This window comes from Coffea arabica, chromosome 2c (assembly GCF_036785885.1).
Source record: "Coffea arabica cultivar ET-39 chromosome 2c, Coffea Arabica ET-39 HiFi, whole genome shotgun sequence".
Taxonomy (NCBI): Eukaryota; Viridiplantae; Streptophyta; class Magnoliopsida; order Gentianales; family Rubiaceae; genus Coffea; species Coffea arabica.
The window spans coordinates 28,804,392-28,875,610 of NC_092312.1; the positions used below are offsets into that span (position 1 = coordinate 28,804,392).

Sequence of the window (71,219 nt, forward strand, 5' to 3'; positions counted from 1 at the left end):
ACGCCGCCAGCGCTCCTTCTTCCTCTCCCGCAGCGGCGCTCGTCCAGCCCACGACGAGCTCATCTCCACTTCGCCGCTCAGCCACCTTTCGCTGTTGTCCGCCCCACCTCGCGAGCCCACAGCCGCGAGACTGCCATCCTCAGCCTCTCCACTTAGCTCCACTCATGCGCCGCTGCTACCATCAAGCACCACCCACCTCGCGCAACCCCAAGGTCGCCGCCTCTCCTTCGCTGCGCCATCGCTTCTTGTAGGCGTCCAGGTGTCGGTATTTAGTCTTCCCAACCCTTAATATCGATTTTACCATCTCGCTTGCATGGGTAACCCTTGCAATTCACCGAAGTCTACTTTGCTGCTCTCTAATTGTTTTAATTGCCATCATCTGTGGGGCATAATTTGTGTGGTTACCATTTTCATTACTTATCGATTATGGGTGAACTAAATTGAATTATTGGGGACAGTTTGCCGAGTGGTTCAAATTGCTATATTCACATTGGACAGTTTGCTGGAGTTGCCAATTTCTGTGGTCATTGGCGTTTTAGTGGGTTGACATATGTAATTGACTGTCCGATTGGGAACATTTGTTGAGATTTTGGGTGGAATTGTGTCTAATTGCTGAAATTTGCTGATTTGTTTAGACACTAGCACTGCTTATAGTTTGCTCGAGTGAAATTGGTTGGACATCCCTTGCCCGTGGAGTGTAACTGTTACATTGTTTGGGGCAGTTTTTTTGGTATTGATTGAATTGTTGGGCGTAAATTGCTCAGGACTTTACATTGCTAATTTGGTGGGCCATTTATTGTGCATTACCCTTTTGAATTGGGAGATACCTGTGCTTATTGGGTTTTGACTACTTGAGATTTCTGTTGCATCTGGGGGATAAATTTGATGACTTTCGTGCCAGTTTATTTGTTTGGAAATTGTTGGGGGTAATTTGGGAGTTACGTGTCAATTGGGTCCCGTGTTACCCTCTGCCATTCAGTGGTACTGAGTGGTGTGTTTGGCGTTATCACATGTCTTGGGTTGGCCATTTGATTTCAATTTTCCTTATGCATGCACCAGTGGTACTGGTGAGGGTAGTTTACATAATATTTGTTACTCCTGTGTTATTGGTTGCCTAATCGACTACTGGGCATTTGTGGTTGAGTTGTTTCTGTCCAACTTCTGAACTGTTGTTGCTGGAGTTGCCATTTTCTTGGGTCAATTGCTAATTTTAGCAGGTTGAAGTGGGTAATTGACTGTCCAATTGGAGACAGTTGTTACGATATTGGGTCCGATTGTGTCTAATTGCTGAAAGTTGTTGATTTATTAAGACACTAGCACAGTTCCTAGTTTGTTCGAGTTGCTATTCTGTTGCATTATTGGGAGCTGTGCTCTAGCATTGTGGCTACTTTTCTGCGTTTATTTGTTGAATTGGGGCATGAATGTGCAGTTTGCATTTGCTTGTTGAAGTCGGTTGCCTTTAATTGACTTGCTTGGGGTATTTGGAGCAGTTGTTGCACTTTGGACGACCTTAATTCTGAATTTGACTACATGGGGTCCATAAGTACTTATTGATTGCATTTGCTATAAGTGTTGGGGGTATTTGTATGACCTCTGGGTGGTTGAATTGTGCATTTTATTCGTTGGGTTGGCTTTTCAATTCTTATTGCTTTGAATTTCCTGTTTCCATTATTTGTTGGCCATTGTTGTCTCTTGTCAAGTGGAGTGATCTTTAGAACCAATGGTGAGGCCATGGTCATCTTCTAGGTCTGGACACCTAGAACCTCACATGGCGCAGAATTTGGCAGCATTTATGCACCATGCAGGTCTTGCTCCTCAGTTCTCGCCCGATCCGCCCCTATTTTGACGACTTCAGGGAAGTCCCGTTGCCCTTCGCCTTGCTATTACTATTTATTTATCACATTGAGGGCAATGTGTGATTTAGGTGTGGGGGGATCAGTTTGGGTGCTAGTATTTCCAATTTTCGATTTTTAGGTGTTTTTCCTTTGTTTTAAGTTTGATATGCATCTCTTTTTCGTTTATTTTCTTTTCTTTTTCTAGTGGTCAGTCTTCATATGAATACCAAGTTTTGATGTTGGATTGTTGCCTCTAATTCTGCTATTGCCAAGTTTTTATATAATAAAAGGGTATCAAGTTGGTGTGGTTGAGTTCAGGAATATCTCTTTGGTGAATATCAATGATTGCTTAACTTTTCCTATTTTTGGTTAACTTTTCTAGGCATAGGGAATGATTGTTGGCATTATTCGTGTGAATTGGTCCAATTATTAATTTTAGTTCTCCATGTCTGGAAATTTGAGGCTTGCTGCTGTTATTTTTGTGTTATTTTTAGATATCGTGCTATATGGATATAAATAAGAATTGACTGTACTCCGCTAGTAGTTACTACTGAGTAACCGGAAATCTTCACCTAAAGTGTCGATTCTCGCGTCAAAAGGTAGTAGTTATTATGAGTGCGTGGTCTCGTAGCAATTGGAGCTGAGTAACCGGGCTTCTCCATCTATCAAATGTTGGAGTTCGCGTCAAAAGGTTCTAAGGGTTATAGACTGAGTCTTTTGTTATTCAAAAAGAAAAAAAAAAGGAAAAGAAACAAAAACAAAACGAAAAGGAAAAAAATAAAATAAAGATTGTGTTAGTATGTGAATAATTCAGCTTGCCGGTTTGTGATCTTAATGTCGAGATTTTGGTTAATAGCTGGACCATTTACTGATAAATGTGAGCAACCATTCCTTTTCCTTAGATTAGTTTGCTTTAAATTGGAGGAGTTGGTAGTTTAGATGCTAACCGGGGTGATTTTTCTTGGATCTTGACCTGTGTCGCTTGATATATGATTTTCTTGGTGTCTTGGCAATACGGTAGTTGGAGTAACAGCCATGGTCAAATTTTGGTGTTCAATTGTTGTTCCCATGCTTGAGGGCAAGCATGATTTAGGTGTGGGGGGAATTGATAGGGTGTTAATTGTTAGTAATTTTATTATTAATTTCCCCTTTTATTCTTGCCAAATATTGTTTTAATTATTAATATTTACTTATATTTGGTATTGGAGTTTAATTTCAGGAACAAAGCAGAAAATTACCAAAAAGGAGGGACTTTTATGGGAATAGGGAGACTTCTAAGGGCTTCAATTCTTGGGCCCTTGAATTGGTGGGGGACCACAAGCTAGTGGAAAGCATCTAGTCATTTGGGCTCTTAAAAGAAAGCTACGGGAAAGAGACTTGGAACAAGAAGTACTTGGAGGGTTTTGTCCACATATGTGGGGACCACCTAGATAGCCTTTAGTCATCTTCCTCTTGTTGCTTAAATAGGGATAACGTAGAGTAGCAGGGACATCTCTAGTTTTAGTTTAGTTTTAGTTTCTTTTCTTTCTTTCCTTAGACTGGCCTCTGACACACGCCAGGTGTTCGACAATATTTTCCAACGGGGAGATTTTCTCATGAGGCGTGGTTAAGCTTTTCTAGTCAAGGGGACAACTGACGATTTGGTTCGACAATTACTGTGAGATCGAATCTGTTTTAATTATTTTCTTCATTTATTGGTATTTATATGTTCCTTGATTTTAATTGCTATGGCCTTGTGTATGATTGATTAGTGCGCAATAATTAATTATTCATATAGGCTATTTTTGCTAAATAGGGGTAATTGAATCCGTAATTGTTCGTTATCTCTACCTCAGTAGCAACTGGCGTAATTGGGTTTATGTCAGGGGAGCATATGATCTAATTTAAACAAACCCTCGTAGCGTGTTTGTTGGTTAGGATTGGGCCTTTCTAATTATTAATGCAATCTAGAAATTAAATCTTACGGTCGTACCTAGGGTTATTTTTGGGTTAGAGAAATAGCTAACGGTCGTACCTTAGCTATCGAGAAATTAAGGAAGGGTTGGTTGTTTATCGCGTGCATGACAACTATAACTAATCTACTGCTAAATGTTGGAATTATTTCTGCATCAATGATCAGTGCATGAACCATTTCTGATGTGTACCCTTGGCTAGAGTTTCCCCAATCATTTCTTTTAATTAATTATTTTCTGCAGTTAATTTATTTAGTTAGCATTTAATCCAAAACCCCCCATACTTTGGACTCTAGAAGAAACGAATTATCCCCAGTCCCTGTGGATTCGACCCTACTCACCGCTATATACAAAATCTGTATTTTTCTCGAGTAGGTATTTATTATTGCACAGGTTCGGCACCTGTCAATTGCTCATTGAAGCATTAGCAAAGCCCGTTGACTTGTAGCAGAGAGCAATCGTACTTTATATGCTCATCATTCTCCCAAAAAAATCATTGTTTGAGATTTTCCCATTGAAAATGAAATTACCCTGTAGTTCAAGAAAAACTAAAGTCTATATATATGTAGAGAAGAGACTTTCAGAACAATGAATCATTGATGTGTTTTGTTTTGCCTACTGTTGAAGCCTATGGAGTTTTTTCCAGTTATTGCTCTGCTTGCATTCATTTTTCAGCTAATGGCATGGGACTCTGTCCTTGGAGCTGATGCAGTCATGGTGAATTGTTCAGCTAATGATCTTGAAGCTCTTCTTGACTTCAAAAATGGCCTTAATGATCCTGAAAATCGGCTTTCATCATGGCGGGCCAGAGCCTGCTGCTTATGGAGGGGAATAGCTTGTGATGACAATACTGGTGCTGTTATCAAGATTGACCTCCGCAACCCCTATCCAGTGAATAGCACTACCAGGTACGGGTTTTGGAACTTGAGTGGAGAGATTAGACCTTCATTGCTAAAACTGAGGTCCTTGACGCATTTAGACTTGAGCTTCAACACATTTCAGGATATCCCAATTCCTTATTTTTTTGGTTCTTTAAGGAATTTGCAGTATATGAACCTGTCGAAAGCTGGATTTACTGGTATAATTCCTCCATCCCTTGGAAACCTTTCTAGCTTGCAGTATCTTGATGTTTCTTCAGAATTGTCAACCTTAAGTGTCGATAATTTCCAGTGGGTGGGTGGCCTTGTTTCTTTGAAACATCTTGAGATGAACCAGGTGGACCTTTCTCTAGTTCATTCAGATTTTTTTCATGTTCTAAACATGCTACCCAATATAACCGAACTTCATTTTGAAACCTGTAGCTTATCTGGTTCCCTTTCATCTCTTAGTGTTGTCAACTTCACTTCACTTGCTGTTTTGGACCTCAGCTTTAATGGACTGGACTCGATCCCAGATTGGCTTGTCAACATCAGCAGCCTTGAGTATGTTGATTTCGACAGCTGCCAGCTTAGGGGGAGAATTCCACTTGGCCTGGCTGAGCTTCCAAGGCTAAGGTACTTGGATCTTGCTTTGAATCACAACCTTAGTGCCAGTTGTTCCGAACTGTTCAAGGGAAGCTGGAAAAGCATTGAGGTTCTCTCTTTATCTTCAAACAAATTACATGGGAAACTTCCAGCAAACGTTGGGAACATGACATCTCTCACGCATTTTGATTTATCTGTTAACAACGTTCAAGGTGGATTACCAAGTACTATTGGCAGACTTTACAACTTGGAGTATCTTGATTTGTCTAGCAATAATTTAACAGGAACTCTACCTGAATTGCTTGGCGGAACTGAAAGCTGTGTTTCTGGGAATGCTTTAGCTAATCTGTTTTGCCTAGAATTAGGCAACAATCAACTGGATGGTAAAATACCAGAGTGGTTGGGGAAGCTCAAAAGTCTTCAAACACTGGGATTGGCTGCCAACATGCTTGAAGGTCCTATACCATCTTCTTTAGGAACACTTCAAAATCTGACAAATATCGGATTAGCAGGGAACAAATTAAGTGGGACTTTACCAGAGACATTTGGCCTCCTGTCTGAGCTGTCAGTCCTTGATGTTGCTTTTAACCAGTTGACAGGTATCCTAACTGAAACTCATTTTTTAAAGCTGAATAAACTAAAGATCTTGCGGCTCTCAGCAAATTCCTTCATCCTGAATGTAAGCTCCATTTGGATTCCTCCTTTCCAAATTCGAAATCTCGATACTGGTTCATGCCAAATGGGTCCATTATTTCCAACTTGGCTTCAATCTCAAAAGGCGATTAAGTTCCTTGACATCTCAAATGCAAGTATATCAGGGTCCATCCCTATCTGGTTTTGGGATATCTCTGCTAACCTGTCATTATTGAATGTTTCTTTCAACAACTTAGAAGGTCAGCTACCAACTCCATTGGAAGTGGCACCTTTTGCAGATGTGGATTTGAGCTCCAATATCTTTACAGGACCCATCCCTCTTCCTCTTGTCCCCATTGAGTTACTTGATCTCTCAAACAATCATTTTTCTGGTCCTATCCCAGTGAATATAAGTCAAATCATGCCAGACTTGATCTTCCTCTCCGTTTCCAACAATGAGCTTGCTGGGGAGATACCTACCTCCCTAGGTGAAATGCCATCACTGCAAGTTATTGATCTCTCCGTGAATAAATTAACAGGAAGCATTCCTGCAAGCATAGGGAATTGTTCTTATTTGAAGGCTTTAGACCTTGGAAACAATAAGTTATCTGGAATGATTCCACAATCTTGGGGCCAATTGAGCCAGCTTCAGTCTCTGCACTTAAATGACAATTTGTTATCAGATGAGCTTCCTGCTTTTTTGAAGAATCTATCAAGCTTGGAGACCCTGGATCTTGGAAATAACAGATTATCTGGTAGCATACCATCATGGTTTGCCAACAGCTTCTCCAATCTTCGAATCCTTAAGTTAAGGGAAAATGAATTTTCAGGAGACCTTCCAGACGCGATTTCAAATTTGAGTTCGCTCCAGGTTCTTGATCTAGCAGGGAATAATTTAACTGGCAGAATTCCAGCAAACTTGGGAAACCTAAAAGCCATGCAAGTAGAGCAGAAGATACTGAAATATCTATTGTATGGGGCATATAGAGGCCTTTACTACGAAGAAAAGTTGGTGATCAATCTGAAGAATCAATTTCAAAAGTATACCAAAACTCTTTCCCTTCTGACAGCCATAGACCTCTCAGACAACAACTTCTATGGAAATTTCCCGGTGGAAATATCAAAGTTATCTGGCCTGATGGTTTTAAACCTGTCAAGAAACCAAATCACAGGTGAAATTCCAGGAAGCATTTCAGATTTGAAGCAACTGTCATCCCTTGATCTCTCAAGCAACAAACTCTCTGGTGAAATTCCATCAAGAATGGCTTCGCTATCATTCTTGAGCTATCTTAATCTATCAAACAACTACTTATCAGGTACGGTACCTTATAACGGACAAATGTCAACTTTCACTGCATCTTCTTTTGAGGGAAATTTGGGACTTTGTGGAGCTCCTCTGAGGTTAGAGTGCCAAAATGGGGGTTCAGGAAACGGATCAAAAACTGAAAATGATAGCAATGAAGGATTGATTGATGAATGGTTCTATTTGAGCCTTGGATTGGGATTTCTTGTTGGCATTCTGGTACCTTACCTCATCTTTGCATTCAGAAGACCTTGGGCTGATGTATACTCTGATTTTGTGGACAAATTAGTTTACAAGTTACCAGGGATAAGCAGAAGGAGAAATAAAACATAGCAGACCAAAGTATACTTTCATAGATAGACCTTCATTTCTAGCTTTGTATCTTGTGTTTGATGAGAAGCTTTAGAAATTAAATGTTCTTGTAAGACATTGGATTTCTTTTCATAAGCCAATCCACTCTTATGTGCAATGTTAAAATGGTTGCTTACTTTGTCTATCAAGCCATTCACCTACAAGAAGTCAACTGAGAGCAAAGATAATTATTTCATTGAAATGGGCAAATTAGTTCAAGTCCTACCTAATTAAACATTTGGATTCCGTTTTCCATATAAGAACAGGTTTATTGCCACACTAATTCCAGTTAAGCATTGATCATCTTCCATCACAGCAACCAATTTTTCCTTCTAAGAGTTTCCATACTTTGGCTGCTTTCCTTGACTCCTCAATCACTATCCATGTCACTCTTTCTGAAGAGAGAAATCTTCAACATTGGCTGAGACTGAGCATTGTTTTATCCAATGGAAAAGCATTGAAAAACAAAAGTTCATTCTTTTACATTTTTTCCATGGGGTTTTAGTCTGTTGCAATTTGGTGCTCTATTATTGGCACCTTCTCCCATAAATGAATAAATTGCATACAATCCACCTAAAGGAACAAAAAATAGAAAAAAAATTAAATAAAGATAATGCAGAAAAAAGTGGACTAATAAAAAAGTTTGGGATCTTAACAATGAAGAAACAGGACTAGCTGACCAATGACACCACAAATGTAAATCAGCAGGCCCTTCTTCAAGCTCCAGCCCACCGAAATAACCACCACTCACATTTCCAAACTCAAAAGGCAGCGGATTTTCATTTGTATATAAAACAAATCAAACAATTATGTATACAAGAATAACAAGATAACAATTTTATTCGTGTAGTTGATGACTGATAACCTATTGTGATACAAAAAACAATGATCAATTGATTAACTATTTATACATAATCTTATATAATGTATTTAATTACAACGAATTTTGTAAATATGCTATACTTCATGATGAATCATAGCAAAATATTATAAGAAAAGATATTGCAAAAAAAATTTAAAACAATGAGATTGAAAAAAAAAAAGAAGAAGAAGAAGAAGAAGAAATCATCCCAAGTGTGCGACGGGGAACAAAAACAGATAGTGGGTAGAAAATAAAGGAGAATAAAAAGGAAGAAGAGGAAAAATTAAGAAAAAGAAAGTGAGCAAAAGAAATCAAACTAATAAAAGAAACGATAAGGGAAAACTAAAGAGATAAAAGCATAAGAATAGGGGCATATCTATCCATTCACACTTAAAATTCAAATAAAGAGGGGTTTGATGCTGATAAACAAAATTTGAAAGGACAATGTGAAATAGGTATATAACGTGGGGGGAAAATGTAATTCAAACTAATTAAAATGTGGACCTAAATTAGTAGGGGTACGATAGGGCATTTGTGGTATCAAAATATTTTCCCTCCCCTACAATTAGTTTCTCAATCTTAATTTTCCAGAATCTTAATTTGACAAAAAAAAATCTTAATTTTCCAGAATATGGTGCAAATTTTTTTTAAAAAAGTTGGAATTAGAGGAGATAGGCGAGTAATAGTTTTTAGGGATGTTATTACTTTATCTCTCTAAACTATATCATTACTATCAATTTACCCCCTAATATTATCTTTTAGTCATTTCACCCCATAGGTAATTCAACTCAGTATGTTAATACATTTTTGACATAAATACCCTTTTATTTTACAGCATTACTACATTGTTATTATCACTTTATCTCTTTAAATTATAGTGATATAATTGCTTTACTCTCTAAATATTTTACCCTATTGTTAATCTAAAAGGTATGTTAAAAAATGTTTAAATGTATTTACCTTTTTTAATATAATTAAAAATAAAATTTTGGAATAATTATTCTTCCTTTTTTTCACTCTAAGATTCCAAAAACATAAAAATAAAAGGGTTTTCACAAATTTTTTTCACACTTATTAATACTTGGAAAATAAAAGGAGATACGATAGAAGAAGACAGAAAATTAGATTTTGCTAAGAAAGAAAATAAGGAAGAATCTAATATTATCGTGTTAATTTAATGTTCTCGGGATTGGAATTGGGTAATAAACAGAAAAGTAATTTAATTTAAAATGATAAAAATATTGAATTCTTTCTTGTTTGTATTAAAAAAAAGAATTGAGCTATCTCTCTCCCTCCCCTATTTTTCTTTTTTTTTTTCAATATTAATAAGATTGGCAAAAAGAAAGAGACTAATGTTTTGACTTTTTTTTCTTGATACTGAAAAAGAGAAGAGCTACTCTAAACTTTTTATTGTTTTTATTATACAAAAAAGAGGGTACTATTTTCTAAAATTTTTTAACTTGTTAAGTTGGTTTAATGGTGGGATAAATTGCCTAAAAAATAAGTCTAGAAGGTAAATTGATAATAAGGTTATAGTTTATGGGGGTAAAATGATAATAATTTTAAAGGTTAAACATGTCTTATCACTTGAATTAATAAACTCCATTATGTTTGACCGTTAGTGTTGGGGTAAAATGACTAAAAAATAATATTAAGAAAAAAATTGATAGTAGCATCAAATGTTAAGGGGGTAAAATGATAATACATGAGTTTTTAAAGTTCAAGTAGAGTCAAGATACCGGTAAAAACCTCGAGAAAGTTTCTAAAATTGAGGATAGGGCCTCAACTTCCATTTTCCACAAGTTTGTCCTTCAGTGTAATTGAATTAGAAAATAGTATAATAAAAGTTTAAATATGGTGTAATTGAGTTGGAAAATGGTGTCACAAAATTTGAAATTACTAATTTATCCCAACTCAGAGTAAAATAGAACTTGAAAAGTCCAGAATCCTTTAAAAGTATTCCATTCAAGTGCGACTCTATAAGAATTAACAAGATAAAAGACATGATACCCTTTCATCATCTTAAAAATGCTCATCTAATTCCAACAAAAATGGCGTGCCCAACCGCACATAGCTTTCCCACACAATGTCTCACCATGAGTCATAGGGAATGCATAAAATTACCAGTAACTTTTTAACTTCCTTCGTCATTGGGCGTTTAGTGTGGATTCTTGTGGCATGAAATCGTCGGTTGCTCAATTTATCGGTGGCTAGTCGCATCATGTCTGGATAGAATATTATTTGTAATAATTATTGCAGTATTTTTGTAATATGATATATGTTAAATAAAAGAGTGGCTGAAAATATAAAAAAAATAAATTAAAAAATATATTTATGATACAAGCAAAATATATTATTTGCAAAAATTTAGCTATCCAAACCTGCTACGTCGCTATAGGGTCCAACATCTCATATGGTTGATTTGCGCAGTTTCTACTGTTACCGTGTCTCTCCCTCTGTACCTTCTTGTTTGTCTTATTTCTTTCCTTCCAAAAGTCTTAGCCCAGATTCTTGCTCCCTTCAATTCTTTAATAACTGCAACTGCCAATCGCACTCTTCCTCTTAGTCGCCTCTCTAATGACCACAACCACCAATCTTGACACTTTGCCTAGATGGTTGAAAAGGAGGAAGGAGGAGAATATATAGCCATGGGGGATTTCTGGGACTTGTTCATAACACTGGTTATTGAGAAAATTTTATGATATAATTTGATAAAAATCACAAGTAGATGTTGTTTTGTTAATAGATTTTCTGTTTGAATATTTTGAGCAATTTATTTCTTAAAGATCTGATACAATTAAATAAAGCATAACTAATACAATTCAAACCTAAAATACCATTGTCAAAACTCGAAGAATGAGATACTATGTTTTGTTGTTGTTAACGATGAATCATTGTAGTTTTAAAGGCGTTTTTCTAAGTTAGAATCTTTTTTTTTTTTTTTTTTTTGGTGCTCTCTATATTTGCAGAGTTTGATTTGCACTCCCATTGGGCTTGAGATTATGGAAGATTTGTCAGGAAGAAGAATGGAGGTTTTATATTTTGGCAAGAAAAGTTGAGCTTTGATTAATTCCTAACCCATGACACCACCGAAACGGCTTAGCACTATTGATTGTGAGATTGGCTTGCGAGCGTAGGTTAGGCGGGCGACGATTTGAACTCGAACGATGACTTCTTGGGATTATTAAGTCGACAGGCCATTGATATTAATCCGCGACAACTTCCCAACCATGAGCTTCAAACAATCAGGAAATTTTCTAGCCCCTTCCATTTCCATACCATCCTAATAGCAGTCAGGGAAGGGAAACTGCCACTCAACAAACACATATTGTCAAGCCTGAAAAGAAATCATACATTTCAATGTATGAAAGATACTTTTGGATTTGTATCCTAATTTCGGCAAAATATTCTGAAAATCAATAACCAAAAAGAGGGGAAATGAGTAGCCGACTGGGATGGCTAAATATTATGTGACTCATAATCTACATATCCAAAAGCAGAAAAAACACGTTGGCGATACAAATGACTATTTCAGTTCAAAGTATAAAGCTTGAGCTGAAAATCATTAATCTACTGCTACGTAAACTAATTCCCACCAAATTTCACATAACATAATACATGCCAGTTGTAAGAACACTAAGGGAACTTCTCAGTCCAGCATTCCTTGAATTGTCAAATAACAAACAGAATCTCTGCAAAAAATACCCTCAGCATTTATTTCCCAGGCATTTTGAGCTGAATCTTCTAAGCCAACATCTCAAGATTTGAGCAAAATGAGCAGAAAGACATCGAGCTGCACAAAATAAACAACACATGTTACAAAGTCAAGAAACACATTCCAGAACCAGAAAATTAAACAAAAGAACCGACATTGCATTTCAGTAAACACACTACCTGTCGACAAGACAAGATCAGAGGGTCACTCTCTTCCGCTATCTTCTTCAGGAGCCGCCTCTTTCACATCAATAGTAAAACTATACTCCTGGTCACATCCCAAATAGGAGTCACTCATGAAATATAGCGTGTAGGTCTTTTTTCCAGCTTCAGCGGAAGCATCAAAATCTAGTCTGACTTTGGACTTCCTCTGAAGGGTAACCCTTTTAATGGCAAGCAATTGGTTGGTTTTAGTGTCACCAACCACAAGCCACCATCCTTCTTCCTTAACTTTGGGATATCTAGGTGCATCAACAGGTCCAACTTCAATTCTTCCCTCGAGATCTCTTTCAAGAGTTACATGCACACTAATGTTTTCTCCAGCCCTCACATTGTCACTCTCAGGAACATCATATGCTAAATCAATGTTTGGGAAACGGTTACAGAATCGTGCAATATCCATCAACTGCAAGTCAGACATTTGCAAAAGCTCGCGCCTTTCATCGTCCTCCATCTCCACCAAATCAAAAACTGTCTCTATACTCTTTCCAGGGTTCTCTTGGCACTTTTTTGCCAATTCCTTGGTAAAATGTGGGAGTTGGAGGAGCATGGAATCGCGCTCCCACATGCCCTGAGTTACCATCTGACTCACTTCCATCGCAAGAAGGGCAAGACTTAACCAACCACTGCTGGAAATTACATCAACCATGGCTTGGAGCAATCTTGAAGCAAAAATAAGCACCTCTCGCTGGTCAGATGCCAAATTCCCACCTAAAAGTTGCCGAGCGAAATGAGCTTGCAGCAAAGCATTAGCCTTCACATGAGGGTCAGTGCATTTTGGGTTATCAAAGGAGAAACGCTGGTGATTAATCAACCTCCTAATCAACTCTTCTTCACCCGGTCTAATGGGAAGTTGTTCATACTCTGAGGCTGAAGCCAAGATATCCAGTAAACCCTTCAATTTGGTTTTAGAGTTCAAAGAAGAACTAAAACGTTCAATTGTTGTATAACTGATATAATAGTAGGATGCTATCATGCCAAGATTTAACGGTGAAAGTAAGAAATCTTCTTCAACAAGAATGCATTTACTTGCTTCAAGATCACTGATTGTGTTCTCAACAAGCTCTGACAGGTGATCAGATAGATGCCTGTGACTAACACCCTGCAAATTATAGTAGTTTGGATTCTGGGTGAGCCTCCTATACATGAATGTCCATGTTAGATAATCCACAGCATCCTGCTTGTTTTGTATGACCTCAGCAACCACCTCAGCATTTAAATTGTCATGCAGATAATGATGCAAATGGCTTTCAACTGGGAATGCTTCATATAGGAACTTCTTGTAGTACTCCTTCCTTGGCGCATGACAGAAGATGACACATTTCCCTGAGTTATCAACAAGGGGTCGACTGGCATGCCCCATCATCTGCAGCAAATCAGTAACAGGGTAGTCACTATGAGCACTTTCTCTGCCATCATAATGTTGTGTTCCCATAATCACCACCAGATGTGCAGACAAGGCCACTCCCCAGCACATTGAACTACTCATAACACACACTTGAACCCATCCAGTTTCAAAGAGAGTCTTGACTATATCTTGATCAGTACCAGTTAAGCCCTCATGCAAATAACCCACACCATAACGAAGAGTCTCTTTCAACATTGGTTCTTTTATTCTATCAATAAAAGGTTCCAAATCTCCTGCAGACTGTAAAAGGAACATTATTTTGTCTGCGTCCACACTTGCATAGGTCATCAGATCCACAGCAGTCAAGCGGGCATGCTTCCTGGTAGGAACAAACACAATTGCTGGTTTCCCATTTTTGGCATGTTGGACGATAGCAGTATATGTGGGTTTTGTCATGGCCTGCATCCTGGCTTCAAAATTAGCAATGTCAATGCCCTGAATATGAATTTCCAAGGGTACAGGCCTCACACCTGGAGGAAAGTTGAAAAGACCATGAGAGGTAGCTCCAATCCATTCTCCCAAATCTTTGGCATTAGCAAGAGAAGTTGATAAAGCTACAATCCTTATCTTGTTCTCCAGCTGACTTGCAACATATCTCATTCTAGAAACTATAACCTCCAGAATGGGACCACCCTGGCCCCCAATCAAGTGGAGTTCATCAACAATGAAAAGACTAACTTGCTGAACATGCTTTCGCTGTTTCCAACGGCGAGATATAGCATCCCATTTCTCTGGAGTACTAATAATTATCTGACCTCTTTCAAGCAGTTTGATATCTGTTGCTGTCTCACCAGTCAACTCAACCACTTTCATCCCTAGCCCATCTCCAAACTTCCTTTTCCAGTCATTATACCGCTCCTTAGCAAGAGCCTCAATAGGAGCAATGTATACAGCACGCATGACACTTTCAGGACCTTTCTGGTGATTCCTCAATATCGCAAATTCTGCACAAATTGTCTTTCCACTACCAGTGGGTGCAGCAACTAAGACATTGTCATCTGAGTTGTACAGGATAGTGAAAACCTGAGTTTGGACAGGATTAAAATGCTTAAACTCATGATATAGAGCCTCATAAGATGGATTTCTTAAAGCTGTCACAGGCAAGGGTTGTAAGTCTAATAACTCCGTAGGAGGAGGGTACTTCTCTGGCAGAATCAGATGCCTGAAAGAAACAGGTAAGATAGTCTGCGACCCAAGCCATCTATCTGATACGACACGAATGAAGTACTGGGGAGGCAGTGGTTCATATATTGAGACTGTAAAATCCAGTGTGTGATCCTCATCAATATATTGCTTCTTCAGCAAGAAATACTCATTATGTAGAATATATTCCCCGTCATTATCCTCGACAATTACCCAAAACGGTTCCACAAATCCATGTACTTTGTCATCCCACTGGAAATCTGGTGTAATAGTGAGTTCAACCCTCAGAACAGAACGAGTGATCGGTTGGACATGAGCAGCCAAGTTAAGCTTAGGGAATTGATGAATCAATTTGTGCAGAGTTCTCCCCATCTTAGGGAAACGGATGAGTTCTCCTATCTCCTGCGAGGAGAGGTCATAGTACCTTTCCCAAGCCAGATCTTTCTTCTCCAACTTCATCAAAATTTCATTTGGAATCCCATGAAATTGACGGAGTGGTGTCTGGACACTCCATATTCGCTTGTTAATCATTTTGCACCACTTCAATGCCTTTTCAGTTAATTGGGCCCATCCTCTCTTCAAAACAATCTCAAATAATGCTCGCATAAGACGCCCTGCACTCTGCAACAAGAATATAGCAATTTTAAACAAACAGAAGACCCATTCACACAGCCATAACAAATATAAATTTCAGAAGACAATGAGCAAACTCAGATAGAGCAACAATAACAAACCTGGGTAATGAACACCATGTCAGATGTCAAAGAGAGACCTTCAAGCTTCAGTTGAGAAATATATGCCTGTAGAAGAACATTGATCTTGGCACTAGGCTCTTCCAGACTTTCTTTGATAGGGATAGGGACACGTTCCAGAAGCTTTGCCAATTCCATCTTTTCATCTTGTCTCACTGTCACATACTTGAATTCTTCACTAAGGGAGAAAAGACGACATAGCTCAATGTCCCCCATTGTTGGCTTCAAGTGCTCATTATATGTAGAAATCGTTCCATGAGTTATATAGTAATAGCTGGCAATGCGTCCCAAGTCAGTGACCTGGAAATATCCACTTTTCCTGTCATATTTCACCAGGTTATTCTTGTCCAATAATGTTGCTGCTGAATGAACCTGCGGCATGAGAACAAAGTCATGGAATCAGATATGCAAGTGACACTCACGAACAGATAATGTTACAAGCATTCCAGATGTAGTCATGGTTTGAATATAGGATACCATCAACTGGCAGCTAACAACATGATACATTCCAAGGGCAGAGAAATACTATTTCAAAAACAGTGATCAAACGCATGAAAAGATAAATGAAAATTCTAACTTATCAAGTAGGAAAACAACATAATGACAATTATTGCACCATAGAAGTACAAGGCATCATCCACAAGAAAAGATGCAACGAGAAAGACACATTAGAATCAACCCAATAATGGCATAGAGTTTCTTGCGCCTAATCTAAGCGTTTCAAGGGTCAAATCAAAGAAAAATCAGTCAATAGAATTTTCATGACCTATATACTACCATTAAATTAGTAATCTGATGGTGACAGAGCCACCATCTCCCCCCCCCCCCTTCAAAAACAAACAAACCAAAAAAAAAGGAGGTCCGAGAAAGTCTGTTTGATCCACCGCCCATTGAATGCCATCCCTTCCCATCCCAAAATTCCAGGTCTTGTGGAAAAAATAAAGAAAAGCTACTTCATTAAAAGTGCACATATGTCTTAATCAAGCCAGCGAGTCATAAAACAAAATAGAAACCTCGCAAAGCAAATAGAATATAACTCAAGTAAAAAATATGGAAAAGATATAATGTTGAGCCATTCACATACCAACATTGTATTTGCAACCTCCCTTCGTAGAAGGGAGCTTAAACTTTAAACGTGTCTATCTTACAAAATCAAAAAAAGAAAGTAGATCAAAGTTAACTACCGCAGCAGCTTATCATTCCAGGTCTATTAACCAATCCTGATCTTTGATCCAACCAACAAGAATTCTATGCTTTCCTTCCAGTTTTCAAGTTTTCAAGCCCCTGACTCATCTATAGCTTTGGCATAAATGTACAATAAAAGATGGGGATTGTTTTATTTTAACTCTCATAATGGAAAAATAGGCCACAAGATCAAGGCAAAAGCAACAGCAAAACTCAGGGTTTTTTTTTTTTTTGGCTTTTCGGGGGGTGTGTGTGTGTTGTTAACAAAAAGCAGAGTTCATGAGAGTAAACTGGGTGTGAGAGGATAAATCTGATCTCAGACTGTATCTCTACTTACCACCTGGGTCCATAATGAACTTAACCTATCCCTAGCCATAACGTGTGATCTCGTGAATTTAGGATTTGCAAATCTATAAGAGACCAAAAAAGACAGAGAGCAAGAAGAGAGACAGAGGCAACAAGAAGGACGAGGAATGGGGCTAACAGTGCAGCAAAAAAAGTGAAGAACCTGAAAGTTTTTTCCCCCTTTGAAATACATCATAAATTAAACCTTAATATTGGCTATATTCTGACTTGATACTTGGTCTATTCTACCATATTAAAGGATCCAAAGTACTATTGCTGGAGCCAAAATCACTAGTAAGCGAAAAGAAACACAAGTCCCCTACACAATCACATGGCATGTATATGTTGCAACTAACAAATGATGATATCAGAATTGGCACACATTGGTGATTTGCATGAGAAGTCAACACTTCAATTTCCAAAAAAGTGCAGAATCAGCTTTAGACAACATTCAGCTCCACACAAACAGGCTCTAACAGCTATTTAAGGTAATTCAACCAAATTTTTGGGGGGCTGTGGAAAGAGAAGAGGGAAGAGATACTATGATGTGCACCAAATCAGATGAATGAATGGACAAGGTATTTTGCAGAATTCTTACCAGATCAGCTCTCCTTTCCTGCAACATATTATCTGAAGCAAGGGCATCAGCAGCTAAACTATAAACGGTAGGATTCCGAACCATGCGAACATAAAGATAAGTATAACCGAGCCAAAGGCAAGCTTCTTTAGCATTCTGAACGCTTCCAAGAACAATTTCCGCATTCAACTGATCAGCCAGCTTCGATACAAACTGACTTTCAATGGGAAGCTGCTGATTCATCAGAGAGAGATAATACTGTAGCTCGCTGTGTCCAGTAATAATAATTCCTTCACCATAAGTGTCAAATTGAGGCCTTCCAGCACGACCAAGCATCTGCATAACATCAAGGGGGCTTAGTTCAGTCCATGCTCCCTTTTCAGGATTGTATATCTGGGTACCTTTGATAATCACAGTGTGTGCTGGTAAATTGACACCCCAAGCTAAAGTAGCCGTGGAAACCAACACTTGTGCATGCCCATCTGAGAAAAGATCCTCAACAATTTGACGATCAGCTCTAACCATCCCAGCATGATGAATTGCAAAACCATAGGGTAGCAAGTCCTTGAGATCATTGCTCTTTACAAGCTCAGTGTGACTCTGAAGAATTTCACGGCTTGCACTGTCCTCTTTTAAGAACTTGCCAAGAGTATCATTGGCAAGTGCAGCATCACGTATTGCACGAGCTGTCTTGGCAGTTTCTTTCCTGGAGTGCACGAAAATAAGCACCTGATGCTTTCCTGCCACACTGATTACTTTCTCATAGCACACGTCATTCATCAACTGAAATCTCTGCAAAGGCTTCTTTACCGAGATTCCTACATACTGTTGAGCAAGAGGAACAGGTCTATAGCTATTGTCAAAGTGAAAGAGACCTTTCTTCACATCAACACGCAAGAACAAAGCTACATCTTCATAGTTTGGAAGTGTAGCAGACAAGCCCACCAACCGTATGTGCTCTTTAGTGGTCTCAATTTGCCTTACAGTTCTTGCTACAATGCTCTCCAGCACGGGACCCCGGTTATCATGCAACAGATGTATCTCATCAATGATGAGCAGCTTTACCATCTGAGTGTAGGTACGATCACCAGATTTCCTGGTTATTATATCCCACTTCTCTGGGGTTGTAACAATGATCTGAGTCTCTTCAATCTGTTGACGGGTCAGTGTCTGGTCTCCGCTCAGCTCTTTCACCTTGACATCATAATCCTGGAGACGATTAGAGAGGTTACCAACTACTTCAGCAACCAGTGCCTTCATTGGAGCCACATAAACAATTTTGTAATTGTCATGGTTAAAAGACCCATCTTCATTTCTGTTCAAAGCAATCTGCTGAAGGATGGTGAGCATAGCAACATTGGTTTTCCCTGCACCTGTGGGAGCACATAATAGAATATTATCTGCACCAAAAAGTGCTGTCTCATAAACTTTACTTTGAACCCTGTTTAATTGGGTCATTCCTTTGAAAGCCGGCTGCGCCCAGTCAGGTATGGAAGAGATCTTTACTAGTTCTTCACCAGGTCCTAATGGTTTCGGCTTTAATGCTGGTACATGAACTTCTTCATATCCCTTCTTCTGATTCCTAAAAGAACCTTCTGGAAGCTCACACCTTTTGTTGGCCATCAAGAGACCTCCCTGGTTAAATGCAAGGCTGTCAAGATCAATTAATTGACGTTGCCCTGACAGCCAACCACCATCAGCATCTCTATCGCCTTGCCCCCTTCTTTCTCGTTGCCCATCTCCTCCAGTTTCATCCTTCAAACGGCGAGCCTCTTCTCTAATGCTCTTCTCCAAGTTCTTCTGCCTCTCTTTTGCAGTTGCCCTGGTGGCATACAACTGTTCCAGAATTGCAGCATGATCTGGCCCCTGCGCCATCATCTCCTCTTCAATTTTCTTCCTATCCTCTTGGTCTTCAGCCCTTGCCAAGCGGGTGCACCAAACTATCTTCAGCCGGTTCCGCAACATATACTTGACAAGACTGAACTTATCAAACTGCAGATGCAACAAGAGCTTGGTTTCAACTTCACGATCATCACCTTCAGCAAGAATTTTGAGGACCTCCTCAGCAAGCTTCTGGCTCTGTTGCGGATCAATTTGTTGGTCATAAGCCTGTGAAATCTTCCTCTGAAGCCAGTAGGCATCAATGTCCTGAACATTCAAGGTCATCCCCTCATTAGCATCCTGCATCTCATCATCATCAATCCCACCCATCTGCATGGCACCGGCATTCGCGTCGAGTCCATCATCTTCATCCTCTTCATCCTCCTGTACTAGATCATAGTCACTATCATCATCCTCTTCTTCATTCTCCTCAAATTCAACAGCAACACCAACATCATCATCAAGACCCTCATCACCATTGGCAGCAGCAGCTCCAGCAGCATCACCAGCATCTTGATAGTCAGTAATTAGCCGCCCGATAGATACCAGATTATCAAATACTTGGCTGGGGATAGGATTCAAAAGCTTCTCAATCTCCTTTTTCTTGTCAGGATTCTTGAGATTTTCATTCTTAAGAACAGCTAAAATCTCATCAGCAGCACCACTGACAATGTTAAGAGGCTGGCCACCTAACTGCTGCTGAATAGCACTGAGCAAGGCCTCATAGGCAGCCCGGGTTTCTTTAGTTTTAGGTTGATAAACACCCTCATCAGTGGTAGTAAGAACACTTTCCTCCTGTAGAAGGCGCCTCTTCTTGCTCTGCCTGCCAGGATTGGGTTCGGAAGCTAGTGGTTCTCGCTCCTTCTTCTTCTTGGACTTTTGAAGTTGGTCTTCCAATTCACGAGGCTTACCCCGCGAGGCACGGTCACCAAAGGTTTTGGGATCTATCTTGCCTTGAAGGGACTCGGGCTCACCAGTGGGCTCATGGGTGTCACGTGGGCGCGAGTCAGTGGTCAGGACAAGACTGGAGTTGGCTCGATACTCATACTGTTTGAAACGGGCATGAGCCTCAGCTCCACCACCGATATGCGACATCTTGATTGAACCAAAGACCCAAAGAAAAAAAAGAGTAGGGAAAAATTCAGTCAGCTACCAAAAGACCAGTACAGATAGGAACCTAATAATCAACAAACTCCAGTAATAAAACAAGGCAGAAGAGTGAATGGATTAACCAATAGATTAAACACAAAATTTTGAAAAAGACAATAGTCTTCAGAAGGAAAGGCGATACGGAAGCTAAAACCCTAAGTAGGTAGTAAAACCCTAATACAGGAAGTAGCAACTGTAACAAAAGACAAAATCAGAAAAGGCAAGAGACGATTTCCTAGATACTTTTATCAGCTACTCCAATAAGCTTAAACTAACAGGCCGATTTGAGTCGGTTTCATATATTCCAATAATTAATTCACAAACTTTCTCAATAAGCTAACTGCCCTAGATTTCTACGGAGAATATATACAATCGAACTTCTATAGAAAAACAACACAAGCACCAAAAAGAAAAAGGAACGAAAAAAGGCAGGCACGTGCAATAGAGACTAAAAAATAATAGCAATAATAGTAAAAGTAGCCATTGTTGGAACTTACAGCTCACTATTCTGTTCAGAAGCTGCCGCCTACGGCGGAGTTATGGCTTCTCCTCCTCTGTTCCAGAGAAATATGGACAGCTACTAATCGTGTCTGTAATTTACTAGTAGTAATTATTAGGGAAGGAGGATTTAGGGCTAGGGCTACCTATTTTATGTGCACATCTAAATTTATGCAGATATACAGAGAGCCGACATGGAGGGAATCAACCGCGGCCAAAAAACAGACCGACTCAGACGTAGGAGAGGCAAAATCCTCTTTTGTTTTTTTTTTCCGGAAACGATAAAAATATAAATGATAAGTTGTAAATTGTAATGCGAACTGCGAAGTATGGCTGGAGCGGGTCTGGGTCCGGATCCAGGTCCAATCTATCCAACTCGGATCAGAATTGTCCAACAATTTAGACATGGACCCGGGTACGATTAATATAATACAATATAATATAAATATATAAATAAGTAAAATAGAATATATGTCCATCAACCAACCCTCTTTAGTGGAGTTGGCCACCGCCTTTAGTACGGAGTAGGAGATCAAGGGTTCAACCCTTGCCTCCCATCAAAAAGTGCCACTTAATGTGGTTTTGCTTAAGATGCATATGGGTGCACAGGTCCGACCCATATGATCCGATAGTGGTTTAGTTCTCGTCGGTTCCCCGTGACCCTGTTGGGTCACCCCCTAGATTAGGATTAGAACTAGGTGTAGATGTAGATGATGACAAGTGATTAAAAAAAAAAAAAGAATATATGTCCATCATAACTAATTTGGAAAAATGACCAATTTCTATGTCAACTTTTATATAGTGTCAATTTCGTCTCTGTATAATTTTTTTGGCCAATTTGATTCCTAAATTTATTAAATGGTTCCAATTGAGGAATGCTGTGGTGGTGCCACCATTTAAATTCGATTAAGCTACTAATTGAGCAACTAATGATGGGTATTTTGGATGCTTTAATGCTGGGGCGATAACAAAAGAAGTAAAATAAAAAAAAAATAACTAGCACATTAAATTTTTTAGAAAAACCCAAAACCTTGCAAAAACCCCGAGCTTTAGTGGATAGTGTGCTGAACAAAATCGAAGGAAATCATGATGAATAAAGAGTCGAATGGCATAGGAAGTCGAAGAATGGAGGTAGCAAGCGACGAAATGCATGAAAGAAGCAATTTTGACAAACAGGGTCAAGTAAATTGAGTTGAAACACTTAAATCTTCTTTCTTTCGTTATGTTATTAGTTTAATCATATTCAGTGGGGGTTTGTCTTGTTGCAAACAGAAAGTATTGTACTTCAATAGCAAGATCGAATCAAAAATTTTTTTCTGAAAAAGGGTTCTCTCCCTCTCTCTCTCTCTCGAAAAGGGGTTTATGCAGTTCGTGACCATAAATTAATTTGTGATGTTGCTTTCATGTTCTTCGAAAAGGCAAACAATGATATGCATAACCATGTGTTTGTATATTACAAATTATGGTTGTAATTTTTAAAATTTTTTTGAAAATAAAATAGGTGATGACTCAGATTTGTTCAATCTATATGTCTACTATGGTGGGGCATACATTAAAGAATTAGAACAAAAATATGTGGGGGGGTACCGTGGAGCCTTTTGAGAGGGTTTTGGCTCCAAAATTAACATAGCTTCTGTGAAAGCTTTTGGCAGTTTACTTGGGTGTCATGAAGATACCAACTATAGGTATATAATCCCTATTAGAGATGACAAATCAAAACTTAGACAAATTGATAGTAAAGAGGATTTCACGGACATGGCTATTATAGGTAAACAAGTTAGGAAAGTTGAACTTTACATTGTCCTTGACTTTCATATTAGATCTATGGATCCTAGCAGCAACAAGTCAACTTTTGAAAGTGAAGGTGAGAATGAAAATGAAAATTTGTTCTGTGTGGACATCATATTTGATGACTTCCTTGAAATGAAGAACTTCCAATTGATGTATCTAAAAAAGCAGATTGGGGAAAATCAAAAAAAAAGTAAAGGGAAAGCTCCTATTATGATTGAAAAAGATAAAGGTGCAAATGATGAAAACGAAGTAGAATTAGAGTCAATGGACGGTGATGAAAGCTTTCATGATAGTGACTATGATTTTAGGGAAGATGAGAATGACATAATATTCAAGAATTGTGCTACTACAGTTGACAAGGCAATTGATGGTCAGATTGGCATAAATGATGCTAGTTTTGGAGGGAAAACTACCATCCTAACTGGTGAAGAGAAGAAGGGACATGTGTAGGCACGTAGGCAAGAAAAAGTAAAAGAAGCTATTGCTGCTAACCATGACTTTAATATTTATGATGGTGACTAGATTCCAGTCGAAGAGGAATCTGATTCCATGAGCACAGAGGAGTTAAATAGTTGCTTTGGTTCCTTGAATGAAAATACCTCAAGAAAGAAGCCGAAATATTAAGGTTCAGACCAAAAATTGATATGAAGGAACCTAAATTTTTTGTTGGTTTATTGTTTGACACAAAGATGATGTTTAAAAGAGTAGTTGAATCTTATTCTATGAAGTGGGGCACGGAGCATGGTTGGGAGAAGAATGATAAGAACAGGGTCAGGGAAAATGCAAGAAAAAAAATGCAATTGGTTTGCTTATGTTGCAAAAGAACCAAATTGTGATGCATTTGTGTCAGAATGATGGGACCAGAACATTAATGTGGTAGAACTTTAACTTTCTATAATAAACATGCAAATTCAGGCTACTTGATTGGTTATTACATGGAGCTCTTGACGACGAATAGGAAGGCTACAATTAGTGCATTTAAGTACAAGGTACATGAAGAGCTAAATGTGAACACTACAAAAGATCAAGCATACAAGACCTTTGGGAAAGCCAAAATTCTGATCCATGGAAAGTATAAGCAACAATACACAAGAATTTGGGACTATTGTGAGAAATTGTTAAGTTTAAATCCAAGTTCCACAGTGCATGTAGAGACAGAGGTTGATGAGAATAATGGAAAGGAGAGATTTCAAAGGCTATACATTTGTTTTGTATCCTTGAAAAAAGGCTTTAAAGAAGGTTGTCGCCCTGTACTTCGTGTGGATGACTGCTGTGACGACTGGAAAATTCACTCATATTTTTTTAAAATTCCCTCTTATTTTGATTAAATTACTTTATAATATCTTTATTACTCATTTACTCCCTCAATAGCTGTAATGAATAAGAGAATTACGAGTTTTACCCTTAGTTTTATAGTTCGGGTAAATTAGGATTTTCACGTATTTTAGTAGTGTGATTAATTGTGGAGATGTGTGTACTAAATTTGGTGGTTAAGAGTGAGTTTTATATAAGAGAAAGTGTGTGTTTAGAGGTGCTAATAATAAGTTAGTGAATCATAGGTTAAAACACTAGTACGCGCGAGTTAGGGAAAAATCGCTAGAACCGACGTGCACTGTTTGCTACCGATTGAATACACCACTTGAACACTATTTTATTACTTTAATCTCCTTGTTATTAATTGAACAAAATCAGCCCTAAATATCTCCTTAAGACAGCCGAAAATTTGGACTAAAAGAAGAGAGAGAGAAGAAAATTTTGAGATTTAATCTTGTAGCGACACTTGGCGGAAACCCAACCAACTTTGACTAAACCAATTTCCTTCCTTCTTATCACCAAATTTGCTTCATTTCTCCTTCATTCTTCTTCATGTTGGCCGAGACTCAAGAGAGGGAAAAGAGAGAAGAAAACTTGCAACTCCAACCTTGATCCTTCCTTGTTGAGTTGAAATTACACAAACTAAACCGATTAAACTTATCTCTTGGTGCTTGGAAAGTTTGGTGTGGTGAAATTTTTGAAAGAGAGTGGTTTGTTTTCACTTACAAGAAGGCTTTGGAAAAGTATAAGTTCATCCACCTCTTGTCTTTAACTTAATCTAGCTAAAAATGCTATAGAAGCTTGTAATCTTGGCATATGATAGTTGATTGTTTAGTTTTGATAGAGTAGTGGCATGTTTAGCTGGGTTTGCATCTTTTCAGTTTTGATTAGTGTTGTTTAACTACTAAATGATGTTATTAAGGTTGGAAATGGAACTTGTGAGGTGATTTTGGGCTTGAGTGTAACTTTGTTAGAGTAAAAGTTGAATTCCAGTATTTGGTAGTAATTCAGCCCTGTTTTTGGAACCAAACTGACCTGCATATTCGTCTATGATAAAGGCCAAATCAATTGTTACTCAAAACATGAAAGTTGTATGGATTTGAGTTAGCTTTCTACCTGCAAAATTTCAGCTCAATATGAGTACTGTAACTTGTGAAATAACTAAAATATCCCTGACTGCCCAAATGTCCTGTTTAACCGATAGCTTTCTATTTTCTCAGAGATGTCAATTTTTGACCCTAAAAATGCAAGAACTAGGTGTCAATGTCTTCATAAGAAATGTAGGTCTATGTCTTAACTTCGAAACGCCATAAAATTTACCTCGATCTGATAGACTTAGCTTCAGTTATGACCAAAACACCGAAGGATGACAAATCTGTCACTTAGACATTCTTCTTTAATACTAGTTTCCAACTTTGGTCTTGGTGGTTTCATTACTAGAATTGACTTGTATTTGGATGATATTGAATCTAGTTGAAGAGATATTGTGTTAAGACTGATTATGTGTTGATTTAGGCTGATTTGAGGAAAAAAGAACGTCATAAATGGCTGAAAAATAGCTAAATACAAAGGGTATGCTATCCAAATTTTCACTTGAGGGTTAGACGAGTGAACTTGAAACTTGAGCGACGATTCAAGATTGAAGCGAACTTCGATTGTTTATGGTATTTGAGTTTTCTTTAGTAAGAAGTACATAAGCTGAAATTTTGGCGAAACTCGTACCTTTTAAAAGTAAAAGTAGTTACCCTTAAAAAGATGATGTTCTCGAGTTTTTATATTGAGTGTGACTTCAAGAGTATAAATCACTTCTCTATCGAAACTAAAGAGCGAGCATGAGTTTTCTAAACTTTGATAAGCCATATGACCACTACTTAAACAAATTTCATTTATTTGATTTTTTTGAAATGAAACTCCTATGTTTCGAACTCTAGAGAGTTTTTCATTTTTACATGATATTTTATCGCAAATTTGGACACCAACCAAAGAGTTGAAACTGAATGTGATTTTGAAAAGTACTAGACCTTTCGTGAGTGCTTCCAAATACATGATTGAACTTGATAATTGATTTAAATTCTTTACCAACATGATCGGATAAGATTTGCTTGGTTTGGTCAGGCAAGTGTGTACTTTATCACACTTGATCTAACTCAACTAAACTCTTGATATCTCATTTATGCTTGTACAAGTAGCTTGATTTGCATTGACCTGTACTTATATTTGTACTTGTGCTTGACTTGTAAGTGCTGAGCGGCGGCATGTACCACACTCGATTCGAGTGGGAGGTGCCTCTCATTCCCGTCTCCATACTTTTTCTCTTGACTAAGTCGATTGGTCATCGACTATGTTGACTACTTGGAAACCCAAACCCCACTAACTAGTTAATCGAGTCGAGCCGGCAAGGGTTTGGTCAATTAGATAAATAACCATGGATCTCTTATTTTGTCGAATGGAGTGATACCTCATCGACTAATCGGTATACTTGAATATTACCACATGTGTTTATTTGAACGTTCGGGCCCAACCCCCTTGTATTGCTTCACGATAGCTTGATCAAGTAATAGTTAACACTCCGTCAATTTCCAAGTAAAGTAACCAGTCCAGTAATCGTTCAAATATTACTTTACTTGGAAGTTGACGGAGTGTTAATTATTACTTGATCAAGCTATCGTGAAGCAATGAAAATTTGGCTCTTGAGAACCATCTATATCCGTATACTTTGAAATGATTATTACTTGTAGTGTTATTGTTTCTTTTCAAAAACTTTTCACTCGCTCTTTTTGATATTTGCTACTTGAAATGTTATTACTCATTTTCTTGATTTGTTATGCTCGCTATTTTGCTACTTTGATACTTTGATACTTTCACTTTTAATTAAAGGTCAACTTGCTATTTGGAACCTCACTGAGTTTTAACTCACTTTTAATTAGATTTGTTTTTCTTACAGGGGGTATAAGCGAGGCGTGAGACTGGTACAAGCTAGCATAGTCTAGTTTTTGAAATTTTGCGATTGTACTCGCGCTAGTGCTCGATTAGGGCTGAATGTATCTGGAACTCATATCTTTTGATATATTTGTGATTGTATGGATGATTGAAATAGAAATGAATGTACATGTACGTTCCAAGTTTGGGAACTGTTATTTTTTTTACTCTCGAGATTGCAACCTATTTTCTTGAAATGAGTGAGTGAGTCCTGGCGAGAGTTGGGCAGGCGGTCCGCTAAACCCTGGGGTACGCCTTAGGGAGAGGTGGGATCGTCACAACTGCCATCTAAGAGGACCATATCCAGGAGTAGTCTTGATAGTTGTTGGGATAGAAGTTAATGACTGCATCTATCCTGTTGCATATACAGTAGTGGAGACCAAGAACAAGAGATCTTGGACATGGTTCATTGAGTTCTTAAAGTTTGATCTCAATATCTATGATAAAAAAAGATGAATATTTATATGATAGGCAAAAAGTAGTATGATTTCAATCAACTAAACCAACTTTAATTAGAAAATTCAAATGTTGGAAAACTAACTTCTTATGACTAATTTCTGAATTTTTCATATTTTATATGATAAGGTTTGGGTTCTGCCATCCAAGATATTCTTCCCAGATTGGAGCATAGATATTGTGTTAGACATCTACACAACAACTTCATAATGCTCCATCTTGGTGAAACACTAAAGAGTATGTTTTGGGTTTTGTACAAGGTCCTCTTATGTCAATAAGTTTGAAACCAAAATGGATGTGTTGAGTTAGTATGATAAGAATGCACACAAATGGCTAATGGACAATACATCACTATACCATTGCTCTATGTCACATTTTAGGACCAAAGCCAAATGTGATATTCTTCTTAATAACATGTGTGAGAGTTTTTAATTTTATGATATTAGAGGCAAGAGAAAAGTGCATCCTTGGTATGTTTGAATGCATTAGGATATACCTAATGAAAAGATTGAGGATAGAAAGAGAGTGGATGAGAAAAAAGAATGATGTTATCTGTCCAAAAATTAAAAAAAAAAAACTTGAAAAGGCAAAAGATGATGCTAGATCAAATATTGCCAGAAGGTCTGATGATGACAAGTTTGAGGTGACACATATGTATGGGAACACATTTGTTGTTGATTTAAAGGTAAGGACATGTACATGCAAAAAATAGGAGCTCACTAATTTATCTTGCTCACATGTTATAGGCTGCATTGCATTGATTGGAATTGAGTTAGAAATTCTAGTGCATCCATATTACTCTGAAGACGCACATTTAAAGGTTTATGAGCCAGTTATTGGTCCAATTAATGGACCTAATAACTAGAAAAGATCTAACAAGGTCCTTATGTATGCACCTTAGAAATTGAAACTTCCTTGTAGACCTAAAAACGCAAGAAGGAGATAATCGAATGAGCTAAGAACTAATTCCAAAGGGTGTATAAGACTATCTAGAAAGTGTATCACACAGATGACTTGCTCTGAATGTTACCAAGTTGATCAAGTGCCTGAAGAAATTGATGTGCAACCTGCTGCTCCAAATGAAAGCTCTCAGAGGCTGTGTAGGACCATGTGTTGTTTTTTTGTCATGTTTTGTGGTAGAACAAAAGAACATGTACTTGCTATCAAGCACAAGTTTGGAGAAATAGGATGGTTGTCATGAAAAAGAGAAAACAAATAGTAACCTTTTGTAACCCTGAAACTCTATACAAATTATTAATTGTTACTTACACTTGAAGGTTCTCAGTAGACATGAATTTGCAGGCTCATATGATATTCAATGAGCCTGATGTACAGTGAAAATGAATGGAGCTGAAGGAGTTGCTACTGAAGTTGTTTGTTTGGTGGTTGGAATTTATCTTTTGTCCTTATTGGTAGTTGTTGAAGTTGCTGCTGAAGTAGGTTGAAGTGGTTGCTGTTGAATTTGTCTTTTGTCCTTTTTGGTAGTAACAAATGGCTAGAATATGTGGCTAGGATTAGCTTCATTTGGCAACGATTTCAGGTATTTCTGATAATTTGCTAGAAATTGATTTCATGGGGTTCACATGTTTTTGTAATGAATCTTGGAAGTTATTGTTTTTGGCTGTTAGGAGTTGGATTCTAAGGCTTATTTGTTGTTTTAGAAACATTGTGTAGTTTCTAAATAGCTAATTCCATTTGAATGAAGTTATGTTAGTTGATAACTATATATCATATTATTCCATTTGACAATATTATTCATATGCAAGCAAACTTAATGTTATGCAATTCTGCCAATTCAGTTAACAATGACCAAACAATATACATGTATCACCAAAAACTCAATTAAGCTACTCTCTTTCATATCCAACATTGAATTTGTAAACATACAATTTGGAATTCAAAAATATTATAAATCCATAACAATCCATATCCAAAACATATCACTAACTTGATGAAAACTCAAAATTGCTTCATTTTAAGAGGACAACATTACATGGTCCAAAACATATGAACCATAAAATTTCATACAATGTCTAGAGCTAGCACAACATCTTCAATTCTAACAAGCCTTGCTTTTGTCTTTGGGTGCCTCCAACTACAACAAGAACTAAAATGTAGCAACAGATACAAGCCAAGAACAATATTTTCACTTTTGCCTTCAATTTGTTGATTTCAATATTTAGTGCTGCATTTCCCTCTCGGCATTTCTCAACTCCCTCAAAATTGCAGCCATCGTATTCTTTTTTTTTTTGGGGTATGGGTAGATCATACCACAAAAAAATTTACAAACATCACGTTTCTGCATTCACTACTATTTCATAGTCAAAATTCAAGCAATATTTCAACAAATCTTAACATTTAGCACATCGGCCTTCTCCCACCGCAAAGCCACCGACCGTTGCTCTAGATGGACTTCTCATGAATGACTACATTGCCCAGGCAAAGGCAAATTTTAAGCATGCAACAAATTTTGCCATAGCCGGCGCTATGACACTATCATCAGCTATTCTAGCTCGTCATCATGTTAGAAATCCAGTGACCAACAGTTCCCTTGATGTACAGCTTCAATGGATGAAAGATCACTTTCACAAATTTTGCCACAATAATTGTGAAAGGAAGCTTCAAAACGCTCTATTTATGGTCGGAGAAAATGGAGGCAACGATTATAATTATGCATTCCTTCAGTACTTTGATGAGGCTAGAGATACACTTAGAATTCAAGAGTTAGTACCTCTAGTTGTTGCCAAAATTAAGCATGCTGTTGAGAAAGTTATTAGTTTTGGAGCAAGGACAATAGTGGTTCCTGGGAACTTTCCAATGGGATGTCTGCCAATTTATCTTACAAAGTTTGGGCTAGAAAGCGAAGTAGACGAGTTCGACGAGAATCATTGCATATGGCTATTGAACAGCTTTGCAACTTTTCACAATGATCACCTGAAGAAGGCGATTCCGGAGTAACAATCGTCTATGGAGACTACTACACTGCATATGAACAGCTTCTCAAACTAGGTGAAACTGAAGATTTTGAGCTACAAAAAACTTGTTGTGGAGTTGGAGGGCTGTACAACTTCAATGAGACGCGAATGTGTGGATTTCCAGGTGTAAAGGCTTGCCGTGATCCCGAAAGATACGTCAGCTAGGATGGAATTCATTTAACACAGGAGGCTTACCGCATGATAGTGGATTGGTTGCAAGCTGATCTTTTCTGGAAATTGCGTTGCCATCATTGAACAATTCTATCAACTTTATCATGTTCTTCAAGCTCCTACAGTAGTAGTACTCGAGTCCCAGTATGCTTTTTCAGTCCAATAGCTTAGTTTAGTTTTAGCTAATAGGAAGCTCTTGTGTGACTAATTTCGTCACCAACTGTTTGAGCACTTACTTTTATATGAAACTTTTTCAGTTTTTATCAAAAAAAAAAATCTTAACATTTAGCACATACAAAAAATTACATCCATACAGTCGCAATTCGGCATTGTTCAAGGCAATGGCGTCCATGATTTTTTTTCCATTATAATATTCGTCATTTCCTTCATAAATCAAGCTTTCTAATTCTGATCCATTTGAGCCAACGCTGTTTAGGACTCGATCACTAGTTGAGCTTGAGAATGCTTTGTCCCAATTCCTCCTCGTATGCATTTCATTGCAGTGATTTTGTGCACAAGTTTGGGAAATTTGTGAATTTGTTTAGATCTCCTTTTTTTTGGATGAACCCTAGGTTTAGAATTGGGTCCGTCATCGATTTTACTTCTTTTGTTACCACCCCGGCATTGAAGTACCTAAAATACCCTTAGTTGTTCAATTAGCAGTTTGATAGAATTTACATGGTGGCGCCGCCACGGTGTTCCTCAATTGGAACCGGTAAATAAGTTTAGGGTCAAATTGACCAAAAAAATTATATAAGGATGAAATTGACACTATAAAAAATTTTAGGGACAAAATTGGCCATTTTTCCTAACTAATTTATAACCATTTTATTGAAACAAATGTTGTCGTATGAATCAAGTAATTATCTTGTCTTGTTGGTCGAGAATAAAAATTAAATATTAAATTATTAGAAATTTATTATATAAAATTTCTAAAATTATAACATTGAAGGTGGTGCTAATTTATTGGGTAGTACTAATTTGGGTTTAAAATTACAACATCATTATGAATAGTCTTAAAATATTTGACATTTTTTATTTATTTTGATGGCATTTATTTTTTTTCTCTTATTTGGTGGAGAGAATGTTTTTATCTCTTTTTATCATATAAGAGGCGATGAGAGACTTTTTTTCTTTTAATTGTGTTAGGAAAATATTTTTACCTTTTTGACACATTGCACTTGAAAGTTGATTGAAGTATAATTTTGAAAAACACTAGTGGATCAACAATTAACATGATAGTATCAAACAATTTTAATTAATTAAAATTTGTAATTGGTTTTTTAAACATCTCTAGTTGTATGAAAAGACATGTTTTTGTATTGAAAATTTTTTTATCAAATTGCTATGGGTATTTTTGTCATCTTAATAATAGAGGTGTAGGTGTGAATTTAGCCCTGCCCTTGCTGTTGTTTGCCAGAAGACATATGCAAGCTTACCTCAAACATTTCTTTCAAACATAAGTATGAAGAATATTTTCTTGTAACTAAAGAGAAGATGGAGTAAGGTCAAGATTAACGTCCTGTTTGATAATCCAGTTAATTATCTAAATTTAATGATTTAAATCTTAACATGTTTAAACGTGTTTGATAGCAAAAAATAGAACATCTAAATCAATTAATTGACATTGAATTTCCTGGCAAAACTTGTTCCAAAAAATAAATGATAAGTTGTTTACGTATTACTTAATGTGATATACACTCAAATGTATCAAATTTAGTAATTAACAATTCAATAACTTAATTAATTCAAATTTCAGTTTTCAAACTTTAGTTTTATTAAACGCACATGAAGCACCAATGCAGCTAGCTTGAGCCAGCTAGAATAATCACTCACCAAGTTTTCCAAGTAATCTGCTGAAGCTTTTCGAAGCTATCCCGCTAAAACAATAATCCAAGAATTTTCTACTTGTGTTTACAAAGTTAGAGAGAAATCAAATTAACAGAATTAATTAACTTCATCATATTTAAACAAATTTTCAATCACAATTAAGTACATTTTATAATAGCATCCCTTCTTGCCACCAACAATTTTGAGTCAAGAAAGACGTCACAATAAGAAATTTCGGACCATCTTTATAAATTTTAAAGCTACATTTACATACTAGAAAGTCTAGAATGGCATATAGTTCTGCCACCCGGGAATCAGCGAGAGTAAAATGCAGAATGGGAAAGTTTGAGAATGAAAAGCACAATTTTCTAGTACGTTATCTATTGACAAACTGGAAAACAAATGGAGGACTAGAAGGTAAATTTGGAGAGGCCATTTATCAGAGACCATATTTTGTTTACAGGCACATTATGGTATGATTTAAAGACTAACTAAATTCTTCTCCTCGAAGCTTTTCATGGTATCCTTTAGGCTCGTCTCCAAAGGGATGTAGTGAATCCCTAAACTTCTGACCTTTTCTTGAGATACTTTGTAGTCTGGAAAAGTAAGGCTGCTACAGTCGATGAATCTGTCGGATGACAAAACAATTTTTGAAATCAATAGTAAACAAAAGTGTGGATAAAAATGAAAGAATGATACGCTGCAAAAGTATGTAAAGATCATAAATCTTTCATGTTTGATGAAGGGTAATCTTTAAATCAGAAACCAGATTAATTGCCAATTTCAAGCTGGATGATGCATGGACTGTTCAGTAAATTCTTTTCTTTTCCATAATGTTGTTGAGGAGGTCACAGGTCTTCAAATGCAGTGCAGATACCAAAAATGGATCAAAGAGCCTAAATAACACATAATTAAGAAGGGAAAAATACACTCACTTTGCCGGGAATTCGAGAGTGGGGTAAAGTTCTTGAAGAACCTCGAGGAGCTGAGAACCGTTTGCAAATCTTTCAACGAGACAATATCTTCCATTAGCAGAAGGGATTTCAAAGGCGAGAATATGTGCACAGGCAACATCTCTAACATCAACCCATGGCAGAGTTGCATTGGGAAATGATTGAGCCCCTGTATTGCCATTAACTAGAATGATCATTCTTGCCAGGATATAAGTTTAGATATCAGTATGACTGCACGAAGCCTTGTTCACAGGAGTTCATTGAGCCATCCTTTCTTTGTTTGAATTTAAGAATACAAACATTTAGCGAGTGATAAAGCTCACACTAGATCAACATTTTCAGAGATAAAAATGATGATTAAGTGACCTAATAGTTTCCCGAAATTACCTGTTACTAGGTTCAGGATGAGTTCTACACTTTGGTTGATCGTTGGCTGCAAGAGAGGACCAATGACCAATGCTGGATTTATTGCAACCATGTCAATGCCATGCTCCTTTGCAAATTTCCACGCAGCATTCTCAGCCAAGGTCTTCGATAACATATACCACAACTGAAACACCAAAAATTTGGTAAGCTGCTAAAAAAGCATTGTTTTTCAATTACAGAAACCATACCTGCATCAGTGAATATATATATATATATATATATATATATCTGACCACCATGCTAATCCTCAGAATTAATTCAGTATTTCTGATAACCAGTGAGAAATTTCTATCAAGTCATGCAGATATCTTATCTTTTCTCCATACGTGGTCCAAATTAAAATACCATCAGACTTTGTGCATTTGAAAGCATGGTTCGAAGTCTCGGCCGAGTCGTCACCGACTCGGCCCTTACCGATACGATATCGTGACGAAACGATACCGAGATACTTGACTCGCCGAGAAATCGGCCGAGACGCCACCGCGACGGATTGACTCGGTCGAGTCACACCGAGTCACTCCGAGTTATCCCAAGCCAAGACAAGAAATCAACCGAGTTACACCGTGACGGATTGACTCGGCCATTTCTTTTGCTATTTTTTATTATTTTTGTTTAGCATACTTTTTTTATATTATTAACAATTTTTAGAATATTAAATACTTTAAAATTTGCGTCTCACCGAGACCGCGACCAATGTGTCGAGACCGATGTGGAACGTTCCGGGCCACGACCGTGACCGCGACCACGACTTTGAACCATGTTTGAAAGTGAAAATTATACTAGTATGTATATGACTTCAAAGATAGTTTGCAGGAAGAATATAGTAATGGTCACACGCCTCATTCTTTTCACAGTATGATGGATCTGAAAACCAGCTCTCGTCAACCACCACATCATCCTTTAAATCAGTATTGTTTATAACTGCTGCCATTGAGGATGTTAGAACCACTCTCTTGACTGATGGAACTCTTGCACAAGATCGTAGCACATTCAGTGTTCCCTTTACTGCAGGGTCCAGTAGTTCCACCTAAAAATTGAAGGCAGAACAAGAATTGAGTCATTATTCAGGAAATTAAACGGAAATCAATTTTCGGTTCATACCTATAAAGAGTTACGACACCAAAATTCTGTTTTTAGATACCACTGCAAATTCATTGAGTTAAGTAGGTACATCATGTGTGAAATTTTTATTGTAGCTTTTCGTTACTCCTGATAACTAAAGCATACTGTGTCAAGCTCAAACTAATTATGCTCGCAATTAAGTGAATCTCCACATATTCTGTTCTCTGCACTACCTATATCAGCTCCAGATCATGTTCTGATGTTGTTTGAAGTTAAAAGTTACATGTGAATGAACTACTATCATCTTAGATAATAGATAGTGAAGAAATAATTTGACTGCGGTGACTATACTAATGTTGCATTAAAAGCATATAATAAGAAGTCTAGAAATCAAATCTGGGAAATCTTTGAAGAATTTTATATTCCACGGGCTCTGTTTGCTGAATGCTAATACCATGTTTTTCAGAAAATTTTTGTTGCGAATCTAGTTATGTTTTTATCTCACATATACTTTTTTTTCACATGTATATATAAATTTAACGTAGCAAACAACAAAAAGCGCCATTCCTGAAAACAGTTTATTGAAAAACCATCCAAACTGGTGACATAGACGTACCTGTGGATCTCTGGCTGGAACTGAAAATTGACAAGGAGATGCAGTATGAAAAACACCTTCGCATCCATTAACTATTTCATCAAAGGATCCCTCTTCTAGCAAGTTTGCCTTAAACAAAAGAAGCCTCTTCTTGGCTCCATCAAGTGAAGTCAAATGCATTGTTTTTGTTGGGTCATCTGTGCATTTGTAGGTAGTACTCAGACTTGTTAGTGACATTTACGCTTGCTTTGGAAGTTCAGGATAGAATATGAAAGAAGAAAAATCTTACATTGAGAGAGAAAAGAGAACAAAAGCAAAGAAAGGAGATGACAACTCTTTACTATCCTCTATAGAGAATGTATAATCGTTGCCACTTAGAACACCTTAGTTCTTATGTTTATTTGAGAGCAAAAAAACAATTCAAGGACTCGTGATGAACTGTGCAGACTTTCTCTCCATTTATTCCCACCACTCAAGCAAAGAAATGGGAAATAATGAATAAAATTTCTTTAAGGATCTTAGAATTATCTCCGTATCCATCTAAAACTCTTAAACATGAGAAAGTTTTAATTAAAAAAAGTACTTCTAAGCACTTTCAAGGAATGGTAAAGTATAAGACTCCACATGTACAGCGTGCAGTATGGTTCAAGTTGGTAACAGGCATAACAAAACAATAATAATATCCGAGAGACCTATATGCAAACAGGATACAGGGACCATTCTTGATTGATGATTCTGCTCATGAATAAGAAGAAAAAATGCATGGAACAACAAATCCATGGAGAAAAAATGGACTTACTGAGGTCACGAACTGAAGCTTTAACAGTATAACCGCGCTTAAGCAGCAGCTTCACCAGCCATGAAGCTATGTATCCTGAAGCTCCGGTAACACACACCACCTTCCCTGCACCAATCATTCTTGCTCTTGTATTTTATGCGAACTAGTTTTGCTGTGTTTTTCCCTCCTAGTTTATCTTATGTGTGCCTGAAGTACAAACTGTTCTGCTACATATATATATATATAGGAGAAGAAAGTCAAGAATGAAGATTTGACTACAAACTGCATGATTACAATCCTCCATTTACCTTGTTCAAAATTATAATTCAAAATGATTTATAGTTGAATGTTGACCCCAAATTACGTGATTAGATCCTCTATTTTTCTTAAAATTATTGCGTAAAATTATTTTTAGAGACACGAGGTGTTGATAACTCGGTTGTTCATTGTGGAAATCTGGTCAACCCTAGTTATATGCAAAGAACAGAATGTACAAGTATGTTTACCGTTTGATTATGCAACAACAGATTATGCATAGTTCAAATTAGTATCATGCATAAATAAACATATTGTATAACTGATCTGATTTTTTTATGCAATTAGTTGTTTACTGTTGGTATAAATGTAAGTGGTACATCTAGGGAGTGATTTGGACTCTGCAATTAATCCAACCACAACAATAAGCTAAATTCCATGTTAGACCGTTAAACTATAGAAACACTTCCATGTTAATTTTTAAATTTTAATATTGGACTTTTTATCCCTAAAAATATGAAATTCATCCCGTTTTAGTTTTTAAACTTTAATTTTGGATAGTTTACCCCTAAAGTATGAAATACATCCTATGAATGTATCAAAACTAACAAAATAGTAAGCAAGTGATGCTCATGATTTAATGAATAAAGTGAGATAGATTCATACTAGCTAATTTAGGGGGTAAAGTGTCAAAAATTAATTTTGAGAACTAAAGTATGATGGGGATAAAATGTCTAAATTTGAAATTTGAAAACTAAAATTGGTGCATCTATAGTTTAAGGGTCCAAAATTGAATATACTCACAAACTATTAAAAAAAAACCCTACTTTCAGAACACATACATAGTGGACATATAGTAAAATGTTAAGTGATTCCTGTTGTGTTTAGAAGTAAAATGTTAAGTGATTCATGTTGTATTCAGAAGTAAGAAATTTTTGTGACCAAACAAGATTAATTTAAAACATACCTAATTCATTAATTTTAAATAGTTAATGAGTTTACCAACACCCTTTTGGTCCTTGAATATTCTCTTTTGACAGAATCAAAAGAATATTATTGTTTTCTTGAATAAGGATAATGTATATAAAAATGAGCAAGTTGATGGAAGTTACTATGTGGAGTAACCATACTCGTGTAGGTGAATTGAAGCTTTGAATTGAATGTCAAAATCTGACCCCATTCTTTGCATGGATGTTTAACTTATACATCAACTAATACAAACACAAACGACATGATTAAATTATTTCTTATAGAGCTCCATAGAGGAAAGTAGGTAGTAAAATATACAACCAAAACAATTTATGGTCAATTCTTGCCAGCTACCTTCATAGGGTTAGTTCAGATTGGTTTTTCAAAAGAATAAAGCAAGGGTCCGTGTGTGTATATGGTCTTAAGTACTTATCATTTGGTTTTTTCATTTGAATAAAAAATTTAAAAAAAAACAAATTAAAAATTAAGATAGTGAACTAGACGAAAGCTCGAGTCCAATCATAATTTTATGGCTAATTATACGAATAACTCAAATTGCTTGATTGATTGGCATAAAGTTAATAGTATACATATACAATGTTCTTGATGTATATAGATTGTTTCAGCCACCACATATTCAATTCAATTGCTATGGAAAAATATGCTAATTAAGCAAGCTAATTAACCAGGTGAAATCTTTGGATTATTTCCTTCTTCCCATTGTTAGTGTGTGCTTTATTTTATTGATGGTCCCAAAGTTGAGGTAGTTGCTATCTATGTCAAAATTAAAAACAAGGGTTTAGTCTTTAGTGTTTAAACTCTTGCATTTTTGCTTCTTCCAGCTTAGAAACAGTCAAATGAAATTGGTAGCTGAGTCTGCTCGTTACAGGCAAATGTATGTAGCCATGTGAGGATAATGCAGGTCTCCGTTTTCATAGAGTTTTTATAATCAAATATAGGACTTTCCGCACGAAGAACAACAATGAAAAACTTTGTTATACAACCAACATTTTTGTCCTTAAATACCCAACACTTAGCATCGGTCATACTCCTAGACGGTTGACGATGTTTACCAGGTCAATTTTCAATTTGTCATCGGACAAAAAAAATTGGGAAGTTCCATTGAGAGAAAGTTGCATAAACATGTTCTAAGAAAACCAATTTACTCGTATTTGTTTAGTCTGTATGGTTTAAGTTTGCCAATCTCAGTCCAATGCAATCTTACAGAATGAGATCCTCTTGATAACCCGGGGGTTGTAGCATCGATCACGGTTGGATATAGTAAGTGATGATCCCATCTCCAAAAGTTTGTGGTGGAAGATGAAAGGTTTATACAAGTTTACGCACAAATGCAAATGAATTTGGATGGTGGGATATTATGAAGGAAAATTTCAAACTTTCACTTGCATTTTGCACGGTTACTTATCTTATTCACCAACTAACAAAAACACTAATGATACACTATATATTATTTCTTAGAATTTTCCTAATAAGTTTCCAATCGTCACTCGTCAGCGTACCTAAATTTTACCTAACATATCATGTATATACACACGTCAACAATTACTATTCACCATTACATTTATATACTTGCTAATTAATTTTATCTTTCCAAAAATTTAACACTTGAACCACATCTTAACACGTGTCCAATAAACATCCGTTAGATAGACCGTATTTCTTATAGCGCTGCTTCCACATGACGGAAGGTAGCTAGTAGCATATAATACAACCAAAAAAGTTTATGGTCAATTCTTCTTAGCTTGACAAGGGTTAGTTCGTATTGGTTTCCTAACCCAAAAAACAAAAGAATGGTGGTTTGAATGTGTTTTATTATTCCTTTGGTGTTTGGCATTTGGTATTACCGGCTTCATTCTATATCAAATCGGTGTACAGCTTAGCGGTACCTGCCCTTTCCGCAATACATACCATTGCTACACAAAAAATATGCTATGCCAGCTGAATCGGGTGAAATCTTATGATTATTTCCTTCTTCCCATAGTGTTATTTGCTTCATTTCATTGATTGTCCCAAAGTAGTTGCTACCTGTACAGTGGCGGAGTTAGAAAATCTCCTTATAGCTTCAAACTATTATAAAATTTAACTTTTGACTTTTCAACTGTTAAATAAGCAGTTTTAACCCTCAAACTAATTAAAACAAATACACAAAGCGCTTCTATCAATCTAAGTCGTTATATCTAATAAAAACAACACTGAAAGTGTCAAGAACTACATTTACTGTTTTGTTGAATATAATGATTCAAGTTAACATAAGAATTATAGGGGGAGGGAGTGTAAGCAAAAGGTCTCGAGTTCGACTCCTCCCGTTTATACTAAAGAAAAAATAAGTTATAAGTATATGTTTTAATTAGTTAAGAGGGTTAAAAGTGCTCATTTAATAATTGAAGAGCTAAAAGTTTAACTTTGTAATAGTTTGAGGATTCTTGGGACACTCTGCCCAAAAGAAAATTAAAAAGAACCCACTATTGCCCTACAAACACATCGAAGTACTGAATTTGTTTTTACTTATTAGCAGTTTATGACCCTTGACTTTTACTTCTAGTCTTAACACTTGTCAGCAAAATTACTTATAGGTACATGTATACAATGACTTACTACAAATTAGCACGTGATTTAGATTCAAGTGACATAACTTTTATATATATACATAAAAGGAAGGAGTTGAATTTAAGAAGCAGGGAGGAGGAAATAAATTTGAATCCGAAATCTCTTAAGTTCGGAAATCTCAACCTAATATAGATCCTCTTGATAAGGAAGTAGCAAAAACATCTATAGCCTATAGTAATATCCTCATTTATCAAATTCGACGCAAAGCTGGCAGATCTAACTTTTGCTTGCTGCATGTAAAATAATTGGAAACTTTTGTGAAGTGCCAAATTGGCTCATTTAAAAAAAGAGAAGAAAAAATTTCTCATATTGGAATTAGGGACCAAGAGTCCAAAGAATCTCTGGACTCGATTCACGTATCAAATGATTTTTTTTTTTTTTTTTATCTTTTTGTCCTTTAGGTGTCCATCAGACCTTCTGTTCTCGAAGATTGAGGAAATGTATGAAATGAAATAAAAACAAAAAACTTTGATTCTTAGAAAGTGAGGTATGGGATAACAAAAAATAAAAGAAGAATACCCAAAAACAATAAATTAAATGAAAGAAGAATAAAGGACAAAGCATGCCCGAAAAGAAAACGCCTCTTTATAGAAATTTTGTCCCGGAAAGGGAAAGGGTCCTGTTTCTGGCTTTGATCGAGTCTTTGCCAATTAGTACTTTCGAATGTTCGGATTGGCCATTTGATTGCGTCTTGGCTAAACCTGTTCGGGAGCTCTGGCTTAAGTTTAATAACAAATGCCCGACCCAAAAAACGCAGAAATTCAATGCTTCAAAATAATACTCCCTCCATTCATCCAGTAAAGATGGGTTCACTTTCTTTGTTTTTGTTATGAATTATAGGTGTGTGTATTTCTTTTTTAAAGTAATAGTTAGTATATGGACTTACTAGTATACTTATAATTAATGTGCATTGCACCAGAGACCAAGATTTCTGAAAAATTAGTGAGCTGGCAGTTACCGACTCTTTCTTTTAGAGAGTCCAAGCTTCAATTTGTTATAGGTCGCAATATCAGGTATCAATCCGCTATCAAGCGTCTCCTCCACCAATGCTTCCCCCTCCTCCTCCTTAGCCTCTTTACTAAAACCAGATATAAGGATCCTGTAAGTCATACCATCAGGATCCAGACCCTTACCAGCAGCCAACAACCTCAACTTATTAGCTTCCACTGCTCTTCCAGCTGCACACATATCACCAAGTAGACAATTAAAAGTCACACTATCCGGTACAATACCTTCTTTTAGCATCTTTTCTACAAATTTACAAGCCTCGCCAATTTGTCGGGTACACCGTAAACCTTCAATCAAGATTATGCAAGCAATCACGCTAGGAGCATTTCCCTTTCCCCACAACTCATCCACCAGCTCCACGGCTCTCCCAACATTTCTTTCCACGCAAAGCCTCTCAGTTAGCTCAAAATAATCAAAATCACTCGGGAAAACCCCTTTTCTTGAAAAACTAATCAACAAATCACAAGCTTCCATAACCCGCCCACCTCTACAAAGTTCATCAACCAATATCTCGCAGGTGACACTAGAAAGCTCACAGCCTAACTCTATCATCTCATGAGCCAAGGCTATTCCCTCATCGACTTTTCCCTCCCTAAAGAACCCCTTAATCAAAGTGTTGAAACTAACCACATTTGGGACACACCCTTTATTCTTCATCTCCTTGAACATTTCCAAAGCCAATCCAAACTGTAAATTCCTGCAATACCCGCTTATCAAAGTATTAAACGTAATCACATCCGGCTTAACATGGTCCCTAATCATCCGTCCATAAAATTCTAAAGCCTTATCATACTGCCTAAATTTAACAAACCCATGAATTATGATGTTGTATATAGCAACATTAGGCTTCCCATCAATCAATCTTTTCATGGAATCAAAAGCAAACAAAGCGTCATCAAATCTGCCAGCTCTACAATAAGCATTGATGGCGAAACGAAAGATGGGCTCAGTTTTGGGACAAGAGAATATACCATCGGAGCAAGGGCAGGGGTTGGAAGCGATGAATTGGACAAGGAGATTGAGGGAGTCAAAACGATGGGAGGTGGCGAGTGAGCGTACAATCCATTCGAAGGTGGAGTGGTCGTGGCAGAAAGTGTCGAGAGAGGCAGCGTAGCGAAAGAGGTGGAAGTCCAGGTGGGTGACGCCAGGGTGGTGGTGGATGCGTGACTTGAGAAAAGATACCAGGTCCTGGGGTGTGAAGGAGGGTTTAAGATGTGATTTGACGATGTGGGTCAGGTGGTTGAGCTGGGTTTGGGTCGTCGGGATTAACGTGGAGGAGGAGTCCGGGATTGGGAGTGGCGGTGGTGCAAGAGGAGGTGCGGAGTTGTCGGTGGGGGATACTGTTAGGCGGGGTTTGGGCAGCATCTTCGACACCAATTTTCTCATTTTCCTTTTTACCCGTGGCCTGGGTTCAAAATGCTTCTTGCTGTTGGGAGTCCAGTATATTTACCAGTTGCCTAAGCAGCCCGCGCTTCTCTTAGCTGGTTCTTATTACGGCCCAGGCTTCAACTCGACTCCACTTCGTAAGGAAAATCTAAAAATTAAAAATTAAAAATATTTAGTTTATTTTGAACAAAAAAGAAATTTACTTATACTTAGTTAATCGCAAAGTTTTCTGAGCCGGAAATCACATGTATTTCGTTGAGCAATGTCTAGTACCAATTGATCAATATATTTACCTATTCCAAATTCTCAATCTACTAGTAAAGCAACTTATAGTTAATAGATTTTGCAAATATCAAATTGGTAATTATTTGACAACTCTTAAACTTTGTGAATTCATATAAAAGCTCAAGCTTAGTTTTATGTGATGTAAGCAATTCATAAATGGTACAAACGATCCCAGGCCTAAAATGTAAAACATTGGATATTTTCAAATAAAGTCGACGACTATATGTTTTAAATTTATGATACTAATTTCGGTTGGTAAATTATTATTGTTTATTGTCATCGAAAACTATTGAAATAATCCATATAAAAGTATCAAGAAAAGTACTTGATCTATAAAGTTCAAAAAGTTAATGTCATCGTTTTCATCTAAATATGTGTTGCTTACTCACATGATATGACCATGATAAGATGGCAAATTTTAACTTGCACTACTTCATGAAGTTTATGTTATCTATACTATACCAACTCACATACTACATTTTTTTTTCATTGTTCACCTTTTTATCATGGTATTAAAAGGCTAATGATTATGCTTATTTTTATCTAAGTAACAAGTTTTATGGGACTTTGAAAACCATAATATAATCACGAGGAATTGAAGTACTGCAAATAATATTAAAAAAAATAATTATACTGTGTTAAGTAATAGCTTAATATTGCTACTACAAAAGTTAGAAAGCTTTCTAGGAATCCTACAATTCTTACGATATATATGCGTGTACGTGTGTGTGTGGACAGTTAAATTGTAGAATTTCATTTTCAAAGCAATAGGAAAGAGTACTAATTTATTTGAACAAGCAAATATAAAAGAAATTTAAATTTATAGGTTGTATTTTCAGGAAAAGACATTACATTTGTTGAATGGATTAGAAAATGTAAGGTTTCTTTACAAACCGTTTGAGCTAGAATTAATTATCGTTCCTATATAGTTCCAACTATCTATGATATATATCAGACATAAAATTTTAATTATTATTCCTATACAGTTCCAACTATCTATGATATATATACCAGATATAAAATTTTGGATACTTTTAAAAATGGAATCATAATAAATTTTGACTTTTTTTTCCCTCTAAAAATACAAAGGGATAGAAAAATGAAAACATCTAGATGCAATTACAAATATAAGTAAGAAGAAATATTTCTTTTGTTGGAGTAATATAGCTTGATTCAATATGAAGAGAAATAATGGAAAACTATTATTTTGCTAACCGCATTTTTTCATATATACTTTTGTCTCGTGAGCACACATTTAAATTATTTTTTGAAGAGGAGGAATATAAACTTGTAAAAGCCCTTCCTTTAGAGACATCTCAAATAAGCACATATAATGTACGTGGAGACAATATTTTATGTGAAAAATAATTATTAAGTTGAATCTTAAATACATATCTAACACAAACCCAGGACAAGCTGATAAAAATCAGAGAGAAAAAACCAACAATCAGATAAAAATCAAAGAGAAAAACCAACAAAGAAGAAACCCCCCCCCCCTCCTTCTTCTCTGTACATTTACATAAATACCCTTATAACTATAACACATAAGGGTAATTTAGGAAGTAAATAAAGACCGGAGACAAGAAGGTCCTTCTTCCGTCTCACGGCACCGTTTTGAACGGTAAAATAAGAGGAAAGTAAATACCATAAGTGGGACAGGACGAGTTATAAAAGTAAAACACTTAATGGGGCGGGAAATTAGAAAGAGATAAGAGAGGAAAAAATAACATCACACTTATAAATTTCATTTCATTTGTCAATCTACTAAGAGTAGATTTTACATATACACTTGTTGAAGAGAAAATAAGCTGGGTTTATTTGGATTGGCTGGCTACCAGGAGGAAAATTGCAGATAGTCAAACAACTTCCTCAATCTAAAGTAAGTTGTAAGCTAATATGATTGTTTAGATCTGTAAGTCTTTTATCACGTGAATTAATAGACTAATATCTCGGTTTTGTTGATTTTGAGCATCATGTTGTAGATTTTTTGAAGCTTAAGATATATTGGAGAATTACTAGATGATCTTTTGATTAAGAGTGTAGCTGAAAGTTATAACCAAATCCAGGTCTGGAAACATTAGAAATAATTGTCAAAAGTTTTTGTCTGTCATTACCATTAAATTGGCCTTTGTTAATGAATATGTTGATTGTTATCATAAAATCCAAAAATAGGGATAATCATGTGAGTTTTTTGAGTTTTTTTTTTTAATCGTGTAAGTGTTTTTCCTTTCCTTTTGTTTTACTAAGAGAATGCAACGATCCTAAAAGAAAAAAAACCTAGAACCATCTTCACGTTTCATCAAACGTTAATTCTTGGAAACAGATAATTATTATTTTCTAATTATCTTTTCATCACATAATAAAAAGCCCTACAGGATTGTTACAGTTTTTTTTTTTTCAAATAATCTTCTCTTCTCTCTTATCTTTTCATTTATCACATAATAAAAAGTGCATCTTAATATTTTCAAATATTTTTTTCTTCAAAAAACTCCACCGTTTCATCACATGGTCATGAAATGATTATGCACCACATTAATACAAAACCAAAAGTATGGAATTCAAATAAATAAAAAGAAAATTTTGGGGGCTGAACAGTTAAAAGCTCAAATTTCCTACTTCTTTCCTCCCATTTTACGAACCCATGAATCCGTGCCTGCGTACGTACTCCATTTGGGTGTTTTTTCGATGCGGGTGTAGACACCAAATTTTTTTTTATTTTTAATATTTTTTAATATTTTTTTTATTTAATGAGTTAATACACCAGGAATGCCTAAAGGACCTTGTGAGTATATAATCTGCTTTTATCTGTAAGCTACGTTTTGTTTAATGCCTAGTCAGCCAATTTTTCAAGTAATAGGTTATTAATAGCTTCCAATTGAATGAATTGTATGGACGCATCTCAAATCATTTTTAGGTGTATTTTGATCCAAAGCTTTCTTTAATCTGCTGCTACTGGTTTCCCCATTTCTCCATCCACCCCCACTCATATTTGGTTAGCTAATTCCAAAAAGTTCAGTAATTTTCTTGTGCCGGTCAATTACAGAAGTCCAGAGCAAAGGCAAATACAAGTGTGAGTGCGTGATGCAGTTTCTTATGTTCACAAGACATATTGTTAATAGTATGGACGCAAGAATTAAGGGAATAATCCAACCTCGTCCTTTAGGCTTCTTCTAAGTGTTGCCATTTCAGAATATAGACTTGGAAAAGTTTTCACTGCCTTTTCCTATGGTCCGAACACAAGCTACAAAGGCCAATTGCATTTTTTATTTCTCTTACTTGTCACTATCCTTTCAAAAACAACCAATTTCCAGCTCATGTGGATCATTCAAAACTCAATCAAATTAATTCATTAGCATCAATCAAATCAGATTTAGACCTAATCAGGTAAGAACAAACTAAAAGAAAAGCAACCCACAAAAATTCATTCAAATCCAACTTCAAGAATCTACACTAGTAATTCTAGACAATTTTTCAAATGAAAAGGGAGGAAAAATCTGATACCTTCGAGAGAGAGAGAGGGGGGGAGGGAGATGATCTGTTACCTCCGAAAGTGGGTCTTTGCCGAAGTTGGAGATGCCGCCTGCGAAGAAGGGATTTGTTCGCCGGAGTTGAGGCTTTTATCGATGCCGGAGATGTTTGCCGGAGATACCGCCTGCGGAGGCTTTTATCGATGGTATAGCTGGAGGCTTTTATTCGCCGGAGTTGAGGAGATGTCACTAGATTCTGAGGAAGCGACTGGGCTGAACAAAAGCCCTTTTTCTTTTCTTGGGAAAGTTTCAACTGAATGTGGCTTCTCGTAGGATAGGGAATTGCATCCGATTCGATGAATACTTGCTGGAGCATGTGAAAAATGAGACAGCTTTTGAAAGGAAAATAACTTCATGATGAAAGATAAGGAAGTTATTTTCCTTCGGTGGGTGTAACTTATTTTCAGTCTGAAATTATTTTTCCAAATTAAATGACAACCAAACAATCGAAAATATGAAAAATGTTTTCCTGGAAAAGATTTTCACCTAAAACAAACAGACCCTAAAGTAGTCAAGTTTTCACTTTTGACACAAATACAATCACTAATTCATTATTGAGCTTGTGTTTTTTTTAAGAAAAAAATATTATTGTATTAAGCGTAATTAGGGATTTAATATAAATGTATTAGTAAATTTAATATAACCAATTAATAATTTGTATTAGTACACATATATAATTATTAGTATCATTAATAATATCAATTATATTATATATACTAATAGATATTATATAATACATATAACTAATAATATCATTATCATAAATTTGTAACTAATTAAATTATATATTATATATAATTATACATATATTTTTATATATTTATTTTTTTAAAGCGGGTGGCGGGGCAGGGGAGTGTCGCTCCGTTTCTAAGTGGGGGGAAAAATATTCCCTCTACCCCCGCCCCAACCCTCTTCTCATTAACTCCCACAAGGCGGGTGTCCGCAGTCACCCGCTCCTATTGCCATCCCTGCAGAGAATGGTTGCTCAGCCGGGCACACCCAGTTCCATAGTTTACACGGTGTGGCTTGGTGATGGCATAGTTTGTCTAAAATCAAGAGAGTCTCAAACCTGAAATGCTTTGTACCGATGAAGGGAACATATGTACTACTTGAGGGAAATGGGGCAGGAACGGTTGTCTCTTACTTGAGGGAGATGGGGCAGGGACGGCCATGATTTGGCCTCAAAATTTTGTGCGGCTCAAATCACGTTTTGTAACTCGATTTTCATGCCAAGTGTGGGGCCCACAAAAATTTATTCTAAAATTACGTCGTATGCAAAGAAAGTTACACAGTATCCAATTGATATTACTTACAGTGCAAAATGCACACAACCTGCACAAACGGTTGCACCTGCAACCGTTTGTGCCCCTTGTCCACTACTTGAGTACCATAGCTGAAATTCTTGTACTGATGAAGGGAACATATGTATCAGGTGTAGTTCTTCCTCTAAAAGGATGTAAAAAAATTATTTGCGTTGTATTATAAGCATAATTTTGTAATTAATTTTTTATTTTATAACTAATTATTTATCTTTTATACATCAAATTACAAAAATTATTAGAATAATGTTATTCTAATTTTTTTTTCAAATAATTCTATCCAAACGAATGAAACCTTATGGATTTGTTAGGTAGGTTTGGTTGATAAATTAGGAAATTAATTGGAGGAATGTTTGAAAATCCATTGGATAAAATTCTGCTTGTTGTCCGAAAATTACGGCTGGAATTGCAGCCTTGATCTCTAAAAAAATGTTTTTTTTGGGAACTGTTGCAGGATCCCAAACGGTAAATTAGTTGTATGTTTGTCTTTTATGTTTGAGTTATGTGGTATATGCTGTGAACCGTATAACATATAGGTTTGTTTGGATGGTGGGTTATTTTCCCAAATATATTTGTTTACATCACGATTACAATTTTCAATACAGTTTTTTACCTTCTCAATTACCTTTTTATCTCACATACATCACATCACAAAAAGTGCTACAGTAAAAATATTTCAAATAATTTACAATCCAAACAAACCCAATGAATTACAATTTGTTCATAAAGCCTTACACTCATATTTAGAAGTAGTTATCAAGGGTTACAATCATTTCTGTCCCCATCCAAACTATGACTACCACTCTAAGGGACGGATGATCCAATTGTCGCTGCTTGATCCAACTGTCTATGTTACAAGTAGGTGGCCTACCCCAAAATAGATGGAACTCTATTTTTAAACACATTCTTTTTTTCGCTGAAAAATATATAATAAGAAATTACTATAGTATATTCCAAATTCTAGATAAAAATTACCAGGACCCAAATCAAATGAATATCTGCACATTTTATAAATCATCAGATCTACAAGTTAATTACTCCAAACTCAATTAACAAGTAAATAAATTTAAGAAATTTCATATTTGACAAACATATTTGAAGCACAAAGATCACTAGCTGTTATTAGTTTTGCCAGCCAAAAAAAAATCAGTCACCAAGCTTTCCAATTAATCTACCGAACTTTTTTCGAAGCTAGCAAGCTAAAATAATCATTCACGAAGTTTTCTTCTTGTGTTGACAAAGCAAGAAACAAATCAAATTAACAGAATTAATTCACTTCATCATGTAAAAACAATTTTCCTAACACAATCAAGTACAGTTTGTTATAGCCTCCCTTGTTGCCGCCAATAATTTTGAGTCAAGAAAGCTGTCACAAGAAGAGATTATAGACCATCTTTATAAATTTGAAAACTACATTTACATACCGGAATGGCATATAGTTTTGCCACTCGTATCTTTCACATATACAGTTACAATAAAATTTTTGAAAAACACCTTAAAAAACAGCTAATTCAGATGGAACCAAAATTATATTATAACCTTGATGATTTTATAATCTTAGATGGTTCAAATACTTCATCGAGCTAATACTTGATGCTAGGAGGATTCAGTTTCATTAGATATTTAGATCAAGAATTTGTTCCAAAGAGAATCCAATTTTAGATGTGGAACCAAAAGTATAGACCTTGAAGCTGGGTTGCCCACACTTAAAAAATTAAACTGGAATCTATGTAGCCACTTGTACCACGTTCTGTTCAGAAAAGAATCCTGATATGCCATGTGGAAAAAGGATTAGTATACGATAGCAAACTTTTGACCCTTGAAGAGATGCCGCTCCCATGCTGCTGCCCATGAAGCTCGATAGCTGTGGCCAACAAGATCAGCACGCAAGGATTCACCACAACCTTATATAAGCTTATTCTTTCAAAAATGGTGAAGATCTGATGGGCGGAATGAGAACTGGAACCTCGCAAGCGCCCATAAAATAACCCTCCATTCATCTATGGTCCCAGAACCCATAGACATATAGCGAACAAACGTAATACTCATTGTGAACTAGTTGGCGACACTCCATCTCAGTACCAAACCGTGCAAGTGACAAGGTTGCAACACAGTTTGGTATGGAAAACTGAACTCATGGCAACAGAATGAGCTACCAGTGTAGAAGGCATCCATTAATCCAGCAATCAAAACTGTGAATTACTCAAAAATGTCACCATGCATCTAGTACTCTGGAACAACTTATCCACTCTTTGCCATACTGCTGATTGGACTTCCAAAAGCTTCCTTGCTTTGTCCTGTAACTTTGACTGGCGCCGAATTGTTTCCCCATGAATCTGGCCGGCAAAGAACACGAGAAACATGTCATATGACCAAATAAATAGTAGCTAGTGAAACCTAAGCAACAGATGATTATGTGCTCATACTCATAAAATTCAAGATCTCAAAACAGAGAATTAGGAGATGCTTCTCCTTATAAGAACTTGCATGTCATTCTTATTTTCTAATTTTACAAGCTAAAAAAACTCCCTTGTGGAAGAAAAACAAATAGAGAACACTATAAAATTCATACCTTTAAAAACAATCTGATGACAGCCTGAATAAACTCGAAATTATTCCTGCATGAAATCTCGTGCTCAAAATAATCCAAAAGCAGTTCAATAAAGTATAGCTCAGGCCTTTTGTCCATTTCTTGATCATCGTCATCATCATCATCAATAACCTGAAGCATTCTCAGTTCCATATCCAGAGCTGAAGGAGACAAGCTTTTGATGTAATCAGTGAAAGCTGAAACTGCAATATAGATCAAAGCAGGTGTAAATGACAAAATTACAGAAACTAAACAGAACTCATGTTGCGCCTAAATTCATTATCCACTAGATTTAAAAATGCTTTAGGTCAGTATCTACACCACCCAAATGGTGTAATATGGAAGTGCACTTTACTTATATAGGATCCAACATAGATTAACGACCAGCCCCGTCAAATCAGTGCGGCAGCCGAAAGCGGCAGTTCGCATCTAAACAGTAAAAGACTGAAACCTTTTTTATGCGTTGAAAAGATGTTTGGATACCTACTAATTACCTTCTAGTTTTGTATCTCAATTTACCAGCCATTCACAGCACCAGTCCCCCCACGATTATCCAAGTTTTACTCAACATAAAGACTAGAAAACTGAGTTACCAATACATGTTATTTCAAAATCTAAGCTACCCCCAACCACACAGAAATCAACTTGGCCATACTATAACCTATGCTACCACTGCTCAACTAGTAGCCCAAACAAATAACAGAGAACCAATGGACTCACAATTTCCTACATCCACAGATGACTGAAGATATTGTAAGAACTGGGATGGTGGTAGATTAGACTTTTTTCCATTGCTTAATGCTTCACCAGCTTGAGTATCCTTCTCTTTATCAGAAGATTTGCCAGATTTAAATAATATCTCACCAGAAAGAGATGGAATAGAAGGTAGGAAAAAAGGTGCCTTTTCAGGTTTTTTGGGAGGCTCAATTGGTTTGTTTCTGGCCTTAATAATGTCCAGATTAATCAAGCTTTGCCACTGACTCTTGGGCAAAAGTGAAAGGGTAACAAGATCAGGGATTTGTTTATCTAATTTTGTGGAGTGAGAAGTATCTTGCAAAGGAGCATCTAAAATGGCCTTCTCAGAGTCGTTCTCTGGAGAGCCTTCTGCTGGAGCAACAGAAGGCAACTTAACACTCAAAACTTCATTCCCACTGCCATATGATTCAAAATTAGCAGATCCAGAAAACATTGCCTGATTGACCCACAGATAAACTCCATTTTGATCAACATGAGTTGTTGCTAGGACATCCATATTGGGTGACAATGACAATGCTGTTATAGACACATCAACCTGCAGGGCATCTATCTGTCTGGCCAAGATAACATCCCAGATCCTAAGACTCCCATCCATGCTGGATGTCAAAAGCCATTTTCCATCGTCACTAAAGCACATGTCAGTTATACGGTCAGTATGACCTTCAAATTTACGAACCATTCGTAGTGCAATAACATCATATAATCGAATGACTAGATCATCGGCTACGGTAGCCAGCAGCCCATTTGCACGGTGGTAAACAATCTTTACCAGCGAATTGCCTATTTCCCATCTAGACTTTAACTCGCGTCCCTTGAAATCCCATACTTTGATGTCCCCATGATATCCAGCACTTACCATTATAGTATTTGTAGAATCACATGCAAGGCCAATGACTTCACCATCATGGGCAGCACCTTTCCCTTCCAATGCATCTAGATAACTGCCTCGGCTAATTCCTGACTGTAGATTAAATCGCTCAATCCACCCACCTGCAGTACCTAGAATAGCAAAGTTGCCACATGCACTGATGGTACATGCCTTAACTGGTGTCTGGTTTTCAGTGCATGGGGTAAGAATATGCTCACCAAGAACAAAATTTTGAAGCCTCCACACATATGCTTGAGCAGTATCTCTATGGCATGTCACCACATTACACCAATCACGTTGCCTAATTTCAGCAACATCAAATGCAATGACAGGCTTCAGCTTTATCTCTTCTTCCTTCAACCTGAGCTTTTTTGCTCTTTTAGAAACATGACGCTGAGATAACTCTCTGCTTTGCTGGTCCTGGATCACAGAAAAAAGTCGAAAGGCACGATCTTGACCGGCGGATAGAATGTGCCTGCCATTAGCATAGAACTTGATGCATAAAGGAGGAGCACTGTGCCCACTTCTAAACCTCAGCAAACGAGGATCCCCATCGCTTGTATCAAAAATCCACATTTTCAGAGAATTGTCCATGGATGAACTCATCAGTACAGGCTCATTAGCAAAGAAGTGGAGTGAGGTTATAGAGCAATCATGGGCCTCTCTAATGATAGACTGCAGTCTTCTCTTCTCAAGATTCCATATGCTTATGACCCCAGAAGAACCTCCAGAAGCTAGAAGGGGCTGCCCATCAGTGCGGAAAGATAAGGCTGTTACAGCACCTCGAGTAGAATGACTAAAGGACACTATTTCTTCATCATAGCGAATGTTGTGCACATGAATCTTTCCATCAGCGCATCCAATCCCAACAACATCTAAAGCTGGGGATGAAACACAACAGCTTATAGATGATTTCCACCCTTTGAACTCATAAAGTTTTTTCTTTGTGCTAACATTCCAAAGTTGAAGAGACCCTTCCTGACTTCCAACTATAATCTGTTCACAATTTGTTGATGAGAAACAAGTTCCAAAAAATAGTCATGAAAGACAGACAATACATATAAAGTCGGGGAGATCAGATACCTTGTTCAAGTAAGTATCTGGGTGCATTATGCAGCTAGGGGTGAAGTTGTCCTCAAGCATAACATGTCCAACTGGAGCAAGGCTCTTGTCCATTTCTTTGAATGCCCATGTGAATATATTGCCTTCAACATCAACACTTAAGATATGTGCACCAAAAAGAAGCAAGTGATTAACCTTTGCACCATGCCTGCTCCAAGTCGCCACCTGTTCCACATGTAAACCTCACAATAAGGTTCAATTATTTTTTTTAGTAACAAACAAACTCCTCATATAACAATCATTTAAAAAGTTCTCTTATTATGATCTTCTTTTCATACAAGGTACTACTTCGAACCTACATTTAGTCATTGACAATCAGGCACTATGATCTTGAACATACATACTTGAGGATAGGAAACGCCAAAATGGTGGGGTGAAAGATTTCTATTCCTAATCATATTCATAGAAAATTTTCCAATTACAGGCACTAAGGTTTCTTAGGAATAACTTTCCTAAGCTTCTTACTTCAACTATGCAAAAGATTGTGTAGCCCCAAACCTTGCTTCTTATATATTTCTGACAGTTTTATTTTGGCAGAGCAAATGAAAGTAACATACTTAGTTAATCCCTAGTAAGACTAGTCAAAATAGGATCTCTCCTGCCTGCTGAAGCAGTTGCTCAAATTGACTACCAGTAGCTTGCTTAGATAGGTTCTTACTATTATCACTGGCTACTTGATGATTATATGGTTCAACTACCTTCTCCAAAAATAATTGAGCCATTTCAAACTGGTCCTGAGGAGCAATTCTTTTTATTGCTTTGATTGATCGTGGTAAATCCCAGATTTTTCAACCATTTTGTGTTTTCTTCTTGATACTAGTGCATTTGGCCAAACTTATATTTAGCTAGTAGACTATATAATCACCTATCTTTGTATGCAAACACTTTTCAATGGCATAATATTTCTTTAAACCTTACCTTATTCATGTTCATTTCTTAACTCGAATATTCTAAATCAACCTAACCATTTAAAACCAGTGCAGGCTCCCTACCAATGTCAAAGTGAATGTCTGACAACGAATAAGAACAATCAATACGCATATTATTTCCTTATAGGCTTCATCATCTGGCTAGTATACTAAACATGTTGAAAAGGAAGTTACCACGTCCATAAAAATGGGAGGCCAAAAGTGTGCCACAAAAATGTGTGTTCACTAATAGTGCCTGCTGTCTGGGAACATGAAAAGAAGTAGTGAACGTGCAGAACTGCCTGAGAAGATTGAGAATGCCTAATATAAGAATACCATTCTTTGGTACAGCAATATGGAACAAATCAACTCAATTCATGTCATGAATTAGGTGAAGACATAAAGCAAGGTATAATTGAGCTCCTACAGCTTATTCTGACAAATGGTCATGCATCAAATGCAAGAAGTCATGCAAAGTCTAGCAACAAAAGCATGATAACTCATCAGTATGTTATTCGCATTTTCTAACTAGCCTAGCAGTGTCAAGGAGATATGGGACATTTTCAGTATGCAGGCCTTTAGAACATGTTGGCATAGAACCGTTCCAATAAAAACTAATCAAATAGACCAAAAGCCTATTGTAAAGCATAACTGACAGACCTTTTTACCAAGGAAACGATTTGCTAATAAAGCTACACACATTAAATTTCACATCATGAAGACCTGTCATCTGTGCAATACAAATAACTTTTAGGACAAACCTGATGGGCACGTTTAAAAACTGCAATACTACTCCCATATGCAGCAAAGGTGTACTCGCGATAAGAAGTAAGAGCTCGTATCTTTTTTGGAAGTTGAGGGCCTTCATTAAAATCCTCACCAGTAAGTATGTTTAGCAATATTTAGAGAGAAATACAAACTCAATAAGTTGATGGAAGAGATAAAGAATCAGTAACAAGCCTTACAACTATACAATCAACAACAATTTTGCCAACAGAACACTTTTGAGATAATAATAAAATCAAACAATCTACAGTTACATAAACAATTCTATTTGCAACATTTATTGATGCTTGCAACACATTGACAATGAGTAGTAAACGTGCTAGATTTAACAATCAAATACGAAAGAAAGCACCAGACATCATGAATTAATGCAAATCTAGCAAAACTTCTTAACAAGTAATTAATGACACAAAAAACCACAAATACAAGATGTACGGCAATCAAAATGCTCCCCAACAAGTCCATCAAATACTGTCCATACAAGTAGGAATTAGCTGACCACTACAATAAGTAAGCAAAACAAATTACATTCAGAAGAATCCAAGAAATCTCCAGTACATCTTTAGAAGCCACATTTTCCCTTTCTCTACAATATGCCCACATCAGTATGCTGGTAATATGTGCAGTCCCTAATTCTAATGTAAATTATTAGGATTGTACTATGCTTCTTTGCCTTTAAACTAAAACCTAAATAAGCTTATCATTGTGCTTGATATCACACAATAAGTGCAGGGATCACTTTATATAAGCCTAAGGTTAGCAAGAAGAACGTACAATGCTTTTTTGCGTTTAGTCCAAGCTTATATAAGGATCGCCATTGTGCTATTGTGCTTATTATACATCTAACAAGCACAATATAAGCCTTATATAGGCTTAAACTAACTAGGAGAAGGTAGGTGTAGTACAAAAACACAAACATCACAATATAATACCTAAGAGGGTCAAGAAAGAGAAAGTCCAAAGATAGTTTCAAGATTCCTTTGCAGTAATTCCATATTGAATAAGTTTTACAGCAGCTCCAGAAAGGGATTTTCAAGAGTTGCTAACTTATGAAGAGCTTATGCGGTTTTGGCTCTTAAATGCTATCCAAAGCAACCTGAGTAAATGTACTTGCCAGGATAACCAACCAAAATGGGCACCATTTTACTGGGGTTGATAATTTTGTTAGAAGTTTCACAACAGGTCACTTAAATTTTAATAAACAATTTTTTCACAATTTAGCAACTACGAATCAAACCCACAAGCTTGCTTATTGGTGGTTCAGTTTACTTGGTAAGACAACCCTACCAAAAAACCAAAACCAAATAATAGAAGTGTTAACCAAATTTATTGGAAACAGGCTGTTGACCATTTAACCAGAAAATTCGAACGCCCTACTCTTCAGATCCTTTATTTTTTAATTAGTTATATATCTTCAATTTTTTTAGACAGGCCTTTTTGTTGTCATCAGCCACAGCCAGAAGCAAATTTACTTCATTTTTGTTGACTTTCCTTATCTTTTATGGAAAAAAGGTATTTTTGTAATTTACTGCAATTGACTAAATATCACAGCCTAATACATTAGGGGACTCTGCACACGAGAACTGGAATCCAGGCTACTGATCCCCTACAATATGTTTTGTCTACCCAATAGGGGTGCTCAGTCTTCATTTTTATGCATCAATAACCATTTCCAATGAAATTCAGTACTTGATAGCAGTAACTTGCTTTGATAACAGATGCAGATTCAAAGTTCATTATGGAAGTTATGCAAAAAGAAAGACGCCAGTCCTGTTTTTTATTTTGCTTTTAACTATTTAAAAAAACTAAAGACCAAAAAGAGTACCAAGCCAGAAAATTATTGTTCTTCTTTTCCCTTTGCTGTCATAAGTACAAGAACAGAAGAAAAATATAGACATTAGAATACAAGTTACATCCAACTAAAATATCAACCAGAAAATCAATGGAATCAAGTAAAGCTTATAGTTTGGTTCAAAAACCAAATTCGGATTTCATTCTAATTCAAACTGTGTATATGGTAAATTCCAATTCCAATTCCAAAATCCAAAATATATCGAAATCCAGAACCTCCTTTCCTAAAGGTATTCTCCAAACGCTTCCAAATTTCCCTTCAGAACAGATTTTGAATAGATGGAAAGAAATCCTTTCTTCTCCGTAACTAATCACTTCATTTTAAAAAAATTAATTGAAAAAGTTGCATCAAAACAGTAATGCTCAAGAAATATGCATTGAAATATAGAAATGAATTGGAGAAACAAAACCACGAGGTTCCAATACTTACCAACTAGTACCAGACTGAGCTTGGCGCACTGCAAGAAACAAAAATTAAAGCCTTCAAAAAAATTCCAAAATTTGCCAAAAAAAAAAAAAAAAAAGATTGTGCCCAAATGGAAATGCATAAAATAAGAAAATAAAAATTACGTTGTAAATTTGCCATGCTTTTCCGACGCTGACGGTGACGAAGGTTTCGGTGCCGAGTCTCTGAACGGAGAAAGGGACATTGGTTGTGATGTATCCTATGGCTCTAAACGGTTCAAAAATCCCCATAGCTGGAGAACTTTTTTCTTTATCACATACAAAAACACGCTCAGAAACACGCAGCAGAGCTGAATTGAGAAGAGGGAAGAATCAGGATGACTTCCGACTTGCTAGGGTTTTGGACAGGAAGGGGAAGCGGCTGTAAAGGGTTTTAGGGCACAGATTTTACATAACGGCGTCGTTCGTTGGCTTGGGTTGTTACTTGTTAGTCTCGGCGTTTTAATTACATTTACCTCCCATGTGTTTTCGTCAATTTAGTATCAGACCCATATATTTTGTAAAATAACTATATAGCCAGACGTCAACTAGTCAACTGATGAGAAGCTTTTACAAATAGAAGGATGAGAAGCATTTTTTTTGGGTTAATTGCACTTTGTCCCTCCAAACTTTGGATGATTATTCACTTCAGTCCCTAAACTTCAAAATGGGACACTTAAGTCCCTAAACTTATAAATACCTCCCACTTAAGTTCCTAAACTTATAAAATAGGACACTTATATCCCTAAATCCTTATAAAATGGGACATTTCGACCACCAACGACATTCAGGATTTGTTAACAATTTTCCTTAAGTGAGAGATATTTATAAGTTTAGGGACTTAAATGACCCATTTTGAAATTTAGGAACTGAAATAGGCAATCATCCAAAGTTTGGGGAGACAAAGTGGAATTAACCTTTTTTTTTTCCGCCCTTTCCCATGTAAGGATCGGAGTCACTTTTGAATAAAAATAAATAAATAAACTTTTAATTTACATGTGCCACGACACTATACACACTTTATAAAAATTAATAATTTGATGATAACTTATTTCATTCACTTTGTCTTTGGTTGATGTGTTACTCTAAATCAAGTAATTCAGCATTGCATTCTAAAGTTTAACAAAGAAACAAAGCTACACAATAGCAATGATTATGTATTGTTAATTACTGGTTGGCTTTACCTTGCTCTTTGAGTAGGGTTGCCCCAGATTTGCTTATGAATAGTTTTTTGTTTCTTGTATGTGTTTTAGGTAATAGGAAAAGTGTGAAGTGGTGATATTACTTAGATAATAATAGAGTTTAATAAAATTAATGAATACTAGAGAAATGAGTATGCGTGAAATTTGGGTATGAATGAAATTTTATGTTTAAGTGGTATAAATATTATTATCATGAATCAATGTATGCTGGGAAAAAAAATATAAATAATGAAAGTATTGAGTATTTTTATTAAGTATGGCTATGCAGTAGTAGATAGGTATATATGTGTAGAAAATTGATGTAAATAGGGGAGTAAATGGTTTTGTTGTTAGTTTTCATCTTGTGGAAATCAATAGCTTTTTTTTCTTATTGTATTTGGTAATGGTTTTATGTTGGGTAGTGAATTTAATTACTTTAAACATTTCAATCATTCAATACACTATTTATTTGTTTTATTGCTTTTCATTTTATTTTTATATTATAAAAATGATTGAATAAAACATATCCTCTATCTAATAAATGTCATTAAACACAATTACTTAACTTATATTGAAATTAACTTGCTTTCTCACTATGATTAATATTTGTATAAGAAACAAAATGGACAAAAATGGAATTGAGCATTAAATCTTATAGAAAACGCATTGTATTAAACGAATATTTGCAGATGAAATCTTTAGAATAACATAGACCAAATCTAGAAGTGAGGATTAGTATTTCCATGGATTTTTTATATAGTAATTTGATTCATAATCCGCATGAGTAATAACATGCAATAGTGAGTCTATTACATAGTCCTATCTATTTATTTTGTTTGATAATCTATCTCTTAGGAGGAGGGTTGTGTTGGGTGGTTAGATGGGAAAAATTGTAAGTAAGAGATCTTGAATCTATATATATATAAAAAAAGATAATCTAATCCTTAATGGATTGTAGGGAAAGTATGCCTTCTAAAATTACTATATAATATTAAAACGATATAACAAAAAAGCTGTACTCTTTGTCTGCCCGTTTGGATTGTGTATTGTAATTATTGATGTAAAAAAACCCTTTATTGGGTAAATATTGATGCTAAAAAAAATCTAACAATGAAATGAATAGGAATACCGTGACTCAAAAGTAATATTGATGTCAAAAAAACTCAAAAAAGTAGTAGTTGTAACGACCCCACCTCCCCCCAAGGCTTACTCCAGGATTTACCGAACCACCTGCCCAACTCTTGCCATGACTCACTCATTCACGTCAAGGAAATAAGGTGCAATTTCAAGAATAAAAGAAATAATAGTTCTCAAGTTTGGAATGTACAAATACATTCATTTCTATCTCAAAAATCCATACAATCCCAAATATATCACAAGATTTAAACTCTCAATACATTCAACCCTAATTGAGAGACTAGTGCGATCACAATCGCAAATTTTTCAAAAACTAGACTATATTAACCTGTACCAGTCTCACGCCTCGCTCGTACCCTCTGTAAGGAAAACAAATGGTGTGGAATGAGTTAAAAGTCCAGTGAGGTTCCAAATAGCAAGTTGACCATTATTTAAAAATTCACGTATCAAAGTAGCAAAGTAACGAGCATAACCAGTCCATAAAAGTGAGCAATAACACTTCAAGTAGCAAATCTCAAAATAAACGAGTGTAAAATTCTTTTCTAAAAGAAACAAGAACACTACGAATAACAATTAAAGTATAAGGATACAGATGGCTCTCAGGAGCCAATTTCCCATTGTTTCACCAGAGTTTGATCAAGTATTAGTTGACACTCCGTCAACTTTCAAGTAAAGTAACCAATCCAGTAGTGTTTCGCTTAACACCAATCCGTCCATCATTCAACCCCCTTACCGGGTCCGAACACCAACTAAACACTGGTAATAATGCTCGAGCATACCGATTAGTCGAGAAGGTATCACTCCACTCGACGAAACAAGAGATCCATGGTTCGTTATCTAATTGACCAAACCCTTGTTGGCTCGACTCGATTAACTAGCCAGTGGGATTTGGATTCTCAAGTAGTCGCTATAGTCGATGACCAATCAACTTAGTCAAGAAAAAAGTATGGAGACGGGAATGAGAAATACCTCCCACTCGTATCGAGGTAGTACATATTGCCACTCAACACTTATAAATCAAGTACAAGTACAAATACAAGTACAGGTCAATGCAAATCAAGTTACTTGTACAAGCATGAATAAGATATCAAGTAATTAGTTGAGTTAGATCAAGTGCGATAAATTACATACTTGCCTAACCAAACCAAACAAATCTTATCCGATCACGTTAGTAAAGAATTTAATCAAGTATCAAGTTCAATCATGTATTTGGAAGCACTCACTAAAGGTCTAGTGCTTTTCAAAATCACGTTCAGGTGTAACTCCTTGGTTGGAGTCCAAATCTGCGATAAAATATCATTTAAGAGTTTGAAATCAACTAGGGTTCGAAACATAGGAGTTTCGCTTCAAGAAAATCAAGTAAATGAAACTCATTTAGATAGTATTCATATTACTTATCAAACTCTAGAAAATTCATGCTTACTCTTTTGGTGTCACTAAAGAAGCGATTAAAACTTTGGAATTGACATATGAGTCTAAAAGACGAGGAAAACATATTCAAAATGGTCACTACTTTTATTTTTTCAAGGGTACGAATTTCAGCTAGATTTTAGCTTACCTTTATGAAAGAAAATTTGAATACCATAGACAATTCAAATTCAATTCGACCTCAAATTTTTGCTCAAGTCGCGAGTACACACGACTAACTCTCGAGTGAAAATTTGGGCAGAATGCCCATTGTATTTAGCTATTTTCCAGTCATTTATGGCTTCATTATTTTTCTCAACTCAGCCCAAATTTACACATAAACAATCTTAACACAATAGCCCTTCAATAGGCTCAATGTCATTCCAATACAAGGTAATTCTAGCAATGCAACTATCAAAATCAAAGCTGGAACTAGTATTAAAGAAGAATAACTAAGTAACAGGTTTGACATCTTTCGGCGTTTTGGTCACAACTGAAACTACGCTTATTGGATTGAGTTATATTTTATGGCTTTTCGAAACTAAGACAAATAGCTACATTTCTTATGAAGACGTCAACACCCAGTTCGTGCATTTTCAAAGGTCAAAATGTGGAATTTCAAAGGAATAAGAAAGCTGCCTATGAAATATGGCTTTTGGCAGTCAGGAATATTTTAGTCATTTTATATGCTACAGTACTCTGATTGAGCTGAAATTTTATAGAAAGATTTTTAACTCTATTCTCTACAACTTTCATGTTTTGACCAAGACCTGATTCGGCTTCTATCATAGACGACTATGTAGGTTAGAAACAGGGCAGATTCATCCTCAAAACTGAAAATTCACTTCTACTCTAATAATTTATATTCTAGCTCAATACTATCAAGTCCTATATCATCAAAATCATGAATTACTAACTCAATACCATTAATTACTAGGTAGACAACCATAATCAAGGCTAAAAATATAAACCCTAGCTAACCCTTCCATTATATCATCCAAAACTAAATCATTAACCATAATAAACCAAGAACATAAGTTTCTATCCAAATTTGAACAAGATTAAGGAAGAGAAAAGGAAAGGCAGCCATGATACCTTCCAATAATTGCTTGTAAGTGAAAAGCACACCCCTTTCTTCCAAAACTTTACCACACAAAGCTTTCCAACCACTAAAAGAGAAGTTTAATTGGTTTAGATTTTTTGTTCCAACTCAAACAATCAAGATCAAGGTGGGCATGGAAGGTTTCTCCTCTCTTGTTTTTCTCTCCAAGAATTTCCGGCAACATGAAGGAAAATGAAGAAAAATGAGCCAAGAAGAAAGATAAGAAGGAAGGAAAATCATTTGGTCAAAGTTCCATGGATTGCCAACAAGTGTCAACTCAAGATGGTTTCTTAATTTTTTTCTTTTCTCCCTTTTCTTTAGTCCAAAATTTCGGCTGCTTTAGGAGATATTTTAGGGCTGATTTTGCTCAATTAATAACAAGGAGATTAAAGTAATAAAGTAGTGTTCAAATGGTACACTGAATCGGTAGTAAATGGTGCACGTCGGTTCAAGCCGTTTTTCCTTAACTCGCGCGTACTTATATTTTTACTTATGGTTCATTCACTTATTATTATCACTTCTAATCACACACTTTTTCTTATCTAAAACTCACTCTTAACCACGAAATTTAGTACAGACACCTCACCATGTGATTACACGGCCAAAATGCACCAAAAACATACCAAAAATCCTAGTATGCACAAAACCCCCCTAACTTATGCCCTTCCTTTAGAAAAATCATAATTTGAGTTATAAATATAAAAAATTCATACAACTTGGCCTGTTAAAAACTAAATTTCAAATACTAATAATCTTTAGAAGACACCTCAAAGAGATTCAGTTCATAAGTTGGTCTAAATTGAGCCATAATCTACTACAACATTCCTATTGTTACTTGTGCATGGCAGAATTATTAGTCAACTTTGCCAATTTTTTGGAATTTATAGAGCTTGAATCAAACTCTGAATTTTACACCGTAGAAAGATCTATGAGTCTAGTTTTAAACACAACAAATGAAACTCAATTCCGACTTTTCTATATGAATTTATAGCCAATTTTCCAAAGCTGCGTAGAGCCTCCTGCAAAAATTTCTAGATTTTCTAACAACTAGAGATTATGAAACTTTTCTTAACAAAATTCACTCCCTTGACTCAAATTCAACCATTAAAGCAATCAAGAATCAAAGGTAAGTGAGTTCACATAAGGGTTATAAAGACAAGTAAAATTTTGGGGTCTCACAGTAGTAAATTTTGGTTTCTCTCCTCTTTATCTATCCTTTTTTGCAATTATTATTATTATTATTATTATTATTATTATTATTATTATTATTATTATTATTATTACTATTATTATTACTTAAAGGTCATCCAAGAAATTGGAGCTCACTGCACTCATTAAAAAAGATATTATCATTATTATGTTATTGAAATGAAGAAATAAATAATTATGCATAAAATAGCAACAGTGAATGTGTGCAACGAGCATTAAATAAGTGTCCAATCAAGAAATCTTTTATTTTGTTGTTAATAATATAGAGCAATTAGGAGGAAAAGTTCACGCTCAAATGTTAAACAAAGGAAAGCATGTAAAAGAATATCAAACTTGGTCTTTTCTCCTCTATTTTTGTTTATTTTTAGTCATTATCTTTTTTAATTATTTAAAAGGCCGAATGTCTTCAAAGATTATTAAATAAGTGTCCAATCATGGAATCTTTTATTACATTATGTTTATTAATATAGAGTAATTGGGAATAAAATTCATGCTAAAAAATTAAACTCAAAGAAGTAAGTAGAAAAATAGTAAATTTCACTTTCTCTCTAATTTGTTTGTCCATTCATGGCTAGTATTATATTTTTATTATTTAAAACTCGTCTAAGAAATTGGTGCTCACTACACTCAATAGAAACATATAATCATTATTATGATATAGAAATTAAGAAATACAAAAATCGTGCATAGGAATAGTAGCTGTGAATATGTGCAAAAAGGATTAAATAAGTACCCAATCAAGAATCTTTTAGTTTCTTGTTAATAATGTAGAGCAATTAGGAGCAAAATTCATGCTAAAATGTTAAACAGAGGAAAGCAAGTAGAAGAATGCTAAACTTGGTCTTCTCTCCTCTTCGTCTGTTCTTTTTTAGACATCATTATGTTTTTATTTTAAAGGCTTGGATCGGGGTAAAACCAAAATAAATTGTAGCTGGTAGGGGTATTAAGAATCACCCAATGCATATGCATGGATAAAAGGAGTCACTAAATAAGAAAACAAAAATAGAAAGCAAACAACAAGAAAAATGCCATGCATAAATTACCTCTAAAATTGGTAGCAAATCAGAAAGAACCGACAAAACACTTGAACAGATGACACTTCACTATTAATCAGCCTTTCACGTTAAGAGTAGAGATTTGCAAGCATCTGTCTTTTAGTTTTTGATAGAGAAAGTGTGCATGGATCACCATTTGAGATTATCATGAAACTTGTAGTTCTCAAACCTCTCTTGCCATATCTTATGTCATTTTCCTTTTATCATGAATTGCTTGTCCTCACTTTTTTTTTTTATTATAGATTCTGTGCTTCTTTCATTTTTAATTTCATAGCTTTTATCATAATTACAATTTATAGATATATTGAGATTTTGTAAAGAATGTAATTATCTATTATTTGAACTATGAGAAAGAGAAATCCAAAAATGAGAAATAGGATTTTATTGTGTGTGGTTCAAAACCTTGGATGTGATTTCTTGAATCAATTGGTAAAAATACAAACAAAGGGTCAAAATGAGATCACATGTCAACCATTATTAATGAACACATAAAATCGAACAATCTTTCCAATCTAGTGACGAATAAAAAATTTAAATGGGTTTAGGTGCTTCAAGCTATTTGTAGAGAAGAATTTATGCTTCACGAGCAAATTTATTATTTGCTATTGGAAAATTACTAAACAAAGTGATTTTATAGCACATGATGATAACACAAAGTATGTCTTAACTTTTTTTTTTTTTTTGTCTCCCATGCTTTTATTTTTTTTCATTTATGCCCATTCATCTTGCTCTACTTCATTTGGGGATCACAAATATTGATCTAATATCATGATAAGGTTACTAGTACCACCATATCTATTTATATCTAGTAGTCATGAAACCATCACAATCACTATAAAAGTCACCCTAACTACCACAATATCATCTAAAAATTGACAAGAACTTAGAAAAGTAGTGTAGGTCTGAAAATAACTTAGATAGGCGGAAAGGGGGGATAGACTTGGATAGAAGTACAAAGAAGATGGGGAAAAGAGAATTTTTGACAGACATGAAGTCTTTGGGAGAGAGGAGATTGAAGACAGAGACGTATGTTTGAGACAGAAGAGAAACGAAAGGATACAAGAATGGAGATTTGCAAAGGTTTTACACACAAGTTACTCTTTTTATTTCATAAAGAAAAATACTATTTACATTATAGGCATCTTATATTGCAAAAGAATGGTGTTATAGCATCTAACAAGGGAGAACACCAAAAGACTAGAGTTTTCAAAGTCCAAATGTCATTTTTCTATAGTAGGAAAAAAAAAGAGAAAAATGTTGCATAATTTATGCAATACATGTGAATCAAGTATTTTATAAGAGCAATTGTTACCAGTCCATCTCTACTACCAAAAATACGCAATAGAGGATCACCAATATATCCAACCTATGATGATACATACCGAATTCTAACCTTAATAACACATAGACACGATAAAGATTTCAAACATGATCTCATAAATTAGCTATCTCTTGCCAGTGTCGCTTGAGCAAAAAAAATGAAAAAAATGAATCAATGATTTTTCTTGACATTATTAGATAACATTCTAAATATATTTCAAAATTATACCAAATTCAACAAAATCTAACACTTTTATTACACTGTTAGGGGTGACTCAAACATTAAATCAAATTCTATATTGAATTTGAGATACCTGTTAATGACAAATTTATCTTTATATTGATGTCTTAGTCTATATCATGAAAAATCCAACAATTCCCTTCTAAGGGTCAGCAAATAAAATAAAATCTCAAAATGTTAGAGTTTCTATTAAAAAAAATTTATTAATTTGTGCAAACTTGTTTTTATGAGTGAGTGAGAGAAAGAGGGGGGGGAAGAGAGAAAAAGGGACATGCCGTTTGACATTATTAAAAAACTTGGGCTTGTTTTTTTCATTTCGAAAAAAATTGGCTCTAGTTAGGCTTATTTTTTCCCAAACATATTATGGAATATACATCTATGACAATAACAGTGAAAAAATTACTCAAAAACACCAAAAAGACAAATACGAATGCCAATAGAAAGCACCACAGAATACAAAAAATCACTTAAAGAACATATCCACACACAAACACATCATCACTTCTTTCTCTACTCTCAAGCACCAAATCATGACCCTCTAATCTGCGCCACCCTTCTCATTTATGGCCCCTTGACCACTTGGGAATAAGCATAAATGGATTTACACCGATTTACTATTTGATTTTGAAATGAAGTTGGTACTTTTAAACCGGTAAAGTGAGATGCAATGCGCCATTAGTATGAAGTAAATTTATCAAATTCGAATAATAGAGTTTGCAAATTGATAATAACCAATTTTGAATTCAAATATAGAAAATAGGATAAACTACCATTTATCGCATTCATTTGCCAAATTAGTTTATGTACTATATATCTCAAATAAATTTATTTTTGTATATAATAGTAGTATTATTATATATTATATAAATAAAGCTATAATAATAGTAGTATTATTATATATTATATAGGTAAAGCTATCATTGTAGGTAGTATTATCATATACCTATTTTAATGTTTGTAATATAAGTATAATAATAAACTAACTATAATACTTATATATAGAACTAGATAAGTATAGTTCTAAAGATTACGCATAATTAGTAATTAGACATTGTTTCATGTTTGAATTATTGAATATTTGAATATATAACATGTAAGCATACTCTAAAAGTACACGTATAATATATGAATTTATATTCACTAATCACTAATCTTATTTAAGGATAGACAATTAAGGACAATGCACATACATTGCACATGAACATATTAATGGATTATAATTCACCATTGAAAGTAATTAGATCATTTGAAAATTAAGCATTTAAACTACATAAAATAAGAATAAATTAATAACTGTAATGCATTATATGTTAATCTCATTTCATGAATAAACGTATAAGTATACACAACTACACAAGTGAATTGGCAAAGTTATCACTTATCATTATAAACTGTAACTTATTATGTTTTACATTGAATTGTAATTTGATTTGAATTAACCACTTTTTGTTTTCTTCTTAAGTCATTGATCAATGGTTCAAGATATAACTAGATATAGCGAAAAATTATTACTAATAGCTTTTCCAAATTGTTAGATTTTGAATAATTTTGGGGTTCAAATCAAAATAAAAAATTTTACTAGTGAAGAACATAATCCATAATTTAGGATCCCAATTTTGTAAATTAGTATTTAGTAACTACTAATTAGTAAATTATGACTTATGAGTAGGCTATTTAGATTGGAGAGTTAGACTAATAATTAGCAATTTGTAAATTTGTAAATTTTGTGGTTAGTAAATTGAGTAAATTGACATTTGACAAATACAAAATGACAAAATGACGAAATTGAGTAAATTGCAGGAACCCTAGTCACTAACTTCTTATCTCTCTTCGTTGCTCTTTTTTGTTCAATTCTTCTCCTCAGTCCCCACTCACTCATTTTCCTCCTTCTGATCACTACTCGTAGTTATCCTCTTCTTATCGTTTTTTCAATCTTTACTCACTCTAACTCTTAATGGATAAATTCTTATTATGGTTAAAAATCCAAAAAATTTTTGGTTGAAATCGATCAGTTACCGAAATTGTTAAATAGGTTAGCTTAAGTTTCGATGTTCACATACCTTGTTTTTCTTTGACTTTTTTTTTATAGTGTTTATTCTTATAGAGGGTTGTCAGTAGTGGGGAAAAAGCATTTCATTTCATATTTGAAAGGTTATTGCTTTATTTCAATGTATTTCTTCTTGTAGAGGTTGAAGCTAGTTTTGTTTTTGCTATATAGACTAAAAACTCAAGCTAAGATGCTGGATTAAGGATTCTAAAAATGTTATACTAGATTTTTTTTGTGCTAGAGTAATTCGAAATTCTTAACTAGTTTTTTATATTAATTGTACCTAATTTTTTTGAGTTCAAAATGAGAGACTCGGTACATGTTCCATTCTATTTTTCTTGTTCTTTTTAATGTTAATTGTAGTATTAGTACATCAATTAGTTTTCTTAAAGGCTTGTGATCTCAAATTGCTGATTTTTTTAGATTATCCAACCAAATCGAGATAATACCAGATTGGTTTGATAAAAGTTCTAACCCAAACTTTAGTTTCTGCTCCTAGATTGAAAGATTTACGAGGGTCAAAAAAGTGAGGACCATATAAGAAGAGGTCTGCAACTTTGCCACATTTTAAAGATGTATAGAACACATTTTAAAGATGTATATAGGCGTAACATCAGACATGGTAAGTACATATATAATGGCCATCTTTCTCATACCTCTATTTTCTACCACCCAATTTTGTCTTTACAACCTCTTCCTGTTCCTTTTGACCTATGGCCATTCCTAACACTACCACAACTACTCTCTTCTTAATTTTACTTATTTTTTCTGGCCATTCCTACCCCTTTCCTATCTTTTTCTAGCCAAATCCCCTTCAATCTTGCATTCTGAAACTCTTCATATTTCCTAATGCCTTTCTATACCCCCTTCCATTTTCTCACCTTCACCTCTCACTTTTCTATACCCATTTCCTATCTTGAGTGCCCATTTTTCTACCTACGCTCCTCTCACTTTCGTCCAATAGCATGTCTCACCTTATGCTTTCTAACTACAAAGATCGCCTTCTTCCCACAATTACTTGTCCCCCTTTTCTCTCATCTCCCTCTGCCCTTAACTACACATAGCCTATTTTGCCATTTATAGCAAATCTAAAATCATCTTAGTAAATCATCTCCAAAGTAATTTCATCAACAGGTATTTTGAAAAAGGATACTATTTTTTGACAAACCATATAAACACATTCCTTTTGAGATATGTAAGGATTGATTATTGACATTTAAAGTAACTCTATTATCTTATCTTCTGAAACATTTCTTCTATAATTTTTTATCTATCATGCCTTCGTTATTGCTTCTTACATCAACCTATTACATTATGCACTAGAAATTTCATCAGTTTTCATTGGCTCAATTCTATTTCTCTTCTCACTCAAATTAGCTCTCTAATGCAATATTCTTGTTTTCCTCATTTTCTATTTTAGTTTCATATTCTTGTCATAAGTGTAGTTAAATATATTAAAATTTAGCCAACAATTTAGTTTGCCATTCCTTGTATCTTAAGAAAAAGAAAACTAAAATTAAAAAAATTGAACTTTGTTGCATGGGGTTCAAAATCTTTATTGGATTTGCTTGGTCAATTGATAAATATACAAGGCGTTCAAGCGTTATTAAATATCAATCGCTACTATTAATGACTATACAAAAACAAACTATTTGATTAATCTAATGAACAAGAAGGAATTTATATGTGATTAGAATGTTCAAACTATCTTTGGAAATAGGTGCATCACATAAAAATTAATGATTTTTAGAGATATCTAGTATTATAAACTAGGAAGGTGTCTGATATTTTACATGGAAGACTATCAAAAGACTAGAGTTCTCAAAACCTCCTAAAAGTTATTCATATAGTAGGCAAAATTATGGTGAATTTCTTGATATATTGTTAATAGACCAAAACATCACAAATGTGGTGTTCTGTAGGAGTTTGTTTTGACATTAGTACCGCCGCAATTGAGAAAATTGGCATACAAAAAATTCCAATTTGGTTTAGCTTTTTATTATGCTAGACCAAAGCTTAACAATTTTTTTTAAAAAATGTTTCTAGTCGCCGCTTGCTGCATCCAAAAACATGATTGGCCGTTGATCAAATATGATCAACAGTCGATTTTTAAACTTGCAGGCGGAAATTTTTTTTATTTTTCAGTAAAATTTTTAATAACATGCTTCCAGTCGCCACAAGTGTCAGAAATTGGTGCATCCAAAAATAGATGCTACGAATATGATTGGCCGTTGATCAAGTACAATCAATGGTCGGCTTTTAAACTTGAGGCAAATTTTTTTTTTAATTTTTCAATAGCCACATGCGACGTTGACCGTTGATCAATACAGATCAACAGTTAATGCTCTCCATTGATAATTTCATTTTTATTGAAAACGATGAATTTTGGCCATCGATTTTAAAGAGATCAACAGTTTGTGTGTTCGATACAAACGATGTAAACCCATCAATACAAACGAGTGAAGTTTTTTCTATAAATAGATAGTCAAATTCATCCATTTCTCTCACCAACTCCATTTCTCTCTATTGGCCCTTACTATTCATGGATTGTCTATCCCTATATTCACTTCTTCCCCAGTGTCCTCCTAAAGTAGTGCTTTCGCCGGTGTCTTTCCAAAATAATGCTTCCGCCTCGCTTGTGTCATCTGAACCTTTCAAGTAGTCGATTCCAATTGGACATCTCTTGTGTCTTCTTAAAGCGGACTGTGCAGTTGGTGTCTTGCTTGAAAGTTTGGAGTGAGACGACGAGCCTTCTTCGTCACATTTGGCAGAACAAGTATTGTCATTCTATAATTAGTATTAGTACTTTTTTTGATATAATGGATTTGATATTGTGTGTGAAGTTGAAGTTGATTAATTAATCGTATTTAGTAATTTTTTGTACATAATGTGAATTAGTATGCCGTTATTAGTAAATAGTAACTAGTAAATAATAATAGTAATAATAATAGTAAATTGTAATAGTAAATAGTAAATAGCAATAGTACATAGTAATTTTAGTATTTAGTAATTAATAGTAATAGTATATAGTAATAAGTAGTAGTAAATAGTAATCAACAGTGACATAGTAAATATTAAATAATAGTAACAATACTAGTAATTAGTAATTACAAGTTAATAGAGAACCGACTCTTTAAGGTTGGGAGGTTGAAAGTTGTACCCATATTAGAGTTTTTATACAAGTCTCTTCCAAATGATGCACCGGAAGAATTAGTTTG

General features: G+C 35.5%; 6 protein-coding genes and 1 long non-coding RNA gene across 11 annotated transcripts in view; 3 read left to right on the forward strand and 4 right to left on the reverse strand.

Annotated features, from left to right (window-relative positions):
* Positions 1 to 4,477: 4,477 nt before the first annotated feature.
* LOC113724221 (receptor-like protein EIX1) lies at positions 4,478 to 7,546 on the forward strand. The gene has a single exon (XM_027247146.2). It carries the CDS (start codon positions 4,502 to 4,504, stop codon positions 7,517 to 7,519), a length of 3,018 nt encoding a protein of 1,005 aa, XP_027102947.2. The 5' UTR covers positions 4,478 to 4,501; the 3' UTR covers positions 7,520 to 7,546.
* Positions 7,547 to 11,793: 4,247 nt separating this feature from the next.
* LOC113727125 (DExH-box ATP-dependent RNA helicase DExH12-like) lies at positions 11,794 to 21,545 on the reverse strand. The gene is made up of 5 exons (XM_027251127.2): positions 21,270 to 21,545; positions 17,764 to 20,718; positions 15,618 to 16,007; positions 12,294 to 15,504; positions 11,794 to 12,192 (listed from the first exon to the last, which is right to left on the reverse strand). The coding sequence occupies exons 2-4, from the start codon at positions 20,716 to 20,718 to the stop codon at positions 12,319 to 12,321; spliced, it is 6,531 nt and encodes a 2,176-aa protein (XP_027106928.1). The 5' UTR covers positions 21,270 to 21,545; the 3' UTR covers positions 11,794 to 12,192; positions 12,294 to 12,318.
* A 7,274-nt stretch (positions 21,546 to 28,819) lies between these two features.
* Positions 28,820 to 30,768, forward strand: LOC113724222 (GDSL esterase/lipase At5g03980-like). Its single transcript, XM_027247147.1, has 3 exons — positions 28,820 to 28,910; positions 29,146 to 29,246; positions 30,250 to 30,768. Exons 1-3 carry the CDS (start codon positions 28,820 to 28,822, stop codon positions 30,766 to 30,768), a joined length of 711 nt encoding a protein of 236 aa, XP_027102948.1.
* Positions 30,769 to 33,001: 2,233 nt separating this feature from the next.
* On the reverse strand, positions 33,002 to 40,892 carry LOC113727128 (phenylacetaldehyde reductase). The gene is made up of 6 exons (XM_027251129.2): positions 36,622 to 40,892; positions 35,844 to 36,019; positions 35,004 to 35,192; positions 34,127 to 34,289; positions 33,722 to 33,908; positions 33,002 to 33,414 (listed from the first exon to the last, which is right to left on the reverse strand). Exons 1-6 carry the CDS (start codon positions 36,737 to 36,739, stop codon positions 33,267 to 33,269), a joined length of 981 nt encoding a protein of 326 aa, XP_027106930.1. The 5' UTR covers positions 36,740 to 40,892; the 3' UTR covers positions 33,002 to 33,266.
* A 123-nt stretch (positions 40,893 to 41,015) lies between these two features.
* Positions 41,016 to 47,015, reverse strand: LOC113727126 (uncharacterized). 2 transcript variants are annotated; one of them, XM_027251128.2, is made up of 2 exons: positions 46,674 to 47,015; positions 41,016 to 42,994 (listed from the first exon to the last, which is right to left on the reverse strand). In XM_027251128.2, the coding sequence occupies exon 2, from the start codon at positions 42,844 to 42,846 to the stop codon at positions 41,407 to 41,409; it is 1,440 nt and encodes a 479-aa protein (XP_027106929.2). In that variant the 5' UTR covers positions 42,847 to 42,994; positions 46,674 to 47,015; the 3' UTR covers positions 41,016 to 41,406. The 2 variants fall into 2 exon arrangements, with proteins under 2 accessions (XP_027106929.2, XP_071931761.1); XM_072075660.1 differs by having other exon boundaries at positions 46,633 to 47,015.
* Positions 47,016 to 49,344: 2,329 nt separating this feature from the next.
* On the reverse strand, positions 49,345 to 57,727 carry LOC113727132 (U3 small nucleolar RNA-associated protein 21 homolog). 4 transcript variants are annotated; one of them, XM_027251135.2, is made up of 7 exons: positions 57,429 to 57,727; positions 57,289 to 57,316; positions 54,983 to 55,083; positions 53,275 to 53,478; positions 51,432 to 53,187; positions 50,550 to 50,770; positions 49,345 to 50,313 (listed from the first exon to the last, which is right to left on the reverse strand). In XM_027251135.2, exons 1-7 carry the CDS (start codon positions 57,552 to 57,554, stop codon positions 50,164 to 50,166), a joined length of 2,586 nt encoding a protein of 861 aa, XP_027106936.1. In that variant the 5' UTR covers positions 57,555 to 57,727; the 3' UTR covers positions 49,345 to 50,163. The 4 variants fall into 4 exon arrangements, with proteins under 4 accessions (XP_027106936.1, XP_027106935.1, XP_027106937.1 ...); XM_027251134.2 differs by having other exon boundaries at positions 51,288 to 53,187; positions 57,429 to 57,726; XM_027251136.2 differs by lacking the exon at positions 57,429 to 57,727 and adding an exon at positions 54,417 to 54,523 and having other exon boundaries at positions 51,288 to 53,187.
* Positions 57,728 to 70,549: 12,822 nt separating this feature from the next.
* Positions 70,550 to 71,219, forward strand: part of LOC140035902 (uncharacterized) — a 1,152-nt gene continuing 482 nt past the window's right edge. Inside the window, exon 1 of the long non-coding RNA XR_011839799.1 lies at positions 70,550 to 70,777. This is a non-coding gene — a long non-coding RNA (uncharacterized lncRNA). The remainder of the gene's footprint in view (positions 70,778 to 71,219) is intronic.

Excerpts from the sequence above, each read along its gene's own strand:
- LOC113724221 (XM_027247146.2), top strand. The coding sequence starts at position 4,502 with ATGGTGAATTGTTCAGCTAATGATCTTGAAGCTCTTCTTGACTTCAAA.
- LOC113727125 (XM_027251127.2), bottom strand. The coding sequence starts at position 20,718 with ATGTCGCATATCGGTGGTGGAGCTGAGGCTCATGCCCGTTTCAAACAG. Across the intron at positions 16,008-17,763 it reads AGGAAAGGAGAGCTGATCTG|GTTCATTCAGCAGCAACATT; the intron begins GTAAGAATTCTG and ends CTCATGCCGCAG. Across the intron at positions 15,505-15,617 it reads ACATGGTGTTCATTACCCAG|AGTGCAGGGCGTCTTATGCG; the intron begins GTTTGTTATTGT and ends TTCTTGTTGCAG.
- LOC113724222 (XM_027247147.1), top strand. The coding sequence starts at position 28,820 with ATGACTTGCTCTGAATGTTACCAAGTTGATCAAGTGCCTGAAGAAATT. Across the intron at positions 28,911-29,145 it reads TGAAAGCTCTCAGAGGCTGT|TGAAAATGAATGGAGCTGAA; the intron begins GTAGGACCATGT and ends CCTGATGTACAG. Across the intron at positions 29,247-30,249 it reads TTGTTGAAGTTGCTGCTGAA|GCAAAGGCAAATTTTAAGCA; the intron begins GTAGGTTGAAGT and ends TACATTGCCCAG.
- LOC113727128 (XM_027251129.2), bottom strand. The coding sequence starts at position 36,739 with ATGATTGGTGCAGGGAAGGTGGTGTGTGTTACCGGAGCTTCAGGATAC. Across the intron at positions 36,020-36,621 it reads AGCTTCAGTTCGTGACCTCA|ATGACCCAACAAAAACAATG; the intron begins GTAAGTCCATTT and ends ACAAATGCACAG. Across the intron at positions 35,193-35,843 it reads TTCCAGCCAGAGATCCACAG|GTGGAACTACTGGACCCTGC; the intron begins GTACGTCTATGT and ends TTCAATTTTTAG.
- LOC113727126 (XM_027251128.2), bottom strand. The coding sequence starts at position 42,846 with ATGAGAAAATTGGTGTCGAAGATGCTGCCCAAACCCCGCCTAACAGTA.
- LOC113727132 (XM_027251134.2), bottom strand. The coding sequence starts at position 57,554 with ATGGGGATTTTTGAACCGTTTAGAGCCATAGGATACATCACAACCAAT. Across the intron at positions 55,084-57,288 it reads GCTCAGTCTGGTACTAGTTG|GCCCTCAACTTCCAAAAAAG; the intron begins GTAAGTATTGGA and ends ATTTTAATGAAG. Across the intron at positions 50,314-50,549 it reads TCATCAGATTGTTTTTAAAG|ATTCATGGGGAAACAATTCG; the intron begins GTATGAATTTTA and ends TTTGCCGGCCAG.